Source organism: Erinaceus europaeus, chromosome 22 (genome assembly GCF_950295315.1).
Source record: "Erinaceus europaeus chromosome 22, mEriEur2.1, whole genome shotgun sequence".
Taxonomy (NCBI): Eukaryota; Metazoa; Chordata; class Mammalia; order Eulipotyphla; family Erinaceidae; genus Erinaceus; species Erinaceus europaeus.
The window spans coordinates 4,401,518-4,472,120 of NC_080183.1; the positions used below are offsets into that span (position 1 = coordinate 4,401,518).

General features: G+C 45.2%; 4 long non-coding RNA genes and 5 other non-coding genes across 12 annotated transcripts; 8 read left to right on the plus strand and 1 right to left on the minus strand.

The window, feature by feature from the left end:
- The first annotated feature begins 1,825 nt into the window (after positions 1–1,825).
- LOC107522272 (uncharacterized) lies at positions 1,826–22,576 on the plus strand. Of its 2 annotated transcripts, XR_009547218.1 has the most exons (8): positions 1,826–2,524; positions 4,973–5,059; positions 8,416–8,488; positions 9,707–13,217; positions 13,834–13,923; positions 15,534–15,585; positions 20,980–21,036; positions 22,390–22,576. It is a non-coding gene; the product is annotated as an uncharacterized LOC107522272 (long non-coding RNA). The 2 variants fall into 2 exon arrangements; XR_001601422.2 differs by having other exon boundaries at positions 8,416–13,217.
- LOC132535487 (small nucleolar RNA SNORD113/SNORD114 family) lies at positions 10,332–10,403 on the plus strand. Its single transcript, XR_009547285.1, has one exon. It is a non-coding gene; the product is annotated as a small nucleolar RNA SNORD113/SNORD114 family (small nucleolar RNA).
- A 2,389-nt stretch (positions 22,577–24,965) lies between the features above and the next one.
- LOC107522271 (uncharacterized) lies at positions 24,966–42,722 on the plus strand. Of its 3 annotated transcripts, none has more exons than XR_009547215.1 (10): positions 24,966–25,191; positions 25,672–25,752; positions 29,165–29,249; positions 30,422–30,499; positions 30,896–31,635; positions 31,990–32,081; positions 32,645–32,733; positions 40,906–41,610; positions 41,975–42,066; positions 42,631–42,722. It is a non-coding gene; the product is annotated as an uncharacterized LOC107522271 (long non-coding RNA). The 3 variants fall into 3 exon arrangements; XR_009547214.1 differs by lacking the exon at positions 42,631–42,722 and having other exon boundaries at positions 40,906–41,040; positions 41,521–41,610; positions 41,975–42,604; XR_009547216.1 differs by lacking the exon at positions 42,631–42,722 and having other exon boundaries at positions 30,896–30,987; positions 31,547–31,635; positions 41,975–42,604.
- LOC132535482 (small nucleolar RNA SNORD113/SNORD114 family) lies at positions 25,401–25,479 on the plus strand. Its single transcript, XR_009547280.1, has one exon. It is a non-coding gene; the product is annotated as a small nucleolar RNA SNORD113/SNORD114 family (small nucleolar RNA).
- LOC132535431 (uncharacterized) lies at positions 30,586–31,424 on the minus strand. Its single transcript, XR_009547222.1, has 2 exons — positions 31,336–31,424; positions 30,586–31,090 (listed from the first exon to the last, which is right to left on the minus strand). It is a non-coding gene; the product is annotated as an uncharacterized LOC132535431 (long non-coding RNA).
- On the plus strand, positions 31,839–31,915 carry LOC132535485 (small nucleolar RNA SNORD113/SNORD114 family). Its single transcript, XR_009547283.1, has one exon. It is a non-coding gene; the product is annotated as a small nucleolar RNA SNORD113/SNORD114 family (small nucleolar RNA).
- LOC132535483 (small nucleolar RNA SNORD113/SNORD114 family) lies at positions 41,374–41,445 on the plus strand. Its single transcript, XR_009547281.1, has one exon. It is a non-coding gene; the product is annotated as a small nucleolar RNA SNORD113/SNORD114 family (small nucleolar RNA).
- A 195-nt stretch (positions 42,723–42,917) lies between the features above and the next one.
- LOC132535486 (small nucleolar RNA SNORD113/SNORD114 family) lies at positions 42,918–42,994 on the plus strand. Its single transcript, XR_009547284.1, has one exon. It is a non-coding gene; the product is annotated as a small nucleolar RNA SNORD113/SNORD114 family (small nucleolar RNA).
- Positions 42,995–47,285: 4,291 nt separating this feature from the next.
- Positions 47,286–58,542, plus strand: LOC132535428 (uncharacterized). The gene is made up of 5 exons (XR_009547219.1): positions 47,286–48,196; positions 53,232–53,315; positions 54,039–54,125; positions 54,234–54,304; positions 58,325–58,542. It is a non-coding gene; the product is annotated as an uncharacterized LOC132535428 (long non-coding RNA).
- Positions 58,543–70,603: the final 12,061 nt, after the last annotated feature.

Here is a 70,603-nt window from a genome sequence, read left to right on the forward strand (position 1 = left end):
GATCATTTTTATCAGAGCTTTGCAATTTTTGTTTTTACATTTTTTAAACTTAAAAAATCTTATTTATTATTGCATAGAGGCAGAGAGAAATTGAGAGGGGAGGGAGGATAGAGAGGGAGAGATATAGAGAGACACCTGCAGACCTGCTTCACCACCTGTGAAGCTTTCCCCCTGCAAGTAGGGTCTAGGGGCTTGAAACTGCATCCTTGTGATATATTTGCTGATCCAGGTGAACCACTGCTTAGCCAAAGTTTTTCTTTTCTTTTAATATACTTAAAAATTATTTGGGGAGTCGGGCAATAGTGCAGCAAGTTAAGCGCACGTGGCGCAAAGCGCAAGTACCGACATAAGGATCCTGGTTCGAGCCCCCGGCTCCCCACCTGCAGGGGAGTCGCTTCACAGGCGGTGAAGCAGGTCTGCAGGTGTCTGTCTTTCTCTCCCCCTCTCTGTCTTCCCCTCCTCTCTCCATTTCTCTCTGTCTTATCCAACAACGACGACATCGATAATAACAATAATAACTACAACAATAAAACAACAAGGGCAATAAAAGGGAATAATAAATAAATATTTTAAAAATATATTAAAAATGTTTAATTAAGAAAAATCATTTACTTATTTATTATTGGATAGAGACAGAGAGAAATTGAGAAGGAAAGGGCAAGATATAGAGGGAAAGAGAGACACCTGCAACACTGCTTCACCACTCCTGAAGCTTCCCCCCTGCAGGTGGGGGCCACGGGCATGAACCCAGGTCTTTGAGCACTGCATTGTGTGTGCTGAACCAGGTGCACCACCGCCCGCACCTCTATATTTGTTTGAAGTTATACCTGAGGGTTTCTTTTTTGGGGATTCAAAGTAATAAGTCTTTTAAAAAAAAAAACATGAACAGTTCATTACTGACATAAAGGAATTCACTTCAATTTTTTTTATTTTTGTAGCTCTGTCTTTTATCCTCATCTCATCATTCCTGCTAAGCAGTATTCAGCATTTCCACAAGTTCATTTTTCAAGATTCCATATTCTCATTCATCGTTCTCCTTAATCCAACTTGTATTGGTTCTTCTTCTAACGTGTTGCACATGGCTGGGGGTGGTCTTAACATGCTGAATACCCTTCCACTGCAGTCTGAGGAGCTTGGCTTTGCTCTTCTAACACTTGCACTTGATGCTACTAATTTCACTCCAAACCCTACAATTGCTACACCCACCTTTTCTATGGACACAGAGAAATTCCTTTAGCTGGATAACTGATAAAACTTATCTCGTCGCATCAGCAGCAGTTTGGGCCACGTACAGAGTGTGATGTGGGGAAGGTGTTTGACTTCGTAAGACTGTGTTCATTTACTTATATTAATAGCTCCAAATGCCCATGTCATTTCTAGGGCCAGTAGTTCTCAGATTTAGACTCAAGATGGTTTTCTGTCTCCACGAATTCAGATATTGGTGCATAAGATATGAACAAATGGTTAAAATTTTAGCTTCATGAAATGGTGAGAAATCACAGGTCAGTGAGACTATGACTTACCAGACAATAGAATTTATTAATTATTTTATTTATTTTTTATTTATATTTATTTATTTATTCCCTTTTGTTGTCCTTATTGTCAATTATTGTTGTAGTTATTGTTGATGTCCAGGGTTATTGCTGGGGCTCGGTGCCTGCACTAGGAATCCACTGCCCCCGGAGGCCATTTTTCCCCTTTTGTTGCCCTTGTTGCTGTGCTTGTTGTAGTTGTTATTGTTGTCATAGCTGTTGTTGTTGTTGGATAGGCCAGAGAGAAATGGAGAGAGGAGGGGAAGACAGAGAGGGGGAGAGAAAGACAGACACCTGCAGACCTGCTTCACCGCCTGTGAAGCGACTCTAGTGCAGGTGGGGAGCCGGGGGCTCGAACCGGGATTTTTACCCCGGTCCCCGCGCTTTGCGCCACCTGCGCTTAACCCGCTGTGCTACCGGCCGACTCCCAGAATTTATTAATTTTATCTTCACTGCTGTTTCTGTGAAAAAAATGCAAACTTTACTTTCTTTCATGAGGCTCGTGTGATTCATTACCTGAAGCAGTTGACTGAAATTACTGGGTGTTTCACCCTGCGCCCTTCTGTATAATGAATGTGGGGCCAAGTACATTGAATAAATGCATTAATTAAATGGAGGAGATAAATAACAGAATCGTGTCGGGCATGCATCATCAAGAATGTAGAACGGGGACCAAACAGTGCTGAGTGATTCCAAAATCACACTTAACTACAATCGTTTACCGAGATAGTCAAGATATAGAGAGAAATCTGTAAATGTTGCTCTGACGGGGTGGTTTTCAATGTGGCTATCCATGCCATTAAAGTAAAAGTAAAGTAAAGAATTAATCCCAGAGGACCACAGTTTATTAGCTAGTCCTCGAGTTCTAGCAGTTAGTAACCTAGGCACAAGTATTCTAAACCAAGGTTAATTCTGGTCTTTCTTCCACAGAACGTGGAATACACAGTTTTGAAGAAACACAATATTAATTGGCAACACAGAGGCAGATGCAAGTAAGACTCAGTTTCCATTGTTTGTGGAGATGACTGACTACTCAAGAGTGTTCAGTGTTTATTTCCAAAGAGTCTGTACCCAGGCAAGGCTCAGAAGCCCCCAGGTGTGGACCAGTGATGAGAATATGAGACATCAGAAAACCATGTTTAATCTCATTTGGCAAACTCATTTTTAAAAAAAAAGTTTTCTTTTCCATTTTCAAGAACATTTCATATTCATTCTGTTTTCTCACCGCAAACAACTTAATCAATTCCATATTGGTGTGGTCATGGCGCGTGGCTTTTCCGTGGCAGCTGTTAAGAAAATAGATGAGATTATGTTTGAGAAGCGATTAAGGTGGTCACACCAGACCATCGTTAAAACACAAACAAATTCAAATGAGCCGCAGAATGACGGAAGGCAGAGATGGGAACTGATTTCTGATGTTCTCGGAGGCCTGTTTTTCTTTTTCTTATTTAAAGACGCCTGGTGTGGAAAGAGATCAACAATTATCCACCTCTTATTCCTGGAATTTCACGATGATATTGTTGCTTCCGGATCCATCTATAGACTAATGAGCGAAGACACCTAGGATGAAAAGCACCAGGGCCAATGATGAGTGTGCCATGGGGTATCTGAACTGGAGCTTTGATTAAACCCAAATGCAACTCTGAGGTCAGTTACAGACACGCAGGACTTTCCTCCTGTTGGAAATGAGGCTTTGGGTCTTGGGCCAGGGCTTTTTCCTTGTAAAACCAACACACAGATTCTCAGATTTCAGTACCACTGTATGTACAAGAGGACATACTTGCTACCGATTGTTAAGAAATAGAACAGAGCAGTGAGCATCATTAAAATCTGGCTATGGCAATGATTCCTAATAAACAGTTGCTCTAGGTGGTCGGAGAGGTGGAGCAGTGGATGGGGTGTTGGACTCTCGAGCATGAGGTCCTGAGTTCGGTCCCTGGCAACACATGTACCAGAGTGATGTCTGGTTCTTTCCCTCTCTCTTCCTATCCCCCTCATTGATAAATAAATATAATATTAAAAAATAAATAAATAATCGTTCTAGGAAGCGCTACCTGAAAAGCCTCGAATTTTTGTCACTGTTTATGGTTAATTACTCACAGTTCTATGATTTTTTTTAATTGTGGTTATTTTTTCTGGCTTTAAGAAATAAAAGCACACTTACTCATATAAGTAGTTGATTAAAATAAACAGACACTTGAAAACCAACCAGAGACCCATATGAGAAAATTTTTATATGACAGCACTCATTATTAATCTTTTTTTTTTTTTATTAAAACAGTAAAAACGAATTGAAAGCAATGACTCTGGACAGATAAATCTTGCTTGTTCTGATCCAGAGGAAAAGGTTACAGACACTGGTGTTTTTGTGTAAGAGGAATAAGTTGATGACCTCATCCCTCCCTGTACTTTTTTTCTTTTTATTTTTTATTTCTCCTGAGGAAGTATTTTTTGGAGTTGTATTGTTGAGGACAGTGTACTTTGTCAAAGTCAGAAAGACATGCCCCAATTAGAGCCCATATTTTGATAGAAAGCAAGCAATTTATCTTGTTTTCCAACAACAGATAATTCTAAGAAAAAATTCTAGGCTCTCTTCCCTTTTTCAAAGGGCACACATGAACCTCCCCCGGCTGCAGTAATTTGGCCCTGGATTAGTGCTTATCCATTTTGAGATTTTCTTTGAAAAAGAAGGACATAATATTACTATTCCTGGAATAATACAATCAATCAGTAATTGGAATCCATAAAGTGCATATAGCGTTGCATCGAGCAAATCGCACCGCGACACAAATTAAATATGTCCAATTCCGTGCAAATAAGTCCAATAAAAAATGATGGACTCTCTTTTTCCTCATTGGTTCCCCCCATGTGGGCAGTAAGTAAACTCAGACATCTCGCAACTGCTACAATTTTTACTTCCTTTCGAGCTATTAACTCAGTGACATTCCTATTAACTAACAGTAAGATTTTATTAAATAAACAGTAAGATTTTATTAAATAAACAAAAGTGTCATGGGGGGTGAAGAGAATGTGATAGGAAGGAGGGTTTATGATAAATCTAATCTTCCAACCAATTTCAGTTTAAGAAAAATCAATCTGGGGAATCGGGTGGTAGCGCATCGGGTTAAGTGCACGTGGCACAAAGCGCAAGGACCGGCGTAAGGATCCCGGTTTGAGCCCCCGGCTCCCCACCTGCAGGGGAGTCGCTTCACAGGCGGTGAAGCAGGTCTGCAGGTGTCTGTCTTTCTCTCCCCCTCTCTGTCTTCCCCTCCTCTCTCCATTTCTCTCTGTCCTATCCAACAGTGACATTATTAATCACTACAACAATAAAACAGCAAGGGCAACAAAAGGGAATCAATCAACAATCAGTCAATCAATATTTATTTAAAAAAATCAATCTTTGTATTTCTCTTACACTTAGACTGCTTTTCTTTTTCTAGGCTCAACAACCCTCCCATGATTGAATCACTGTTTATTTTGAAGACACTTGACGAGTTCTTTGGAGCCTGGGGAGCTTAAACGCTAATGTGAGTGGTGTAGAGTCTTCCTTGCATGTCACTGACGGGCACCCAAGATATTCTCTCAGTAAAATCAGTGCTTAAGTAGTACACAGAATTACGAATACCGGTTAACAGCTAGGATTGGGATGATTGGAACTACAGTGTCTGAGGAATTCCACCCAAGCCAGCTCAAGACCATCCCCAAATCAACTCCCCCCAGGGCAGTTTCACGTTCCTGACATTCGTCTTGTCCTTTTTTTCTCCCTTGTGCTCAGTTTGGAGACGTGAGTGCCTAGAAGGTGTTAGATGGCAGCTTTGTTGTTGTTGGCTACCTTGCTGGGGGAAATCCCAGGAGCAAGGGAGAACTGGAAGGATAGGTCGGTGTCACACAGAAACCCACTGGGTCGATGTGCTCTGTGGGCACGAGCAAAGGCACTAGAGAGGTCTTGAGTCCATTTAAGCCTTTTTGTGTTTTCAGCTTTGTGCCATTAACAGTTATTGATTATATAATTAGTAGTCATGGCTCTCCAAGTGCACGAATCTGTTCTTGAGGGCACCAAGAGTGAGGCCGTGGAAAGGCATGTATGGGTTGGCCATACTGGTGCAGGTGTATGAACCCACACCTTCAGTTAGCCCCTCCCTGGTACTCTGGGCTCCATGAGGGAAAGAAAATTAGTCAATAGTTTGTTGAAATTTGCTAGAAACTGAAGGAAGAAAAATTCAATAAACTTGCTTCTGGGTTTCTTTATATAGTTCATGTATATGGATTTCGTCTGAGTCAATCAATGCATGAATGAATACGGAAATGAAGTCCTGAAGCCCAAACCTTTGCTTGGGCCGATAGGTAGGATCTAATGAAACAAAGACTCAGGTTACCACCGCCCCGAGACAGAATGAGTCTGGAGTCGAGTTCGTTTAGAATGTTTCTATCAGCAGGTTGGAGACAGTGCGTTGAGTTTTATAGTTTACTGTTACGTTTGTTTTGGTTCAATAGAGGAAAATTGTATCGGTCATGAAACCACTCTCTTTAACAGAAGCAAATGCAGCTGTCACTGTTAGAGATCTTAGTTTTAGACAAGGTGGTAGACTGAATAGTGCTTATTCAAATAGTTATCATGAGCCAGGAGAGGCAACACTGGTGTAAGCGAGTCCCATAGTTCATGGTTTTCAGATCGTTTGTTCTCAGGGTTGCAGCTGAAGAATTTCAAAGTAGGAGTTGCCTACTTACACACATGCAATAAATCTTAACAAATTCTGAGTCTTAGACTAGTGTTGGAAATATGTTACAAACCCCAAATCACGTTCCATCCCAAGCTTCACAATGGAGGACATTTTAAGTGTAGCTGTTGTACACAGTTCATTTTAGAATTTGGCCATCCTGGGTGTAGTTCCTACTGCCCTTCCACAACTGGGTCTCTCAGCTCGCTGCTACAAGAGCCTGATACTCAAGGCTCTTGCTTTGGGGATGTTATGATTGCCCTGTCTCACTCTCAATCAGTAAATCACTCTCTAAATGGAAAAAAAAATTGAACGTGAATGTCATGGGGTTTCTGAAACAAGATTTTTGATTAAACCCCTCTACAACTCCAGAGGTCCATCACAAAGGGGCACTCATTACAGTCTTTGTGGGAAAGAGAGAGAGAGATTACAGACACTGATGTTCCTGTATAAGAGGAAGAAGGCATGATTTCACACCTCAATGTACTTTTTTCTTTTTCTTTTTATTATTTATTTATAAAAGGAAACACTGGCAAAACCATAAGATAAGAGGGGTCCAACTCCACACAATTCCCACCACCAGAACTCCATATCCCACCCTTCCTCTGATAGCTCTCCTATTCTTTATCCCTCTGGGAGTCTGGACCCAAGGTCACTGTGGGTTTCTGTAATTGCTTTGCCACTGAACATAGGTGTTGACAGGTAGATCCATATTCCCAGCCTGTCTCTCTCTTTTCCTAGTGGGGCAGGGTCCTGGGGAAGCAGAGCCCCAGGACACACTGGTGGGGTTGTCTGTCCAGGGAAGTCTGGTTGGCATCCTGCTAGCATCTGGAACCTGGTGGTTGAAAAGAGAGTTGACATATAAAGCCAAGCAAGTTGTTGACTAATCATGAACCTGAAGGCTGGAGTAGTGCAGATGAAGAGTTGGGGAGGGGTTCTCCGTTCTGTAGATAGCTAGTAGGCATTTTTTTAAGTTATATTCCAAAGGTACTTTTTTTTTTTCTTACTTATTTCCATTGAGGAAGAGCTTTGGAGATGCAGGTTGGGGGATCAAGAAACACCTTCCTCTCGGGCTTTTGTGGTTTGGGGTATGAATTGCATTGTTATAATAAAATTATCCCATGGATAAAGACGTCTACCAATGAATAATAAATGAGAGCTATCTATTAGTCTCATCTTTAAAGACGTGTAATGAAACACGGGTTTTGATTTAAACAATTTTGAGATGCGTGCTCCTAATAAATTAATTACGCCCCAATGCGCGAGTCAGGGCTCTCACTTGGATTGTCAGAGCATATGGTCACCTGTACATTAGCCTCAATGTTCTCTCTGTGTGTTTAGGCAGATTGCCAGCTGATCATTCCATTAAGGCAAGAGAAACATATTTCCATCAAGAATTGATAGAGAGAGAACAGGGAACAGTGGTGATCTGTTCTAGACAACCACATTTGTGATTAGTGCAATCATTTTATGCAATTTTGTTTAGGCAAATAAGCATTCAATGTACCAGTTTGCTATTCTTCTGGGTAATAAAAGAAGGACAAATGCAAATGTTATTCAGTGCACCAATCCGCTATGGGTGTGGGTGGGAGTATGAATATTGAAGTCTAATTATAACTGAATAAATATATACATTTACACCTCAATAGATTTATTTTAAGTTATCCAACAATTACCAGTGAATGTAAATATTATGTTGCACTGTGACTTGCAACATCTGTCTCTAGGATGACAGATTGAGATCCTTCTAGCACTGGGCACCGGTAACTATAGTGCCTTAGTTTCCTTCAGATTAGTGCTTGAAACTCTTCGGATGGTAGTTAAAACTTTTTTGGAATTTATTGAAATGTTTCGGACAAGTGAACGGGTGGTCTTCTTTTTTTTTTGTTTGTTTCCCTACATGTAGTTAAGCAAAATAGTAAGCAAATTAATAAATTTCTATAGAGCTCAAACTTATGTCCTCACAGGGTCTAGTTGCGCTCCTTTCATCCCCACTGAAGGACACACCTGTTGGTGGTGTTCATTGTAATATCTAAAACAGAAAGCTTTGCAGCATTTGAGTAAAATCCATAGTCTACCCCAAGGCTTGTGGTTTATTCAACTAGCTCACAGGTATGGTAATTTAAGGCTACCTAAATGGAGAAACTTTGTTTTTCACTCCTCAGAATGGTCACTATCAAACATGCTCATGTATTCACGGTAAAGATGCTGTTGCCTTTTACTTCTGCATAGACTGAAGTAATCAGTCATATTTTCTTAAGGAGTTGTCGGGGGTGGGGGTACTTGGTCTTGACTGTTTACTCAGATGTTTGCAAGGAGTGGGTCATCAACAGTTCAGAAGTGTCTGTGCATTGATCTGTGGGCTGTGACTTCAACATTATGAAGAGTTCAATTTTGTCAGACCAATTCCCTTAGACATTATAATCATTTTGGGGACAATTTAATATTCCACCTTACTGTTTCGCCTGAGTGGATGGTGGATGTAAGAGGGTGTTTTTTTTTTTATTGGTGTGTTAATAGATTACTAATCCATTGGGATGGAGAACATTTTTTTTAATTTTCCCTTTTGTTGCCCTTGTTTTTTACTGTTGTTGTAGTTATTATTGTTGTTATTGATGTCGTTGTTGGATAGGACAGAGAGAAATGGAGAAAAGAGGGGGAGACAGAGGGGGGCACCTGCAGACCTGCTTCACTGCCTGTGAAGCGACTCCCCTGCAGGTGGGGAGCCGGGGGCTCGAACCAGGATCCTTACTCCGGTCCTTGCGTTTTGCGCCACCTGCGCTTAACCAGCTGCGCTACCACCCGACTCCCAGAGAACATTAACAGATGGGAGAAATGGCATTTTCCTCAGTTATCACATGCAATGCTAATGTACATTACCCACTTTGAAATAGCAGTGTAAGGGGCCGGCCACTGGTGCACTTGGTTAAGTGCTCACATTACAGTGTGCAAAGAGCCAGGTTCTAGCCCCCAGTCCCCTCCTGGAGAGGGGAAGCTCCCCAAGCAGTGAAGCACGGCTACAGGTGTTCTCTGTCTCTCTCCTTCTCTATTCCCTGCATCTCTTTATTTCTTTCTCTACCCAATAAATAAGTAAATAAAAAAGTTGTAAAAAGAATTACAACATAAAAGGAGCAATAATATATTTTAACTGATTCTTATTTATTTAACTTGCCACCAATGTTATCATTGAGTTTGGTGCCTGCACAACAAACTCCCTGCTCCTGGAGACAATTTTTCTTTTTCTTTTTTTGCTTTCTATTTTATTGGGTAGGACAGAGAGAAATTAAGAGGCGAGGGGAAGATAGGGAAGGAGCGAGGAAGAGAGACAGCTGCAGACCTGCTTCAACATTCAGTTGAGAGTTCCAGGTCTGTGCTCGTGATCAGTGTCATGGTGAAGAACGTGTTTATAACGTCTAAACTACATCCTCAGTCATTTTCCTTCTTCTCCTGAATGAGCCACCACAGTGGAGTCCGTCGCCGTCCAGTCTTGGTGAAGAGCTTGGCAGTTCCTCTGCAGGTAAGGCGTGTGATAGGTGGCAGTCAGTGTTCCTCTCTTGCTTAGTGGATTCTCTCATTTGTTGTCACTGAGAGTGTTCAGTGAAGCAAAAGGCTATACACATGTAAAACAAAAAAAATCCCAGAACATTCTACTTACTGACTAAATGAAGAAGGGGTCAAAAATGGCCATTCCTTATTTCAGTTCCACTTTGATCCATTTTTCCATGAGTTGGAAGAAGTATAGAGAGCTGTGAGAACTTAGACGAATCTCGTAGAAGATAAACCCTATTGTACATGTTCAAGAATCTTAAGGATGATTTATTTTTATTGCTTTATTTTTTTGGTGGTCCATTCTGCCAAGTTTCAAGCCAGTGAGGTTGATTGGCAGTGACCTAATCAAGGATCATGGCTTGTGCCGGGAATTGAGGAGGTCATCTCCGCACTGAGACTGAGTTTGAGCTCCCTCGGTGCTGTGAGAACTAAGGCCAGAGACAGATTGCAGTGAAATCAAACACAGAAATCTAGGGCCTTGATGATTCACTAGAATATGGAAGTACAAATGAGTGAAATCACAGCGCCATCTTAGTCCAGTGATGAGACTGGAGGGTGTCTGAATCAGAAACTTTGATTATCTCATTGTCACTCTGAGGTCCTTTATTTAAGAGCGGCCTCCTCCTCCCCTATTCACACCAGCTTGGTAGCAGAAGTGTCAGAGCACTGAGTATTAGATTGGCATCTTGATCATGCGTGTGCTCACGCTGGGCATGTTGATTGAATTTATGTAAGTTAAACCATGTACTAATAAGATGCTTTTATTAATATGAACTAATGACGAGCATATATCCGGAGACACGGATCATGTTAAAACACTTTTGGAGCACTGAATTTCAATTGAACAATTTAAAAGTGGGCAAACCATGACCCAGTGAGAAGAAAAACAAAGCCGTAACATCAGAACAACTGCAGTCAAAATAAGAGAAAAGACATTTTATTCGTTTCCAAAGCTGATGACTAGTCTTACACTGCATTGGGTTGAAAGATTAATTCACTAATAACATTGACTGCACTGTCCAGTGTGACCTCCCCCTCCAGTCTCAGTCTAGATTTATCTGTTTAAATTTAAGTAATTAAGTAAACACTTGATAGTTCATGTGACTTGATGTGTTCTCAAAACTTCTATTAGACTTTGGTCATAACTGTTAATCCCCAGAGGCACAGCAGGGAGTTTATAGCAAGGTGCAGGGATAAATTTGCTTGAATCAACAGTGTTAACTGACCCATTTAGACCTTACCAAGGATATCTATACCAAAAATCGCAATTACTGACACAAACTGTGTTGTGTTATAGACACAGATCTTGGTCATAACCAAGGATCCTGTTCTTGAGTTTGTTTTTTTTTTTAATTCATAGATATTGATTTTTGTCACTGTCAGTGGGTCAATAAACAAAGGAGGAAAGAGAGAAAAAGATTTCTTTGTCTGAAACAATGATTTGTAATTTAAAGGATATCTTTAGTGACTGACTATAGCTTTAACAATTGGGGAAATATAAAGTGCCAGGAATATATTTTCATTAGGCCCTCGAACTCTGAGGTCCTGTGTAAGGTGGCACTACCTGCTATTCCCCCAGGCTGTGAACTTTCTTCTAGGAGTTGAAAGTCCTCAAAAGTTTGCTCTTATGAGCATTGTGGTATTTTCAGTAAGTCAGAGGATGAATAGCTCAAGAAGAATATAAATGAATAAAGACAAATAGGTTATTCCTCATCCAAATTTGAGAGCAGGTAATATAATAAATGCAATGTAAAAATCACTATTAATAAATTTCTGAAGCTTTGAGTTCCAGTAAAATAAATAGGTTACAGTTGACCCTTCTGAGTTAAGAGCATCTTGACAAATGGATATCAGAGGCCATGCTGTTTTTCTAGGTTGGATTGTTGACTTTTTGTTTTATTAAGAGAAGGGCAAGACATCTGCTGAAATTAATTATTGATTAATAACTCCATATATGAGCAGGGCCTTACAGTTAGACCGCTGATGAGAATGTGTCCCACAATCAGATAGGATTTGTACAATCATGTTAACTAGTTAAAAATTTTAAATTGAATGGTATTGCATTAGTGACTCATTTTTAAATAAAAAGTATGAAAAATTATCTGATCCCCCCCCCCCCGTGGCTACAGAGTCCATGTTATCAGTGGAGGCATGGATCTTCATGGTTTTGTGAGACTTTGTACAGTAATAAGTCAATCAGCTATTTGAAAGAATGAGAAATATGTACCAGGGAGGTTCCCTTGTTATGGAATGAGGAAAGCGATTAATCTGTTTTAGCAGAAGAGCTCCACTGATGAAGAAAACAGACTTATGTCCTTCATTTTTTTTTTTTAATGGGAACTATTTTTAGACAGGCTCAATCAATCTTTCTTTACTTGTTGGTGAAATGTCTTTAAGAATGGAAATTCAGTCACCAATAAAATGGTCACAGTCATAAGAAATGGAAATTCACAATTCCATGTAAAACTTTACACGTCTAGGAAATTAGGACAGTAAGTCCTAATTAGGACAGCCTCTTTCTGACCTGACAGGGCATGGAGTGCACGCGGACAAGGCTCAGAGGCAGTCTTTACTCTTTTGTTTGGTGTTGGTTTTGTTGGTACTTGCACAAGTTAAATTTGATGCTTTATCAATAAGCACATGAATCCACATGCCTTCGAAGTTTTAGAGTATAGCAGCACCAAGGCTTTTCTTCTAATCAATCACTATTTAATCGAACTGAAAATATCTGCATCTAAGTTGGCCCACCTAGAAACTTTCTAGCTTCCTTAAGTCTATTTTTGTATTTTCGTTGAACTCTCCCAAATCGGTTGCACTGTGATTCAGTGAAGGAGTGTAAATACTTCTGTAAGTAACAGTCAAACCAGTTGCTTGTGGGGTGGTTTGTCCTGGATGTTAACTATGATTCCAGGGAGGGAAAAATGTGATGCAGGCACCAATAAAACTTGGTCCTTTTTCTTTTCTTGCCGCCAGTTACCACTGGGGATTGGCCAGCACCACAAATTCAGTGCTCCTGGCAGCCATTTTCCCCCACCACCAAACTTTTTTTTTCTTCCAATTTTATTAATTTATTTTTATTCGACAGGACAGAGAGAAATTGAGAGGGAAAAGGAGATAGAGAGGTAGAGAGAAAGATGATAGAGAGGTAGAGAGAAAGATGAACACCTGCAGACCTACTTCACTGGTCACTTAGGAAATATCCTTCCTACAGGTGGGGAACAGGGTTTGAACCTGGATACTTATGCATGTGTGCTTAACCGATGTGCCACCACCCGGCCCCTAACCTTTACTTTTCTTCTCTTTTCTTTTTTACTTGCTTCCCTTTGCTGCTCCACCTGGCTGTCTTTGGGGAGAGTGAAGTGTATTCACAGTCAAGGGCACTGGTCTTCTCTCTGGGCCTTGAGGGTGTGGGGCTCAGGTAAGTAGTGCTCAGAGTTCTCATGTCGCCCTGGGCTACACTGTAGAGCCTGTACTAGTGACACAAATGTCTCTTGAGTGGCTAGAAAGGGTGGCAGTCCTGGGCCAATGATGATAGCTCATGAGATGTGAATCATCCATGATAATCAGTATGTGTCTTCCAACCATGTTGAAAAGAGCATTTTCTCTTTTGGAAAAAATTACCAAGGGAGTTTGGAGGGCACGGTGATGCTGGTGTCGATGTTTGGACTCATTTCTGAATTTTCATGATCACTGGAGCAGTGATAAACTGCCTGGATAAATACAGATTCATGGGGGGAAATTCTATCCACTTTCCAATGGATTTGGCAAAGCGAGAAATCCGAGTTTAATCAATATTAAAACCGGTGAAGTCCAAAGAGAAATAAATGGTACTGGATAAATAAATTGGCCAACCGTGTTATCAATTTCTTAGTAAAGGGGCACATTCTGAGTTGATCCTTTCCCAAAGAGAACATGAAATAAATATTCTCCAAAGCAATGATTGCTGAAATCTCTTAAAGCTAAAATGCGAAGAGTGACTTCTGAGGTCAGTTGGGTCTCAATTTTTGTCATCTGCTCTGCCCTTTCCTTCTTAGAATGTTCACCCTCACGCTGTACTAAGATGATCCCATGTCCCCGATCCCCCTGGTTCCTTCCATCCATGTGTTGGGCAGATCTAAGATCATGTGAGTAATAGGCAAAGATTTTTCTTTTATAATTAATTAATTATTTATTTTATTTGACAGGACAGAGAAAATTTTTAGAGGGAAGGGGAATAAAGACAGCGAGACACCTACAGACATGCTTGAATACTCAGACAGCTTTCCCCCTGCATGTGGGGACTAGGGGTTTAAAACTAGGCCTTTGCGCACTGTGATGACTGCCCTTGACCAGCCATTAAGTGTCTCTTTTTCTGTCTTTCTTTGATTATTTTTTTAAATCTTTATTTATTTACTAGGTAGAGACAGCCAAAAATTGAGAGGGAAGGGGGAGATTGAGAGACACCTGTGTTCAACCAGCTGCATCACCAGCTGGCCCCTCTTTTTTTTTTTTATTATTTTTTGCACAGCAATAATTTTATAAAATATAAGTAAAGAATATTCCATCCTAAAGGAAAACAGTGACATGCATGGTCCAAGGCTGGTCCCCACCACACTGAAGGGAACATTGGTGCTATGACATATATACATATATATTCCATTTAAAGGAAAGGAAATGAAAAGTTTTCTAAAGCATGTGAAACAAAAAACTGTGATAATAGTGATTGATCTATTTGTGACCCACTGAATTTAGTGAATTTAGTCTCTGGAGATTTAGTCTCTGGAGATTGCATCCTGGGTATCAGAGATAGTCAGAGATCATATTCTTAAATGTTGCTAGCTTATATTGATTTTTATGTTAGTGAATTTACCAGTCAGCATAGGGCAGTAGGGGTGGGAGAGAAGATGACAAGAAAAAATGGTAACCAGTCCTGGGTCATTGAATATCGAGCACAGGGGCCGTTAAGTGACCCAGATGTGCCCCCAATGAGTCGAGCTCTGGCATCGAAATCCTGACAATTAATACTTGTCTGGACTCTGCATTTCATCACCTGGTGCACATTGTCCTACAAACAATGATAAAATTCTTAAAGTTCACAGGTTTTCATTTTTTTAATGAAAAATTAAAGGACTATTGATAGAACCATTCTAGAAAATCAAATATATATATCAAGAGGAAGATGTTAAGAATTGTCCAAGTAAAAAAAAAAAAATTGTGTTGAAGGCAAAGATATGACCAATAAAAGTGAAACACATCAGTACTGGTTAATAAATATAGGTCAAGGGTGATCTCTTTGGGCTGAAGTGTTTAGTTTAGTGATAGATAATAGCATTAGCTATCCTCCTCGTTGGAAAATTGAATCAATAATCCATTTTCATAGTCAATTAAGCATGTAATAACTTATGGCATTTTAATTCACTCATCTCTTAATGAACACACATCAAAACTGTGATCACACCAGTACTATTTACTGTCTCATTTCTTCTGAGTGGTACAATCATTTTACCATCCACTTGAGCAATAAACAATGCTTAACCCTCCTGATGTTTATTCAGTTATAAATTTATACGTTGTTCATTGTATAAGAACAGTGGTGTCTCCAGGTACACTAGTAATTGTTTAGATACCATTAAGTAATATTTGGCTTGCAATAAGCAAGGATCAGTTTGTTGATCCGTTAACAAATGTCTCCTTACTCTGTTGTTGTTGTTACTTGTCTCTCTTCTCTTTGATTTTCACAGTGGCTACCCTTAAGCTGATGTCAACGTCTTGGTCGACAGCACCTGCTCTCAGAGAGTGGAGACCAGGTGAGTGACACTCAATGTGTGTGCTCTTTTTGGAGAAGTTTTCTATAGGAAGGTTACTCAGTGTATTATTTAAAAGTTTCATATAGAAAGGATAATCTAGCTATCCCTAAATCAGCTACATGATGGTCATTTATTTTATCTGAGACACTGAAGTTTGTTTGCGTAATAGGAATGGATCTAAAGGTAGATATCAGTCCTCTCTAGGGGCGTTGATCCTGTTTTTTTGTCATTTTGGTTATTTTTCTTATTATTGTCAAGTTAGTCAGGAATCTGACAGTAAAGAAGACTGTTTTTCACCCAGTGAGCCAGTGATGTTTGAGTCCTTTACAGAGAATATTCTATGTGTAGAATGACTTCTAATATCAAGAGCCATTCAACTTTTTTTATTAGTGATTTAATAATGATTCACAAGATTGTGGGATAAGAGAGGTACTATCCCATACAATTAAATTCCCACCACCAGAGTTCCATATCCCCCACCTTAGAATATTCCCTATTCTTTATCCCTCTGGGAGCATGGATCCAGTATCAGGGCGCTCAGAAGGTGGGAGTTCTGGCCTCTGTATTTGCTTATCCGCTGGACCTGCGTGTTCCAAATAATAATTTTTGTATCAGAGTATTGCCAGTCTGTGAGAATAAGGCCTTTCCTAAACACCAATGTTCATTATGTTCTCAACAATGGAGATAAGTGAGCAGAAATGGTGCAGGGATCTTTGGACAAGATATGATAGTGACTGAGTAAATGAAGATGGAATTAAGGACCCAGGGAGATAGCTCCTCAGCCTTTCTGTTGTCTTGGCTTTGCTCTGGACCTTCAAGGATGACTGCTTATGCTTTAATGCTGGTTTCAACAGCTTCTCTGTTCATGAGCTAGGTGCTAGGACCCCGCTGTGGCTTAAACAGACACCAGGGTGACTAGTTCTTCTTGGATCATGCTAAATATAATCCAACAAGTTGAAAGTCCCCAAGGTTAGACACCACATTAACATGAAGCATGGGGTTCAATTATCCATATATTTAATCGCCGAGCTTGGTTAATGAAGGGGGGAAGGAACTCGGAAATGATCATGTGGATGGATGTCAGACTTAATCAAGGGTCTCGGTGTTTCGTGACGTGTGTGTTTTCCTGTGATAATGAATCATGCAGTGAACAGAGATAGGAGGTCAATGACAGTGGTGGCGTTGGAGTCGTATGTGATGAATCCGTGTTGAGTGAATGCCAACACAGAGTGACCTCCACCTATGACTAGATGGTGATAGACAGCTGTCAGGAATATGCAGTGGCCTTGTTCTTTGAAATCATGAGGCTTCTAATTGCTGTTAGGGCAGCATCATAAAACTGCAAATGTATAAATGAATAGGGCTGTAGAAAATGAAGCTTTTGTACATTGTTAAATAGAAGGTCGTCAGGGAAACTAATTCCAATAGAAACTGATGTGGTTAGAAACAGAACCAAGTGATTATTTCTCTCCCTAGCAGAAGCTAGATACTGAGGGGTCTTCGGCATTGTTCAGGCAGGTATAAGATTTACGAATAGCACAGTAAATAAATCCATGTCCAAATGACTGTGCAAAATCGGGAGCCATGGGGAAATGTCTTGATCTTTGGTCTTCTTGTCTTGTGCTCTTCAAAATGCGGGTCCTCAGCTTCTGCTTCTGCAAAGTTAGGCTTCCTTCCTCCAAGAGAGAACAGCAGTCCAGGTCAGTCCCCACCAGTGACTGTCCTTCCAGAAATTAGCTTGAGAGTATTTATGGGGCTGTTATAAGCAGTAAGTATCTAACATCTAACCATGTCCCAGTGACTGATCGTGATACTCCATTCATTTCCTTGATACCATGCCACACTGTGGTTGAGAGATGAAAGAGAGGCCTATCACCTTTGTGTAATACGACCTTAGACAGAACTTCTGTGGGGTTTACGAATCATGCATTTACTGTATTTAGAAGTGAGCCGTGCACATGTTGAGAGAAATGAAAGCAGTAGGTGCCCAAATCCGGAACAGGCCTGACAACTTATGGTGATTTCACTACTAGGTGTCTTTGTCCAACAGAGAACAAAATGGCAGCAGGGGGCAATGTGTGGGTGCACGGAGTGGTCATTGAAGATACGTGGTGTGGTGTGGTGTACTCCATGAGACAGGAGTGTTACTGATAACACTGGAAACACTGAAACACAAGTCATAAATCACACTAGCTTTTAGCCTGACAATCACGTGATGGTAAGGCGGACCTAAGCTGGGGAAGTGTGTTTTGCAGTCGTCACAGGGAAATGACAGGTTGGACATGTGTCAACAACTGGACTGTGATTCATTAACTCTTCCCCATAGAGATAGCGGCCGGGTGGTGGCGCAGCTGGTTGAACGACATGTTACAGTGCTCAAGGACCCGGGTTCGAGCCCCTGACCCCCACCTGCAGGGGAAAGCTTTGCGAGTGGTGAAGCAGGGCTGCAGGTGTCTCTCTGTCTCTCTCCTTCCCTCTCAATTTCTGGCTGTTTCTATCTAATAAATAAAGATAATTTTTAAAAAAAGAGAAAGAAGAAAATGACATATGAAAAATAAAAAGTCTAGTAAAATAGTTGAATGAAAGTTTAAAAAAAAAAACTTTACCATACCGATTTCTTGCATTTTTTTCATTTTTAAAATTTGTTAAAATATTTTATTTATTGAGTAGAGATAGAGAAACCAAGAGAGAAGGGGAACATGGGGGAGAGACAAAGAGAGACACTTATAGCTCTACTTCAAACCTTGTGAAGCCTTTCCCCCCTTCAGATGGAGACTGAAGGCTTGAACCCCCCCAGTCCCATTGCCACACGGGCACTTAACCAGATGCACCAGTGCCCTGTCCCTGTAATTTGCTATTTTTTTTTTTACATCTAATGTACAATCTTGTTTTTATGTATATATGAGCTAGATGAAAGTAATTTTTTGTTTTATAATTTTGAAACTCGGTGAATTTAAAATTTAAGAGTACCCTGCCCCCTTGTGACAGACTTAATTCAAATACTGTTTCTTTCCAATGAAGCAGATGGGGGGAAAAAACAGAATCAGATAGGCCTTCCGTAGCAGTGTCAGTGTCTTGATGTCAAAGTCAAGGCTTGAGTTTTTACTTTAATTTTATTTTTAATAAATATATTTTTAATATTCAGTTATTTATTTTACTTGACAGAACAGAAAGAAATCGAGCGGAAACAGGAGACAGAGAGGGAGAAAGACACCTGTTTCACCATTTGTGAAGTTTTCACTTCTGCAGGTGGGAACTGGAGGCTTGAACCCGGGTCCTCCTGCACAGTAATGTGTCTATTCAACTGGGTACACCACTGCCAGGCCCCTGAGTTTATTTTCTTCTTCATTTTAAATTGATTATAGGATTTTTTTTTTAATTGAGCTTCACTTTACTGACGGGATGTTAATTGACAGGGCTGTTGTTGTCACAGGGTCCATGCCCACACTTCAGTTTCTTTTGTCATGAAAAATGCATCTAAATTAGGAAAGGTTAATGAGTAGCTAACTGAGTAAATGAAATGTGGAATTCAAGTATCAGAGGAATGAAAGTCTGACAGTCCTTCTCATCCACTCTGCCTAAGGAAGCTCCCACAGGCCTGAACTCTGCTTGCATATTTATGTGACCCTGTGAGTTTCCATTAATATTTGTATCATAGTTTCTCCACTTGGTTTATGAGTATTCATTGCACTGTTGAAAACCTGGCAATATAATCAACCGCATCTGATTCATCTGTCATTACACAGTAGGCCTGTGCGGTCTTCTGCTGATTGTATTGATTGATGGAAATAATAAAATTGAAAAATGATTAAGGAAAGTATCATTAGCAAGAGAATGACAACATAGGTTAGGAAACTGGAAAGCAAGGGCTTCTGTAAGTAGATATTGTTAAGTTGTTCTTTTTTTCAAATTTTTAAAAAATATTTTATTTATTTATTCCCTTTTGTTGCCCTTGTTGTTTTATTGTTGTAGTTATTATTGTTGTTGTTGTTGTTGGATAGAACAGAGAGAAATGGAGAGAGGAGGGGAAGACAGAGAGGGGGAGAGAAAGACAGACACCTGCAGACCTGCTTCACCACCTGTGAAGCGACTCCCCTGCAGGTGGGGAGCCGGGGTTCGAACCGCGATCCTTACGCCAGTCCTTGTGCTTTGCGCCACCTGCGCTTAACCCACTGCGCTACAGCCCGACTCCCTGTTAAGTTGTTCTTGCTGGGGTTTGATTTAACGTATGACTTGTGAATTAAGGAGGAGTTAATAAAGTGTTGTGGAGTTGAGGGCTTGCGACCTCGGAGTCCACTGTAATGGGTGCATTTCAACTCTGAGGTCCCCAGCCCGAGGCATCCATTCCTACCATTTTGGACTGATGAAAGGACTAAGGAAAGATCTTGGTTTTGGTCTCAATGAGCATGGGTCCTTATAATTGGATAAATAATTAAGTCTGGCCATGAATACATGAGTAAAAATGCACTGAGTGCAGCCTTGTCCAATCATAACAATATGTGTGGAGGTGATCAACACTTCTCATGTGTTACAAGATCCCGACGTACAGTTAGAAGCTAAGGATTTATGCATTCTGTCCCGTAAGCTATGGATTACAAGGTGATAAAAGTCCACCTTCGTATCCCTGTCCATGTCCTTTCCCTAAGAGACTAAGTACTGCCTATCTATCTAACAACAACAACATCAATAACAACAATAATAACTATAGCAACAAAAAACAACAAGGGCAAGAAAAGGGAAAATAAATAAATAAAATTAAATTTTAAAATGTTTTTTCTGTCTTGCTTTGGGAGGCTTGTCTAAGGGTTTTCACTGCTCTGTCAAGCAACATCTTGATCTTTGAGAAATATGCCAAGACACTCTACAGTACGCAAGGACCTGGGCTCAAGCCCCCGGCCCCCCACCTGCAGGGGGAAAGCTTCACGAGTGGTGAAACAGGCTTCCGGTCTCTCTGTCTCTTTCCCTCTTTCACTATCCCCCTCTCTCCTCTTAATTTCTCTCTGTCTCTATCCCATCATAAAACTATTAAGAGAGTGGGGAGAGAAATGTGACAAGAGAGATTTCTCTACAACAAGATTCGGGCCACGAGGCCGTATTAGTCTGGGGGAGTTATAACAAGTTGAGTTTACGCTTAGGAAGTTGATCAACAGGCAGGAGAAGGATAGATGAAGAGGAAGCATGTTCGTCCTGGATGTGTAACGTCTTGTGCGTGACCTTATGAATCACTAACACTACGGTGTGTTATGATGTCTTTCCCACTGAGCTCCGGCTCTCGGATCTCAAGGACTGTTGGCCACCGAACGCCCGCGGAATGGATGAGAGAGCCCAGAGATATACGCATCTCTAGAGAGAACGCCTCAACCTTTTCTTCCTTTCCGTTGTTTCCCTTTTTAGGACTGCAACTGAGCGGTGATTTGGGCCTGTCTTCCTTTTGTTCCAGAGGAAACCTAGGTGAGCCATGGCCAAAGGTCTTGTAGTTTGTTTGACACCTTTTCTTGAAAAATATATTTAACTTATCTTTACTTATTTATTTATTGCAAAGAGACAGCCAGAAACTGAGAGAGGAGGGAGAGGTAGAGAAGGAGAGAGAGAGAGAGAGAGAGAGACACCCGCGGCCCTGGCTTCCGCTTGCAAAGCTTTTCCCCTGAAGGTGCAAACTGGGGGCTCAAACTCAGGCCCTTGCACATGATGACATGTGTGCTCAACAAAAGGGTGATCATCACTTAAAAGTGACTCTTCCCCAAAAACAGTTTAGGAATTGTCTCCACTCACTGGGAAAGGGATGTCATCTGTTTTGGCGGTGATTATGTAGAGAGAACTTAATATCTGCTTATTTTACCTCTGCTTTGGAAAAGAATGTATTTGTTTTGTTATGTTCAAGTAATTATTTGATTGGGCAAAGAAGTTGTATCCCAAAGACATGTGTGTCCCACAAGATATAAATTAGATTAAGAAAAAAAAGATTAAGGATTAAATGGAAGCATAATCTGGTGAGGTCAAATACCATTATTAACAGTCATTGACATGGTGGTGGCAGTCGAGAAGTTAGTGGGTCACGTGATAATTGTCACTGAGCACGGATACACACACAGTGACTGAGACTGTGATATCTGGACCCAGGTCTTTGCTTCTTTGTGTCCTTGTTGGGACTCTGAGTGGACAAGAGGCAGAGCTGACTCTGTGCTGAGCGCTGGGATTTATTCTGTATGTTAGGAGCCCAGAGACCACTGTCATGCCTCACTTTAGTTTTATTCTCAGTTTTTAGAGTATTCCGTCTATTTTTTAATAAGTGTCTTATAGAATCCATGGTGCTTAATTATTCCTCAGTAATGAATATGTGCAAATATATCAGCCTATATAAATACGCATAATGTATACAGTACATATACATAGGCAAATCACACATATGAGAGATCAAATTATCTACTAATACTCGAAGCTAGAAAAGATGCCGGGTTACCATAGTAACCATTGTATTTACATAGCAGGCTAAGGATTGTATGACTTTGGGGGCAATTGGAAAGTTTGATTGCTGAATTAATGAATTAGTTCATGAATAATTTAGATCTGACTGAGGGGAGAGGGGCAAGAATGGATCTGTGGTGGCCGCTGGTGGCATGTGCTTCCTATGTGGCGATTCCCTGTGGAATCTGAGATCTGTCAGGGAGGACGTCTGCCTGGTTTCCATCATAGGAAGGAACGCTGTAGACAGACGCCAAGGCACATTTTTATCAACTCTTCACAGTCGACTGGCTCAGTGAGGAGTGGTCTCCTTTGATCACCTGATCTGCTTACATTCCTTAGGCTTTGTCACCACAAGCTGATTTAAGACTCCCACCATGATCTTGGTGATGGGCATGGAGACTGAGGTGAGTCCCTGTCAAAAATCTTTACCAGAGGACTTACTCTGTGTGGTTAAAATGGACGACACGTTACCACTGAGCTTTAAAAGCAGTAAAAGTAGGTTTCACATTGATCTGTGTAAGAACATTGAGATCAGTGAAGCCGTATGTTTTTACATGTAGTGGGCGCTAATTCTCCACGCAGATGTAGGTGATATTCATTGATCCTGACGGTTTCATCCCTCGGAATTACTATTTTTTAACTTATTTTTATTGGGGGATTAATGCTTTACAGTTGACAGTAAATACAGTAGTTTGTACATGCGTACCATTTCCCAGTTTTCCACAGAACAATACAGCCCCCTGCTAGGTTCTCTGCCATCCTGTTCCAGCACTGTAGAAATCTAATCCTTCCAGTGAATTGAACCTTTAGATACCCCAGGCATCGATGAAAATTTGTTTGCATGAACATTTAAAAAGATTACGCAGTGAATCAAATATTATAGGTAGAATCAAGAATGAATTCCAAGTCACCGATTAATAAACTTATTATTGAATAAACGTCAGCATTGTTTATTGCTAAAATCTATGGTAAATACCATAATTAGACATGAGAATAGTTGGGGCCAGGTGGTGGTGCACCTGGTTGAGCGCACATGTTACAGTGCTCAAGGACCAGGTTCGAGCCTCCAGTCCTCACCTGCAGGGGGAAAGCTTCACAAGTGGTGAGGCAGGGCTGCAGGTGTCTCTCTGTCTCTCACCCTCTCTCTCTACCCCCCCCTTCCCTCTCGATTTCTGACTGTCTCTATCCAGTAAATAAAGATAATAAAAAAAATCTAAAAAAAAAAAGAAATGAGAATAGTTAATAAAATGATCCACACTGTCTATCACTGAGTTGCTAAAGAGAGTAGCAGTACTGATATCTGTCTCATTAAGAGATGAATGAATAAAAGTAGCATAAATTATTACATGCTCAAATGACTCTGTTGGTTGATTCTGTTTCTCAATGAAGAGAAGACCAACCCTCAAGCTGTGTGAGGAAGGAGACCGAGGTGAGTGATTATTCTAATGGTTGTCCTGAAATAGATCATTTATCACTTATTTTTATTTGATTAAAATTTTTATTATCTTTATTTGTTTATTAGATAGAGACAGGGAGCGATTGAGCGATTGAGGGGAGGGCCAGGGAGAGAGACAGAGAGACATTTGCAGCCCTGCTTCACCACTTGCAAAGTTTCCCCCTGCAGATGGGGACCGGGGGCTCAAACAGAGGTCCCTGTGCTCTGTAACATATGTGCTCAACCAGGTGCACCAGCACCCAGCCCCTGAAACGTATCATTTATTTAAGGGTGAAAAGTGAAGTATGATACAGGTAGTCATGAACACTTGTAAATGTGGCCATTGCAATCCTAACTGATTGAGTTTGGACTATGGCTCGTATAATGCAAGATAGTCTAGTATATTTTGGGGAATGATTTTTTTAAAACTCAGGCTAGGAGGAATTAAGAATCTTATCTCTTTTTTTAAAATAATGTTTTAATTTTAATGAGATGTATTTGATGATTTTATTAGTTTTTGGATACACAATTGAATTAATTGTATTATATCTTGGCCTCATATACATATATTCACAGTCTTTTCCTATATATATTTAATTTTTTCCATTTTGTTACCCTTGCTGTTTCGTTGTTGTAGTTATTGATCTCGTCATTGTTGGATAGGACAGAGAGAAATGGAGAGAGGAGGGGAAGACAGCGAGGGGGAGAGAAAGACAGACACCTGCAGACCTGACCGAGTGTTGGAACAGTGAGTGTTGAAACGCTGAGGATTCTGGCTGATTGATCTCATATGGTGAGATATTGGGGTTTAGACACTGATGTCTAATAACATGTTTAGTGTGTTCTGTTTCAGACCCTGTGGACAGATGTTAGGATATGTCCATTGGGAATATTGGGTTAATACTTTTGACTTATCATTTTGGGTTGATTCTAAGAACATCAAAGAAATTTATGTGATATGCAAAGATAATGGGTAAAACATTGTTCAGTGACTCTAAGTGATGAGACTAGATAGACGATTTATAACATTGGGAACACTGATATGTTTTATGGATTAAATGTGTGGTTGGCGTCACCTCTGTGACTAATGATTATATGAATACAGAAAATTGAGAGTCATTTTTATTGTTGTAGGTCAGATTCAAGCTTTCTCTTGCTTGTCTTGGTCTCATAAAATATCTTCACTATAAATAACTTGTAAATACAGAAATGAATATGGAGACTCAGCATGGACAGGTCTTAATTCTTTTTAATTGTTAACTGCGCTCAGTACCCACTCAGAATGGACACACTGGAGCCTTATTCCAAGATGGCGGGTGTGGTGCTTGCCTTGAGAGAGAGCAGAGAGGCATGCACTCAGTACAGATGGAAATACCCAAGATGGGCTAGGGAGCTAGCGTAGAGTTTATGGACAATGTCTTATGCCTGAGGCACCAAAGGTTAGATGCCAGCACCACCATGAGCCTGAGATTAGAATTAAATAAGCTTAAAAGGAAATAAAAGAAAATACTGCTTGTTTTGAAGGTTATTTTTATGGTACGAGTCACTTCCAAAAGTTAGCAGATATGTACATGGTTCAGTAAATGGAAGTTTAGTCAGAAAGACTAGCTCTTGATGCTATTCCCTGCTTGGTACCTTTCAGAATCATGCCTCAGATGAACTCATCTTCTGTTGTGAAGAAGATGGCCACCTTGACGTTGTCTTAGGTAAATGGTGGTGAGGAATGTTATTGTAGCTTGGGTTGTTCAATCCTTGTATCGGAAGCAATAGATATCAGTGAATAGCTGACTGTGACTCAACCGATTGATTGATAATGAGAGATATAGCATGTTGGCAGCAACTGAACTTAGACATACCCTGCCATCTTGAGTTTTTTGGAGTTAGGTAATGTGTGTGTATATATATCAGGTCTTAGTGGGCCAATGATGATGACAGGTGGGACATAAGTCATGGACGGACGATGAATAGTAATTGTCTGGATATCTGAGGTCCATCATGGATCATTTCTTCTCTTCCTGATCCCACAGACACACAATAGGAATCAGCGAAGATCATGCTCCTGTGTTCAGTTCATTCTGTTAACAGAAAGACCTGATTTTCCTAAAATGAATAAATGAATCCTGGCAAGGAATTTTCAGTAGCACAAGTCCTGATCATTCCTATTTTTTCTGCTTTATACTTCTTAGAGTGGAAGTGCTGGCGCTAGCCAAGAGCAAACTTGAACAGGTCTGTGGTTGCACCTGCTGCTTGCTCGAGCAGAGGCCACTGTGAGTAATAGTTTGCGTGCCAAACTGACTCTCTTGGCTTCAGGGACGTTGTTTAAGGGACTCAGTATATTTCTTAAAGCCTATTTTAGCGTCAGCGGTGGTCAACTGCAGCCTAGTGATTAATGCTGAATTAATTGAATTGTTAACTTACACACAAAAGATAAGTAGTCAAATACATTAGTGTAAGAATATTTTTATTGACATTAAAGTAGACTGTGGATTTTAATAATATGGTTTTAAAACTACTGGTAAATTAAAGAATTAGTCAGCATGTAGACATGTAAGAACTCTAGAAAACGTAAGACATAAAATTTCATTGCTTAATAAGGGTGGTTTGAGTACTGATCAGGGACAGCTCATGCTGGGGGATTTTGTGTGTGTGTGTGTCTGTGCTACCAGGCCGATATTTTTAAATACATTTTTATTACCTTTATTTACTTGATAGGGAAAACCAGAGGCTGGAGAGATAGACACCTGCAGGGACCTGGTGGTGGTGCACCTGGTTGAGTGCACATGGTACAAGGTGCCAGGACCCAGGTTCAAGGCCCCGGCCCCCACCGGCAGAGGAGGGAGCTTCACGAGTGGCGAAACAATGCTGTGAATGTCTCTCTTTTTTTAATGCCTTTAATTTTTTTATTTTTAAAATTGTGTTAGATTAAAAACAGAGAGATTGAGTAGGGCGGGGGAGGTAAAGAGGGAAAGCAACAGAGACACCTGCATGTATTTTCTTAGTGAATACAAGATGCGAGTTTTTCTAGTTTATTCGGTAAGAGTCCACTAAATACAGAAGAAATGCCAGGACCAGTTCACACAGCATCTCAGTGAACTTTATTATCTGTTTCTTGTTGTGTGCTCGAGGATGATCACCTTGGAGCTACTGAACAAATCTTCTGGCGATGTATGGTGGTAGCGGGCTGGGTGGTGGTGGCGCACCTGGTTGAGCGCACATATTACAGTGCTCAAAGACCCAGGTTTGAGCCCTCCTGGTTCCCACCTTCAGGGGGAAAGCTTTGCAAGTAGTGAAACAGGGCTGCAGGTGTCTCTCTTTCTCTCTCCCTCTCTATCTCCCCTATCCTCTCAATTTCTGGCTGTCTCTATCCAATAAAGATAATTAAAAAAAAATTTTTTTTTAAAGGAGCTTCAATACCACATGAGACCCTTCCTTAATCTTTGGCTTTTATTTTATCAGATGTTCACTGCATCTGAAGTGATTACTTGCACAAATAGTAAACAACAGAGTCAATGTGGGGCATGATACTAACTTTTCCCCCCCGGGAACCTTGAGTAATTAATGACTGTTCTAGATTTCCTGGGGAAAGTAGTTAAGGAGACAGTTGAGATTTTGCTTTTGTTTTCTGTCCTATGAAAATCATTTACTTATTGTTATTAGCAAATTGATGTCTTCATCAATAACTCCATGTAGGCGTTTATGAAGACGACGGGGACCAAGCTTGAGTCATATCTGTGGCATGTGATGTAGGGCACGGAGGTTAGGTTCCAGATTAGAGGCTGTAACTGTGATGTCCGCACCACAAAAATCCAAACTACAGCCCACAGAGAAGTCAGAGACAAGTAGGAATCATGTTCTTGAAAGTTTTCAAAGCATGATATGGTTTTAAAAATTAATCAGTAATTGAACCAATGCCTCACTGAATAAAGCTAAAGAAAGCCTTGCTAGTTGCGAAAGTGCTATTATATGAACAGTGATAGTATAAATTAGATGGAAAATAATGATTTCGATATGCTTGATGTACAGGGAGAGACAGTGCCATTGGTAACACTTCAAACTTGCATGCCTGAGGCATCAGAGTTCCCATGTTCAATCCCCAGCCCCACCATAAGCAGAACAGAGTAATTCTCTGACTGAAATGAAATACATACACATATATAGTGTTAGTAATAGTTCTCCACAATCTCCACATAATTGACATAACTGATTTATCAAGAAGAGAAGAACTCACTAGCTCTGCCCATTAGTAGACATGGAAGTCTGTGTAAAGGAATACTGCAGTGGGTCACTGGTGCTGTAAATCAGTGTTTACTATGCCTGTTCTCATTGTTGTTTTTCTTGTGGTTGCTTGAGCTGGTTATGGCCCCTTCTTAATTGAGGTCAGTCAGCACTTGTCTCTCTCAGGGAAGAGATTCCCTTTGAATCAGGGCCAAAGTGGTAACCTAAATGAGTTCATTGTTTAAGACTCCTCCTACTCTTATTTAAAAGTCTGAAAATTAATCTGATGATCAATTTTTCATCAGAAACATTACATTGATTATTTTATCCATGCTTAGGACCAAAGGAGATTCAGGATATTGCTCAGTAAGATTTTAATTTCCTTTATTTTGATTTATTTATGATTCATAGTGGTCTACAAGATTGTTGTATTATCGGGTACAACTTCACACCACACCCACCACCAAATTCCTGCGTCCTGTCTTCCCAAAGATAACCACAGCAGACAGTTCTCACAAAGTCTGACAGACTGTTTACTTCTTCTTCTTCTTTTTTTTAAGTTTGTTTGCAAATTCAGAGTCCATATAGGAGTGAAACCATCCGGTAGCTGTCTTTCAACTCTTTATTTCTTTAGCTCAGCATAACCACTTCGTTTCATCTGTTTTCTTCCAAAGGAAGCAATACCGTCTTTTATGACTACAGAGTAGTATTCCGTAGAGCAGGTGTTCAGACTCTTTAGTCAGTCATCTGTCAGTGGCTATTTTGTTCCTTATATCTATTTTTTACTACTGTGTTTGAACCATTCATTTAAATGCTACCATGACGTGAGACCAGCCTCCGATCTCTTGTGGGCAGGACTGGTGGTATTAAGCCACGTAAATACTAGTAGGAACCCCTCGTACCCACCAAAAAGCATATTTGTTGAGTGTTCTCCATCTTTCAAAATTACCTGCAGGGTTTTTTTTGAGATAAGCTTCTATTTCATTCTTATATTGACTATGTAGATTCCAACTTGCTATCATGATGTCTCGAACTGAAGGGAGGAAGCTTCACCAGCGGTGGAGTTGGGCTGCAGGTGTCTCTCTGCCTCTCTCCCTCTCTATCTCCCCCCACACCCTCTCAATTTCTCACTGTCTCTGTCCAAGACATAAATGAAATGTGATTGAAAACAAAGAAATAGGAATGTAAATGAATAAGCGCTAAAAAGCATCGCCCCAGTACAAGCCCATGCAAGGAAGCATTTATATTATGACTGTCAGACCCAACCAGGAAGCTGAGTTGGAGGGACTGGTGCCTGGCGACTGACTGTGTGCCTAGTGATGGTACAGTCGAGGCAGTGTTCTAACTCCCCATCAGCTCCAACTCAAGGCTTTTGCTGGTGGGTGATTGAATGCTGCAGAGCACAGAAGATGGGTGAGGGAACCTCTCCTCTCTCCATCACCAGCTCTCTTTTCTGTCCCTCAGATGTGTCCCATGGCTCCTGATGGAGGGGATTCTGCCTTGGTCGAGGCCCTGGAGTTACCCATCTGCTTTATGAACCAGAAGCCATGTGAGTCACAATCAATATTTATCGTTGTAACTAGTGACTTGATTAAGGAAACAGATGTGTAAAGAGAAGTGGTTCTTTCCGGTGATGACATGTGCAAGGGACTGATTCATGGGACCGGGTGGTTAAGTGCTGAGGGCGGTGATGGGAGCACGGATTGGCTCATCTTCCATGTGCTGAGGGCGGTGATGGGAGCACAGATTGGCTCATTTTCCATGTGCTGAGGGCGGTGATGGGAGCACGGATTGGCTCATCTTCCATGTGCTGAGGGCGGTGATGGGAGCACGGATTGGCTCATTTTCCATGAGAGAGGCAGGAAGTCAATGAAGGGGTCTTTATCCTCATGAAGGGGCCTTCTTCTTCTTCTCTTTTCTTTTAATATAATTTTTTAATATTTATTTATTTTCCCTTTTTGTTGCCCTTATTGTTTTTCACTGTTGTTGTAGTTATTGTTGTTGTCGTCGTTGTTGGATAGGACAGAGAGAAATGGAGAGAGGAGGGGAAGACAGAGAGGGGGAGAAAAAGAGAGACACCTGCAGACCTGCTTCACTGCCTGTGAAGCGACTCCCCTGCAGGTGGGGAGCTGGGGGCTCGAACCGGCATCCTTGAGCCGGTCCTTGCACTTTGCGCCACGTGCGCTTAACCCACTGAGCTACCACCCGACTACCTTCTCTCTCTCTTTTTTAAAAGTCTTTGTTTATTCATGAGAAAGATAGGAGGTGAGAGAAAGAACCATATATCACCCTGGTACATACATGTGTTGCTGGGACTTGAACTCAGGATCTCATGCTTGAGAGTTCAGTGTTTTATCCACTGAGCCGTCTCCCAGACCATATGAAGGCATCTTCTGTTATGACAGACAAACCAATAAGAGACTGGGAAACAAACAGAAGTATAGGATGCCATCCTTGATCATCTTGGAAATATGGGCATGGACCAAGAAATACTGTTAATAGAATTTAAAAGCAAAGACTTCTCTTTGGCATAGGATATCCTAGACAGAAAATATGGTTCACACTGGTTTTCTTCTTGATCAGGGGAAAGTTCATAGTTCATTGCTTCATGCAAGAACAGAAAATAAATGCAATTTAACTATGAATGCCACGATGTTTGAGTAGATAAAGAAATAAAACAAAAATAGAATGGTGTCTATCTTCATACTGTATTTTCCCTAGAATGGACCCATGTGGACAGATGGCACCATATTCTGTGGGCCTTGGCTCTGTTTGTTCCGCAATTGAGAAAGAATTGACGTGAGTGAAAACCGGAATTTCGAACTCTAGAATTCTGTAATGAGTTTCACTGAATAGAGTGAAATAAATGCCATTCCTCTCAGTGGTGGAGATGGGATCATTTACTGATAAAACCATCAAAAAAAAAAAAAAACCTTTGAGGGGCATGGCACTATGATGTGAGTGTTGACTGGAGCACTGTGAGCATGTCATAGTATCATGGGGAGAGGACCTCATGTGTGGATCGATGATGTCTAGCATTGGAACGGGAGGCTTTCAGTCTGTGATGCCTATTGGAGCTGTATGAATCGCCCATGATCATATCTAAAAGTCTGAGATTCACTTGACACCCATGGAGCCTTTGTTCTTGGAGATGCCCCTCTGAGCTGACCTTCTGGTCTCCTCTTTACTCCTCAGACTGGCCACAGGCAGGTCGAGTCCTGGAGTCTCCTGTCAGTGTCTTGAATTGTGAAGGGCGGCCTCCCCCAGCTAGGGCCATGGAGCACCATGTGAGTAACAGTCGAGTCCTGTTCTGAGAGAGTTCAGTCGCCATCGGTCCAGTCATGCTCAGAGCAGTGTCTGAGGCAGGTCATCTTGTGGGGTGGACTTGAACTAAAAATTAAAATGGTGGATGGAGAATGATAAACAAACAAACAAACAATCCAACTAACATCAATAAAGAAATAGTGGTAGGGAGGGAAAAGGTTTTCTTGCAAGGTCAAAGTTTTGAGGGGGTGTGAGTTGCTCCTTCTCTGCTGAAGAGAAAATGAGCCTACTGAGTAGAGAAACCTCAGGTCCATCTCGCTCAAAGAAGGGGCACACCCCTTTGGGATCGTGAGAGAGTCACATGACATCACCCTGTCTGTATGTAGTGAGGGGCTCTGCTGACACCCCAAGGAGCATGACTGGAGAGCGACCCCATGATCAGATCAATGATGGCGACAAAGGCATCTTCTGACTCCCCGTCATGATCAGAGGTGGAAATCTGAGGTCTGCCTCGACACTCATGGAGCGTCTCTGTGCCGCGACCCTTTGAGCTCACCTCGTGCTCTCCCCTTTCCTCCTCAGCCCGGGGGCAGAACCCGAATGAGTCGAGGGCCCTCCTGTGCTCATAGTTGTTGCCATGGTGTCCTCCTGTGATGGACATGGCTTACCATGTGAGTAACACCCCTGTTCCATGCTCAGAGGGGTTGGTGCTTGGCCATCATGCCTCCCTGTCACCTGACATGCTTTGTGAGAAGGACGCTATTGAGCATCCACTCAGGTTGGTTGAGGTGGCAGGCCGAGCTTTGTATGGCTTGAGGTCGGTGCTGATTGGCTCAGGTAGTGACAGGCAAGCGTGACTGGGGAAGGGATCCGATGGATCTGTGATGAGCTGTGGATGCCAGATGAGTGAGTCCTCCATGACGGGTCAGTGTCTGAAAGTCTGAGATTCACTTGACACCCATGGAGCCTTTGTTCTTGGAGGTGCCCCTCTGAGCTGACCTTCTGGTCTCCTCTTTACTCCTCAGACTGGCCACAGGCAGGTCGAGTCCTGGAGTCTCCTGTCAGTGTCTTGAGTTGTGAAGGGCGGCCTCCCCCAGCTAGGGCCATGGAGCACCATGTGAGTAACAGTCGAGTCCTGTTCTGAGAGTGTTGAGTCGCCATCGGTCCAGTCATGCTCAGGGCAATGTCTGATGCTGGGCATCTCGTGGTGATGGACTTGTTCTAACAATTAAAGAGGTGGATGGAGAAAGATAAACAAACAAAAAACAATCGAACTAACATCAATTAATAAAGAAACAGTGGAAGGGAGGGGAAAGGTTTTCTTGCAAGGTCAAAGTTTTGAGGGGGTGTGAGTTGCTCCTTCTCTGCTGAAGAGAAAATGAACCTACTGAGTAGAGAGACCTCAGGTCCATCTCGCTCGAAGAAGGGGCACACCACTTTGGGATCGTGAGAGAGTCACATGATAACACCCTGTCTGTATGTAGTGAGGGGCTCTGCTGACACCCCAAGGAGCATGACTGGAGAGCGACCCCATGATCAGATCAATGATGGCGACAAAGGCATCTTCTGACTCCCCGTCATGATCAGAGGTGGAAATCTGAGGTCTGCCTCGACACTCATGGAGCGTCTCTGTGCCGCGACCCTTTGAGCTCACCTCGTGCTCTCCCCTTTCCTCCTCAGCCCGGGGGCAGAACCCGAATGAGTCGAGGGTCCTCCTGTACTCATAGTTGTTGCCATGGGGTCTTCCTGTGATGGACATGCCCTACCATGTGAGTAACACCCCTGTTCCATGCTCAGAGGGGTTGGTGCTTGGCCGTCGTGTCCGTTATTTGATTAATTTCCTTCACTGGAGACTTTTTCTTTTCATGTTTATTTTATTTTTAAATTTCTTTTTTTAAAATTTTTAATATTACTTTTAAAAATTTTTAAAAATTTTTTAATATTTATTTTCCCTGTTGTTGCCCTTTTTTTTTTAATTATTATTGTTGTTGTTATTGATGTTGTCGTTGTTGGATAGGACAGAGAAGTGGAGAGAGGAAGGGAAATAGAGAGGGGGAGGGAAAGACCTTCACTGCCTGTGAAGAGACTCCCCTGCAGATGGGGAGCCGGGGGCTGGAACTGGGATCCTTATGCTGGTCCTTGCGCTTTGCACCACCTTCGCTTAACCCGCTGCGCTACCGCCCAACTCCCAATTTTTAAATTTCTTTATTGGCGGATTAATGATTTACAGTCAACAACAAGCTACAATAGTTTGTTCATGTGTGGCATTTCTCAATTTTCCATATAACAGTTCAATCCCTACTAGGTCTCACTGATGATGTGTAACTGAGAAGAGGTTTCCATTAAGGCCATGTCCTTTCATATGTCTTCAGGGTACTGTCAATTTTTTTAGATTTACTAATTTGAACACTAACATTTTAGATATGCTCATAGAACCCGTAAATATAAGCAGGGTTTGAGCCTTTCTCGATTTGTTTGAAATCACAGCCAAATTGTCAGTTCTTGTTTGATTTGGTCTGCTGATAACTGCAACACTTCTCTGCACTACTGACCTGTGATATCTCCAGGGGCAGGTCCTCTGCCCACCTTGCTGGGGGCCCAGAGTTCTTTCTGCCTCACTAACATCAGCCGTGTGTGCATGCAGTGTTTCAAGTCACATGATGTGTCTACATTGTATGAAAACAGATTTTAATGAAACCATGACTGTGTGACATGTTGCTCTTATGTTTATTTTTTTCTCTTGACAGAATTTGTCTATTGTATGTGATAAGTTCCTTGTGTCATTTTCAGCAACTAGAGGGATATAGTGTTTTTGCAGTTATTTTATTATCATTTATTATTGTGATACTGATTCACTGAATACACTTATAATTGTTTATATAAGCTGATACACAGTTTGAATTCTGCTAACTGCTGATGTATTTCTAAAATGTCCCATAAAGTAGAGAACAGAGAGACCATGTATGTTGAGTTTTTCATGACTGTTGGATAATCTGTTCCCAGTAAAGCCCCTGCTCCACCCTGTGTGAGGGGACGTTTCTTATTTATTCTGTCTCTATTCCACATCACCTGAGACGCTGTCCCTTTTTTGCCTGTAAAGGAAAGAGTCATTTACAGATCAGTTTGCTAGTTTCCTGTTGTTTTCTTTTCCCAGCTTCTGCTCTGATGACAATAATGATGCTTCTTTGTTGGGAAAATAATCAGATGTGGAATAATCAGCGTTTGCATTTATTTGGGTACCAGACTTTTGTTTAAGACTGTTTGAGACATGAAGGAAAATTATTAAACATAATCACAATGTTGACTGTGTTCCAGCCCTCGCTTTGCTGGTTACCGTCTGTAGAATGGTTGCCCGTGTTCAGCTGTGGTCTTTGTTGAGAAAGCTTGAGTGTTGGGGTTGTGACCTCTTGTGGGGGCGGAGGTTGGGTGTCAGGAAACAACACAGGAGACGTGCACACACTTGGAAAGTAATCTCTAACTACACGTCAAGAGATGGCTCTGGGAATCTGTGGACCAGAGAGACCTGGTGCAAATAACCTGAAAGTCAGAATAGGAGTCTTGCTACCCCTGTTCTTTGTAAGAAATCGGGGTTTAGGGAAATATGGCTTCAGCTAGACATCTGCGTAGAAATGGTAGTGAAATGATACTTCTGAGAGCTTGACATTTTTTAAAAAAATAACTTTTATTTGTAGTTTTAAAATTCTTTTAAAAACATTTCTTTCTTTTCAAATATTTTATTAATGAGAAAGATAGGAGAAGAAAGAGAAAGGACCAGGCATCATCAGTAGACAGTAAATACAATAGTTTGCATATTTTTGCAAATATTACATGCATATTTCCCAGTTTTCCACAACTCAACAGTCACCGCTAAATCCTCTATCATCCTGTTCCAGGACATGAACTCTTTTTTTTTTAAATGAACCATGAATTTCTTTATCATTATTGAATTCATGATTCATTGGCAACACATCAGTGATAATGTAAGAGTCATTGAAAGAGTTTTAAAAAAAGAAGTCAGGAACCGGGTGTTAGCATAGGTCTGCAGGTGTCTGTCTTTCTCTCCCCCCTCTGTCTTCCCCTCTTCTCTCCATTTCTCTCTGTCCTATCTAGTAACTACGACAAGGGCAACAAAAGGGAAAAATAAATAAATAAAAATTTTTAAAAAGAGTCATAGATGATGAATATGGTATCTCAAAAGTCCTAGATCCACTGGGGACTCAGTACTGGTGGTTTGAAGAGACTTTCCTGAGTCCCAAGTTCAATCCTCAGCACCACTGTAAGCCAGAGTCAAGCAGTGCTTTGAAAAAACAGACAGACAGACAGACAGATTCTTGGGTCCAGCCTGGAATATAAGTAATTTCCTGTCTTTTTAGTCGACTGATACCTACCATAAGGAAATAGGAAGTTATATGTCCGTGAGAACAGCAGTCTTGCGGATTCCTATTTCCCATAGAAAGTGATGCATAACAAAAGAGTAATTTCCTAAGAGACATCAAAATATATACTATTCTTGTCTATTTCATAGTCATGGAAGTATGAAACAGACAAAAATATAGAGAGAAGTGACATATTTTACAAGTATAAATGTTTGTGGAAAGGAAAGATAATAACAAAATAGAAATTTTCGTGACTATTAAAAAGTGAATGATCAAAAGGTTACCTCTTACCTAAAATTCAAAGGCTGATTAGAAGAATTCTTTAGTTTTTTTTTTGTTCATTTTCAGGATTAAGCTAACGTTTTGCTATAAGTAATACATGCTAAATAGTACTAAAGAATAATAAGTAATAATAAATACCTAACTGCCAACTTTCTGAAATGAGAAATGCCAAGTTTACTGAATGACTGGCTCTTATGTATTTTATGACAAGCTCTGCTTATTTCATTAAAGCTTTTTTCAATTTTATTTGCTTATTATTGGATAGAGTCAGAGAAACTGAGAGGGGAAAGGAAGATAGGGAGAGACAAAGAGACACCTCCAGCCCTGCTTCACCTCTTGTGAAGCTTTCCCCCTGCAGGTTTGGACCCAAGTCCTTGAGCCCTGTGGTGTATGTACTTAACCAGGTGCGCCAACAACTGCCCCCATGCTCTGCTTTATACTCCTCCCAGGGTCTTTTTTTTTTTTTTTTTTGCCTCCATAGTTATTGCTGGGGCTCAGTGCCTGCTCCATGATCCACTTATTTTTTTTCCCCTTTTGTTGCCCTTGTTGTTTTATTGTTGCTGTGGCTATTATTATTATTATAGTTGTTATTGATGTTATTCATGTCATTGTTGCTGGATAGAATAGAGAGAATTGGAGAGAGGAGGGGAAGACAGAGAGGGGGAGAGAAAGATAGGCACCTGCAGACCTGCTTCACCACCTTTGAGGTGACCCCCTTGCAGGTGGGGAGCAGGGGGCTCGAACCAGGATCCTTACACTGGTCCTTGAGCTTTGCACCATGCGCGCTTAACCCGCTGCGCTACCACCCGGCTCTTATCAGGATCATGTTAATGGGGGACTTTTCCCATACATAACAAGGGGACATAAACAAAATTGGGAGATAATAATATTCGAGATTTCTTTTTTTGTTCCTCCGAACTAAAAATGGGAAATTTTATTTGCTTATTAATTCTTACATTTTGAAGTAACAGTAGGTTTGCAAGAGAGAACCATTTCACTTCCCTTCAAAATGGTGCCCCGCCTCAGGTGTTTGTCAGTCTTCCCCTGTATGTCAGTGAGTTCGCTTCTACCTCTCATCTTGATAATCTCTGTTCTGCTTTAATTTTGAGCTGTTTTCATTTGACTTTTTCATTTACTAAAAAGTTCAAAGTGTATTTTTAGATTTTCTCAGTGATATGTTGCCTAGTGTCCCGTGTGGAGGGAAGGAACAGGTAGATACAACTAGAAAGGATTCATTAAGTGATTGCTGTCTGTGGAGTGTCATGGAGTGTACCACCATAATATAATGGTACACAGCTTGGGTATTCCATGACCTCGGTCAGTAGGTGACCATTTTTGGTTTATATCTATGGCTATAGTTGACATACAATAGCTATTTATTTATTTATTTATTTATTTATCCCCTTTTGTTGCCCTTGTTTTTTATTGTTGTTGTAGTCATTGTTGCTGTTGTTATTGATGTCATTTTTGTTGGATAAGACAGAAAGAAATGGAGACAGGATGGGAAGACAGAGAGGAGGAGACACCTACAGACCTGCTTCACCACCTTTGAAGTGACTCCCCTGCAGATGGGGAGCCGGGGGCTCGAACCAGGATCCTTACGCTGTTCCTTGTGCTTTGCGCCATTTGCGCTTAATCACTGGGCTACCGCCCAACCCCCGACATACAATAGTTTTTATATAAAACTATTGATCAAGATGAGAGACCCATTTTGAGGGTTTTTTTTTTTTTTTTTTTTTTTTGCCTCCAGAGTTATCACTGGGGCTTGGTCTGAATCCACTGCACCTGGAGGCCATTTTTTTCAATTTTGTTTTCTTTTTTCTATTTTTATTTGACAGGACAGAGAGAAATTGAGAGGGGAGCAGAGACAGAAAGGGAAAGAGAAAGAGAGACACTTACAGACTTGCTTCACCACTCATGAAGAGCAAGTGGGGAGTTAGGGGTATGAACCGAGGTCCTTCCACTTGGTGATAATTAACCTGGTGTAATTAACCAAGTGCATCACAGCCTGTCTCTTCATCCTCCTCTTTCTCCTCATCTTCCTCCTCTTCTTCTATTTTTTACTTAGTTATAATTCGATAGAGACAGAGAGAGCTTGAGAAAGATGGGGTGATAGAGAGGGAAAGAGACAGAGAGACACCTGCAGCCCTGCTTCACCACTTGTGAAGCTTTCCCCCTGCAGGTGGGGACCGGGTGCTTCTGCCTGCACCCTTATGCGCCATAATGTGAGCTTTTTTTTTTTCATGTGTCAGTGTACGTCTTTCCTAGTGAACCAATCAGTCAGCAACTTACAAGAGAGCAAAAACATAGCCATTCCAGGAGTGGGGATGCTGGTTGGTGGTTTAATGGTTCTGGGCGATCATAATAGGAACCTAGAAGGCTGGGGACAACACTCACGTCTCTCAGTGACTCTAGACAGACCGGTACTGTGTAAGAATCATTTTGTGATTTTTGTTTTGAATTTAGAAATATGATCTTGCATGAGGGCAGATAGCATAATGCTTAGGCAAAAAGACACTTTGGCCAGAGGCTCCAAAGACACACGTTCAATTCCCTGCACCACCATAAGCCAGAACTGATAAGTGTTCTGGTACAAGATAGAAGAGGGTCACCTGGTTGAGCGCAAATATTACAATGCACAAAGACCCAGGTTCGAGCCCCCATCCTCACCTACAGGGGGGAAATCTTCTCAAGTGGTGACGCAGGGCTGCAGGTGGCTCTCTGTCTCTCTCCCTATCTCCTCCATCCCTCTCGATTTCTGGCTGTCTCTATCCAGTAAATCAATAAACATTATTTAAAAAATAATAAAAGTATGATCCTACAAGTACCAGTAGGTGCATTCATTAGCTATGTACAGTTGACACGTGAGTGTTGTTCAGGGTGTAGCTGTGCAGACAGGGAAAGGATGCTCACGGACATCAGTTGGCTACCTTGTGGACAAGCTAGAGTCCAGCTTTGCTAGGGGTTCTGTAGGCTGGGCTGTTTGCCCCATCATGTTTATTACACTGAGTCTGTTATTTTTTTTATTTTTAATTTTTATTTATTTATTCCCTTTTGTTGTCCTTATTGTTTTATTGTTGTAGTTATTATTGATGTCGTTGTTGTTGGATAGGACAGAGAAAAATGGAGAGATATGGGGAAGACAGAGAGGGGGGAAGACAGACACCTGCTTCACTGCCTGTGAAGCGACTCCCGTATAGGCAGGGAGCTGGGGGCTCCAACCGGGATCCTTACGCCGGTGTTTGTGCTTTGCGCCATGTGCACTTAATCCGCTGCACTACCGCCCAAATCCCTACACTGAGTCTGTTATAACTTGCTAACCACTGCAGGAGCTCTCCCTGCAATTCAGCTCCATGTTGGAAGCCCACACTCCCCTGGTCTGCTTTGTGCTTCTTAGATGGCTCCTCCTGAGTTGTGATGATGGCTATGTTTCCATGTCAGTAAAAGTAATCGGGAGAGTAGTAGTCAGAGTTCATACTTTGGTGTCAGTCTTTTTCAAAACGGATTCACTATATTATGAAAAAGTATTAGACATAATCAGAAGTGGCCTGTGGCCTCATGATTGCTGTTTCAGGAAACCTTTTAGTGAATTGTCAGTGGTGTGCAAAAACAATGGAGACATTTGAAAACGGCACAGTGTCTGAGTCAGGATTCTCTGGTCAGTCCTGATAGTCGAAGGCCTTGTTGTGCTTTAGTTGAGCATTTTCATGATGAGCAGACACATGTGCAGGACCATGGAATGGCACATGTGTGCATTCTGGTCTGAGCTTCTGTCTGGTCCCTCCACCCTAAGTAAGGTAATTAAAGGGCTCCTGGTTGTGGAAATTGACAGCCGTTTCAATAGTATTTTAATCCCTGAGTTGGAGCTCAGTGGCTTAGTTCTCTGTCCCCTCGAGTCAGCACAGGGCCTCCCCACTGCTTCTCCAGCCTCTGAGGGCAGTAGCAATGGAGACTCACAGTTGCATTTTGTGAGTCTTAGGGGAGTCCTCTCCTGCCTTCAGCTGTCTTTTTGTTAGTGAAACAGACTAGAGGGGGTGTCTCAACTGGTAAACTGCCGGACTGTTACCAGCCACTTAATCTCTCCCTAGGGTCCTCCCTTGTCCACAAGCCAAATGTATTTGCACTCACTGGTGATTTGGTGGGTTCCTGAAGTTGTTCTCTGTAGGGAGATTATGAGGATGTGGTTGAACTTGGCAGGGCTCAACCTGAAGGGCAAGTCCATCCTGTCAGTCTCTCTCTCCACTAAGAGGTTGAGCGTGGAGGGACACGAGACCCCCCCCCCCCCAAGTTTTGCCTCGTCTTATCAGACTCCCTGCCTCAGAAAGCACACTGCATTCCTGATACTATGGTCTGCTCCCTTATTATCTACATACTCAATGTTTGGCCTGAAAGAACCCCCTCATTTCCCCACCCATTCCATTCCTTTGATCTATCTTCTTTCTACCCGCAAGACCCTCCATGCCTGCAGGGTATTATTAATCCTACCAGTTAAAACCCTCGCAATAGTTGCTAAGCTAGTTCCTACCTTTCCCAGCCCATTTTGCCTTTCTCCACCCCTTTCCAAACCATGTCAAGCCATTTCTGTTTCTGACTTGCCACTTCTGGGTCCACCTTTTAAAAGCCTTGGCTCTCTAATCAATAAAGAATAGAATCACCACGCCACCACCAGACTGTTCCTGGGACATCTCTCTTGTGTCTCTGAGTGAGTAGCATCCCAGGCTAGCTCCAGTGGCGTTCTCTCCAACCCAGAGAGTACACACCCTAGAAGAGGCACACCCACGCTAACCCGGCAGTTCTCGTCCTGCCTTGTTGCAGACCCAGATGAACTCCTTTGGTATTCCTAGTTGACCCGGGAGCTGAATCATTAATTTTTTAACAATATTATTATGAGGAATAAGATAGACTGACAATGACATGTGAGAGACAGGCTGCACATATATCAGCGCTCGGAGAAGTAGACCTAGTACAAGTCCATTACTGAAAGGCTCAAAGCTCAGGCATATTTACTTACTGTAGATGGATAGGAATGACATTGTAAACTGAGGTTCTTATGAATAGTATATAATGAGACTATATCTACATAAATGTTACTGGGAAAAATTATTTTCAGTAGCACTTAAAACTGAGTATAAGTGAAATCGTGATTTCATCGAGACATAAATAGAAATGATGAAACTCAAGATATGAATACCTAGGTCAGTGATGACCAGGGAATGTATAATATGGTCTCAATATGATAAATCCCGGAGGGGCCTGACACCCATGGAGCCTTTGTTCTTCCAGGTGCCCCTCTGAGCTGACCTTCTGGTCACCTCTTTACTCCTCAGACTGGCCACAGGCAAGTCAAGTCTGGAGCTTCCTGTCAGTGTCTTGAGTTGGCAAGGGCAGCCTCCCCCAGCTAGGGCCAGGGAGCACCATGTGAGTAAAACAGAGTCTCCATACTTCCAGGGTTTGGGGTGGTCCAGTCATGCTTCCCTGTCATGGCAACTTCCGTGTCACCATTTGGTGATGAAAGTCACTGGGATCAGTGAGCTCAGTGAAGAGAGGACTTCGTGAGGGGCACGGAATGATGGCCTGAGCTGTTGATGAGGGACAATCAGCATTCTCAGAATGGACCATTCAGGGTCCAGTCTCATAAATGGGAATGGAAAACACTGGATTAGATGTGCTGGGTAAACATCCAATAAATTATCAATGAATGCTGATTCCCTTAACTGATAACAGACAAGCATGACTTGGAAACTGATATTGTGGATCTGTGATGACATTGCATGCCGGATAAGTCACCCATGATCAATAACTGTCTGAAATTCTGAGATTCAACAAAAGAAAAATGTAGGATTTGTTCATAGAGGTGCTGCTGTGAGCTGAACTTCCAGTCTCGTCTTTACTCCTCAGACTGGCAACAGAGAAGTGGAGCCAAGGAGAAACCTGTCAGTCCCTTGTGTTGGAAAGGGGACCCAACCATAAAGGGACATGGCCTACCATGTGAGTAACACCCCTGTTCCATGCTCAGAGGGGTTGGTGCTTGGCCATCATGCCTCCCTGTCACCTGACATGCTTTGTGAGAAGGACGCTATTGAGCATCCACTCAGGTTGGTTGAGGTGGCAGGCCGAGCTTTGTATGGCTTGGTATCACTCCAGTAACGTCGAGGTCGGTGCTGGTTGGCTCAGGTAGTGACAGGCAAGCGTGACTGGGGAAGGGATCCGATGGATCTGTGGATGCCAGATGAGTGAGTCCTCCATGACGGGTCAGTGTCTGAAAGTCTGAGATTCACTTGACACCCATGGAGCCTTTGTTCTTGGAGGTGCCCCTCTGAGCTGACCTTCTGGTCTCCTCTTTACTCCTCAGACTGGCCACAGGCAGGTCGAGTCCTGGAGTCTCCTGTCAGTGTCTTGAGTTGTGAAGGGCGGCCTCCCCCAGCTAGGGCCATGGAGCACCATGTGAGTAACAGTCGAGTCCTGTTCTGAGAGAGTTCAGTCGCCATCGGTCCAGTCATGCTCAGGGCAATGTCTGATGCTGGGCATTTCCTGGGGTAGACTTGAACTAAAAATTAAAAAGGTGGATGGAGAAAGAAAAATAAACAAAAAACAATCAGACTAATATAAATAAAGAAAGAAACAGTGGCAGGGAGGGGAAAAGTTTTCTAGCCAGGTCCATGTTTAGAGGGCATGTGACTTAATCCTGCTCTGCTGAAGAGAAAATGAGCCTAGTGAGTAGAGAGAGACCTCAGGTCCATCTCGCTCAAAGAAGGGGCACACCCCTTTGGGATCGTGAGAGAGTCACATGACATCACCCTGTCTGTATGTAGTGAGGGGCTCTGCTGACACCCCAAGGAGCATGACTGGAGAGCGACCCCATGATCAGATCAATGATGGCGACAAAGGCATCTTCTGACTCCCCGTCATGATCAGAGGTGGAAATCTGAGGTCTGCCTCGACACTCATGGAGCGTCTCTGTGCCGCGACCCTTTGAGCTCACCTCGTGCTCTCCCCTTTCCTCCTCAGCCCGGGGGCAGAACCCGAATGAGTCGAGGGCCCTCCTGTGCTCATAGTTGTTGCCATGGCGTTCTCCTGTGATGGACATGCCCTACCATGTGAGTAACACCCCTGTTCCATGCTCAGAGGGGTTGGTGCTTGGCCGTCGTGCCTCCCTGTCACTTGACATGCTTTGTGAGAAGGACGCTATTGAGCATCAGGTTGGTTGAGGTGGCAGGCCGAGCTTTGTATGGCTTGAGGTCGGTGCTGATTGGCTCACGTAGTGACAGGCAAGCGTGACTGGGGAAGGGATCCGATGGATCTGTGATGAGCTGTGGATGCCAGATGAGTGAGTCCTCCATGACGGGTCAGTGTCTGAAAGTCTGAGATTCAGCCTGACACCCATGGAGCCTTTCTTTGATGGCATTCTTTGAGCTGTTTTTCTGATTCTTATTTAGTCTTCAGTCTTTGCTTTCTTTACCTGATTTAAAGAATCGTGCATATATTTACCTTTCTCCCATGTTCGTATCTAGAGGTGTGTGGACACTGCTTTGAGTTTCATGAAAGTTGTTTTTGTTTATTCATGTGCTGGAATTTACTCGTGTTTATTAAAAGGTGAGATCTGTAGTGAACGTTGTTGTCAGTAGTGTTTGATGTCACTCCAGGTCTGTTTAGTGAAAATATTTCCTTTCATTCTCACTGTCACTGTGGATATTTGTTAGAATTTGAGAAACTTGGTAAAATTCTTTCCTAATTATACTAATATATCTCCTTCCTCCTTAATTAGTCAAAAAGGCAACAGACCTATGCGTTTAAAATCATGGTCTATTTGGCCATTCCCAGACTAGTTCTGAGAAGGATGGGTAGAGTCATGGATGATTAGTAATGATTAGTATATAAATGATTATTGCTCCACTGCCTTTTTTGTTTTCATTATAAGTTTTGGGTGGACTTTTTGATGAATTTAATATCTATGAATAGAAAACCATCATGGCTTAATTAATTAGCCAGTGTGTAAATTAATAAAGACAGTGAAGTGAAAGTTTATGCATCACTAGGCTCTCCATTCAGAAAATGTGGGAACCATCCACTGAACCAGGTACCGATTGGCCCCAAGATATTGGTTTTTTTTACTCATGATAGTACAGGCAGAGCTGTAGACCTGGTCTTTTTTCTTTATCTCTGCTCAACGTTACTTCTTTATTGTGTTGAGTCTGTAATAATCCTTCACATAACGAGATAATCAGCCCAGCAGTTACACATGTGATTTCAGATCAACGTGGAGGTGAGTGTCTTCTTGTCACTATATCTGCTTTACAGCTGCGCCCAGTTGGTTTCTGCTTCTGCTGTGATGAAAATACTGTTTTCTCTGCATCAGAAACAGTAACCAGATGAGAACTAGTCAAAGTTCACCTGTGGTGGCTGGGCTTTGTAAAGTTGTACCTGCTGTTATGAAACACAGTAACTATCCTCAGGAGGTTCTGTGGCCTTGCTGTAGTTGTGATGTCTATCACTCTGTCGAATCATCGTTGAGAAGAACCGCAGTCACCCTCATGAAAGAGATGTTGCAGGAGTCTAGGTTTCTGCATACATACGGACAGAATTCACGGATTCTGGTACCGTGTTTTCTCAGAATTGATTTCTGTCAATATCCAGACTCACTTAGTTCATCACAACAAATGCAGTGAGTCTGTTCAAGTGTCTAGCAGAGAGCCTCTGGAGCTGTGGTGGTGTGTGAGTCCTGGATAAATTTGTCACGTATATGGATTCTGATGTTCAACCCACCCTGACCTCTCGCACTACTTGGAATGGTTCGTAAGATGGATGTCAGAAGTGTACACATCATATGCTCTTATCTGGGTGCCTCGATTTACACTTCCTGCCTTTAACAGATCAATAACAATGTCCATAAATAGACAATGAGCATAGAATTAGGCATCCATTAAATCTTGAACTTAGTAGTTTGACTGTTAAAATTTGATTAGTTTTTTATTATGAAATCGTTAGAGTAAAAGGACCACCTCTCGTGTTCAGGGCCAGTTAGACACTAGTTAGGATGAAGGATCAGTTTTATTATTTCTAGGTCAGTTCCATGTTCTCATTTGTTTTGTTACTCGAACACATTTATATCTGTCTTCAAAGAGTGGCTTAAATACAGAGGCCGAGTCTCATGCAGGTCCAGTGGGATTACACCTGTGTCTTTAAGTGGATCCGTATTATTGACACGTTTAGACACAGGAAAATAGAAGTTATCTCCATTGCAGTTGTGTTTTGAGAGCTTGTATGATTGGTTGTCTTGGACTCACGAGGAGGAAGCTACTTTCAAGCTGAGATTAGCCTCTCCCTGGTTTTGATCTCAAGCTCTATGCATCACACACTTGGAAGGCATTGTCAGTAATTGCTTTCTATTGTTGGATTAGTAGTTTTGATTTCTTGGCTGTTTTTAGGGAGTGCTAAAAAGAGAGAGGTGTCCTGCTGGTCTCCCATTTTGTGTGGGGCTGTGGATTGAACCCAGGCTCCCCTCTGAGCCACCTCTCCAATCCCACACAGTTTTGTAGTTAATCAGAAGGCCTCCACTGCACTGTTAAAGTCTGGGAACAATGGTGAATACTTGACACATGTTACTGACAAGTCATTTGATGTTAACATTTAATAGTTGTTTAAATTTTGTCCAAAGTGTCGAGGTCATACTTACGACATCCTCGTGCTCTTAGAAGAGCAATGATCTAGACAGGTTTTAGAGATTTTCAACAATCCTTTAAATGGTTGAATAAAAACGAGAGCAGCTAGTGATTGTTCGTGAAGTAATTGATTTTTCAGCATCTAGTGTTGGAAAAAGGGAATAAGTGAAAATGATAAATGAATGAGCATGCAAGTGAACAGGAGAAATCCTGACTCAGTGGATCGATGGTTCCACTATTTCATCTCCCCTCTTCCGGGTGTCCGTCCTCAGACATGGTGGGTCCGTGTCAACTTCCGGGTGTCCGTCCTCAGACATGGTGGGTCCGTGTCAACTTCTGCTTTGGCTGGTCTTGTTCTCCTTCTCCTTCCCTTTCCCCTTGTTCATCTTCCTTTTCTCTTTCTTTCTCCTTCTTCTTCCTTTTATTTATGTGGTTTGATAGGGAAGGGGGATAGAGTGGGAGAGAGACTGAGAGACACTGCTTGTGATGTGACCCCACCCCCACCCCCCCGCAGGTGGGGACCAGGGATTTGAACCTGGGTCCTTGCACACTGTGTGCCACCTCCTGGCCCCTTTTACTCCTCTGTATGGAAACAGGTTTTGTGAGTAAGGTTGATGTTTCTGTCTTTGACTGGATCCTCTGTTTCTTAGTATTTACAATATTCTTAAGAAATATCAAACGAATTAAAAGTTTGCCTGACCACATGGCAGATATTAGGTGAAACATTGTATTGGCTAATCAAAAAACTGTTGACTTAAGGCCAGTGAAATCATGTTTAGACTCAGCGGAATTTGATTTTATAGAAAGAGCGGGGTCAATAGTCATATTTTTTAACCTGATTTCTTATGAATCATGAATTATATGATTATCATCAAACTCATGATTTGATTTGCACAGAAGTGACAGGGCGGGAGGAGAAACTGGACACAGTAGTGGGCCAGAGGTGAGGGCTCACAATGCAAGTGTCACAGACAGGGAGGCTTCTTGTCTGAAGCTCTGAGGTCCAATTTGAAACAGGACTGATGTAATGCCTTTGTTGAAGTGGAAGCTACAGAGTTTTCAGGAATGTGCAAAGATTGGTCAAGGGAATGCATGTCTATCGAGAGATCAAAGAAGTGAAATATTGTCCGCTTATAAAAGTACATGGTCATGCTAATAACATGTATGACAAATGAGAGGCATACGCCTGTCGCTACTTAGGTGACTGCTCATGTCGGCCATGTTCGTGCTCTGCTTCAGTGGCAAGCTCAAAATGTTTTTTTAGAGAGAGACTGAAAGGCACTTGAAATTAATGAGAGCCTAAATTAAGTGTGAAAGGATGGATCAGCGGACAGAAGGTGTAATATTCTAATCATCTGTCTGCTCTCCACGCAGAAAGAACACACTTGAGATGATTGTTCCATGGCCATGAGCTTTTGGCTGCATCCTTCAGGAGTATGGACTTGAATGTAAGTTACGGTCAAAAAAAATTTTTTTTTGTCTTGGTGAGGGTCTTTATTTATTTACTTTTTTTTTTTTTCTTCAACGCGTCTGAAGTGGAAGCAGACTAGGGCGGGGATGCTTGTGGGTGAGGGTCTAAAAATTAAAGGCTGGGACTTGCCAGTTTTTCTTTCTGCCAAGGGCCATTTGGGTATACATTGTTGACCGTAGGGCTTAACCACTTCAAAGTCAGCACTCTGTACTGCCACTGAACTCACTCCCAGTTGCCTTACTTTTCTAGTCCTGCCTATAGTTGTCTGACACAGTGAGGCCCCAGTGGAGTCACTCCCCAGACCTGCTCCAGACAGGCCTCAGTGTTTATGGTTGGCTTTTAAAAAATATATATATTTATTTATTCCCTTTTGTTGCCCTTGTTGTTTTATTGTTGTAATTGTTATTGATGTCGTCATTGTTGGATAGGACAGAGAGAAACAGAGAGAGGAGGGGAAGACAGAGGGGGAGGGAAAGACAGACACCTGCAGACCTGCTTCACCGCCTGGGAAGCGACTCCCCTGCAGGTGGGATTCTTACACAGGTCCTTGCGCTTTGCACCATGTGTGCTTAACCCGCTGCGCTACCGCCTGACTCACAGTGTTTATGGTTTTTAAAACTGTTTAGTGTGTAGATAAATATAGACCAGTTAGGTGCAGTGTTCACAATCACAGATATATAAAGTTTTCACTAGGAAATAAAGAGGGCAGGATGTTCTTTCTTCAGTTGAGGATTATGTGCTCATCAGTGGTCAGGGCTAGGGGAATGTTGTTGCTTATGAGATATAAAATCATTGTTACAATGGAATACTACTCAGCTATAAAAAATGGTGACTTCACCATTTTCAGCCTATCTTGGATGGACCTTGAAAAATTCATGTTAAGTGAAATAAGCCAGAAGCAGAAGGATGAATATGGGATGATCTCACTCTCAGTCAGAAGTTGAAAAAAAAGATCAAAAGAGAAAACACATGTAGAACCTGAACTGGAGTTGGTGTATTGCACCAAAGTAAAAGACTCTGGGGTGGGGTGGGTGGGGAGAATACAGGTCCAAGAAGGCTGACAGAGGACCTAGTGGGGGTTGTGTTGTTATATGGAAAACTGGGAAATGTGATGCATGTACAAACTATTGTATATACTGTGGAATGTAAAATATTAATTGCCCAATAAAGAGATTTTTAATTTTTTTTTAAATCAGTGTTATCTCCAATGACTTAACTAGTTCAAGGATTCAAATGCAAGGAGAGCATTGCAGATCATAGCAAGCTTTTATTTTTTAAGATTTTCTATTAGCGATTTAATAACGATTGACGGGATTGTAAAATAACAGTGGTACAACTTTTTTTTATCCTCTCATGGGCTCTGTACTACTGAGAATGGACACACCCCAGCTGGGCTCGGCCGTGACTTCACCACAGAGAACCGTGGAGATCAGCGTGAGTGATAGTCAATGTTTTTTGCCTTGACATCAGTGTTTTCTTATAATTGAATGTGTTTCCTAAGTGTGACTGCTAACTGTTTGAGGTCAAACGTGATCCAATCACAGATAGGGAGTTAAATGAGAGATTTTTTTTTTATTGATTTAATAATGATCGAACATAGGATAAGAGGGGTGTAATTCCACACTTAATTCCTGTATGGACCCAGGATCATTATGGGGTGCACAAGGTGGAAGGTCTGGCTTCTATAGTTGCTTTTTCAGTGGACATGAGCATTGGCAGGTCGATCCATCCTCCCAGCCCCACTCTCTCTTCCCTTAATGGGGCGGGGCTCTGGAGAGGTGGGGCTCCAGGACACACTGGTGAGGTTGTCTGCCTAGGGAAGTCAGGTTGGCATCATGGCAGCATCTGCAACTCTGTGGCTGAGAAAGCAGTAAGATATAAAACAGAACAAGTTGTCTAGTAATAATAATAGTCAGGAAAGTAAAGAGAAGATACAGCAGATGAGACGTGAGGTCTTCATTTTGGGAAAAGCTAGTAAGTCATTTTAGATATATTCCAAAGGGCCTTACTAATTTTTACCTGACCTCGACAGGTAACATGCAGGTGGACCTAAGGTATTGTCTGGGGAGATGCTGTCAGAGGTGGAAATAGGACTAGAAAGCTGGATCAGGGCAGAGATTCGCCCCCAAATACAGAGAAAGTTGTCAGGGTGAACCAGCCCAGGGGCAGCGTACTTGCCTGCCAAATAGGGGGAAAGTCTATAAATATTGTTGACTGTAAACCCCACTGGTTTGATCTGGGGCCCATATTCAGCACAGGAGCCTGTGTAACCTCTGCACCCCTGTAGGTCTGAGCTCGCAGTCTGTGGTCATCGCTAGGAACATTCTAGGCTGCGTTCATTGCAGGACCCATCTAAAGGATTATTTTCATGGGCCAATGTATGCTACAATTGGAGTCTAAATAATGAATGCCATGCCATGCCCTGAATAATTCTAAATGTTAGCAGTATTTAAGGGTCTCACTCAGGAATAATGAGTGCTGGTGTTAGTCTTACTGTTACCAGTGACGTGATTAAATAGTAAAATCCAGGTAGATACGGCAGAAGGAAATGGTGGCCACTTGTGGTACCCATGCTGTTGGCAGTTACTAGGAAGAGTCTGGACCTCTGAGTCCCAGTGCTGTGGAAATTTAGTTCATCCTATTGGAAAGAATTCTATTAGGCAGATGTTATATATATGTGTGTGTCTTGTGCTTATAAGTTAATGGCTAATGGATTGTGACCACATTCACATAGAAGAATCAATAAAATGTAAGCGACTCATTCCAAATGTTAACACGTGTGCTAAGAAAAAAATTACTTATATAATTTGGAATGAGTAATCAATGCAATAAGGGTATTATCCCTGTGACTAAAGATCACCACCGCCCACTGGGAAGTGATAATCAACTTAGCGTTCGAAGTCAGTTGTGAGAGTGGCATACGGTTCATTTATAGAAAAGTAGCAGAGTGTTATTATGAATTGATAACCACTAAATGAAGGTGATAGCACAGCGTATCAGGGCTGGTTTCCACTTTGTCTTTTATTGGATTTCTCAGAACCTGTCCTCTGTGCTGATGCTGGCTCTTTTTTTTTGCTTTCTCCCTTTCTTTTACTCTCCTATCTTTTCCTTCCTTTCCCCCCTCCCCCCCCCCCCGCCATCCCCAGAGCCCTGCTCAGCTCTACTTTGTGGTGGTGCTGGGGATTGAACCTGGGCCCTCAGAGCCTCAGGCATGAATGTCTTTTGTAGAATCATGGTCTCTTTACCCCCTTAGCTTTTACTTTGTGTCCTAGTTTTGAGCTCAGTGTTTGTCTTCTGAGTAACGGTCCACATTCTCCTCTTAAGTAGGGCGAGTGAGAGTTGTCAAGCAATGCAAGTTACAAAACACAGTCCAGTCATGAGCATGATGCTGACTTCAGACATGGCCATGGTCAGTTTCACAGAGATGCTTGTGTGTGTGTGTGGGGGGGGGGGTGTTTAGCGAGACACCTCAGAAATCTGGGCTTGTATTCTGCTCTCCCTATCTCTCTCTCTCTTACTCTCTATCGTGAGTATGTGTATCTCTTCACCAGCAAGTGGAAATTAATATCTCAATAGATAAGGAGTAATTGAAGAAGATTTACGAGCTTGGCCCATCAATAACAACAGGTGATTTAGATGTCAAGGATGATGGATAAAGGGAATCAGGGCACCTCCCATCTACTTCTGCCTTGGAAATGGCCCTACAGGCAGCTGCTAGGAATATTCAATTATCCTATTCATGGGCCAGGGCTGTATTATTATACATGAAGTAATGCACTAATGGCTGAACAGAAAGCAGTAAACGAGAAATCATGCCCGTGCCAAGGCCAGCCGGGGCATGGTCATGAGACACAGCTCAGACCAGATTCTCTCCACAGCCCTGGGACTGGGTTTGATCTCACCACTCACTTGGCAGTGCATGGAGACCGAGAACTTGAGCGTTTCATTGCAAAGTGGTCTTCGTTGCATTTCCGAAGACCAAGGGCAAGGAGGCGTTCTGCATCCAGCACTGGGACTGGTCTGGAAGTCTGGCTACTGGGTGATAGGAGTGACTAATACAGTGGCATTCACTTCTCAGGGAGCAAATGGGGGCATTCAGTTCATAAAGACATGGGTTACCCCTCTTGGGGAAAGTCATGTGGTTGGAAACGAGTAGTAATTGATGTTTGTTTTGTTTGTTTTTATTAAATAGAAGAAGGAGACTCTCTTCTTTTTTTAAATTGATTTTCCTTTTTCTTACCCTTGTTTTTTTTAATTGTTGTTGTAGTTATTGTTATTGATGATGTTGTCATTGTTGATAGGCCAGAGAAAAATGGAGAGAGGAGGGGAAGACAGGGGGAGAGAAAGACAGACACAGACCTGCAGACCTGCTTCACCTCCTGTAGGGCGTCAGGGACTCAAACCGGGATCCTTACACTGGTCCTTGCACTTTGTGCCACGTGCACTTAATCTGCTGTGCTACCGCCCGACTCCCATTTTTTTTAATAACTCCTTTTTTTATAGAAATTTTATTACTTCTATTTATTTATTGAATAGAGACAGCCAGAAATCAAGTGGGAAGGGGGGGTGATAGAGAGGAAGAGAAACAGAGAGACACCTGCAGCCCTGCTTCACCACTCATGAAGCTTTCCCCCTTCAGGTGGGGACTGGGGGATTGAACCCAGGTCCTTTTGCATTATGACATGTGCACTCAACCAGGTGCGCCACCACCTGGCAATTGATGTTCTCGCACCTCTTGGCTCAGTGGTGAGTTCTCCTTTGCTTTTTTTGTGAAGAGAAACACATAATTTTTTAATATATACATTTATATTTATTCATTTTTAATATTTTCACTTAGTATTGGATAGAGACAGAGAAATTGAGAGGGGATAGAGAGAGAGACAGAGAGACCCCTGCAGCACTGCCTCACCACTCGTGAAGCTTTCGCCCTGCAGTTGAACCTGGGTCCTTGTCCACTGTTTATACCTGCACGCACCCAGGTGCACCACTGCCCGGCCCAAAAATATGTTTTGTTTATTTTTTTTGGATAGAGACAGAGAGAAATTCTTAGGCTAAGAGGGACATAGAGAGGAGCTTGTACTGGGGTTCCTGTGCCCCGTGATGTGTGCTCTTAATTCAGTGTGCCACAGTACAAGAAGTGCATCGAGGGGAGAAACATCAGTGGATTGAATTTTACACGTTGACTCTTTCTTATAAGAAATCCTCTCAACCTTAAACAAATGAGAAGAAGAGTTGTGAAGATGCATATTCCTCCCACCGCCAGAACTTACCGTGCCACCTGCAGGTTGCTCCCTCAGGTTGACCCTCAGTCCCTAGTGACCGAGACCCTTATGATAAGTTTGGTGTGATGGGTTCTTGCCTGCCTTGGGGTTCTCTACTTGGGGTCTTGAGTGCAGACGTCAGAAAAGGGCCAGTGAGGCTGGATGGGGAGACAGTGACCTGCACAGTCGAAATCGCTTATCCACGTACACAGGTGTTAAAGGAGACCCCTAGAATGACACAATGTATAGAGCCTACATGAGATCAATCAAGGCGCCAGGCGGTGGTGCACCTGGTTGAATGCACATGTTACAGTGCGCAAGGACCCGGGTTCAAGGCCCCCCGTCCCCATCTTGCTGGGGGAAAGCTCTGTGAGTGGAGAAATAGTGCTATAGGTGTTGTCTCTCTGTCTCCCCCTTCCTCTCAATTTTGGGGCTATCTCTATTCAATGAATAAATAAAGAGAATTAAAATTTAAACAGTTAGGAATCAATAAAAGTATGAAAGCAAACCAGAATAGTTGCAGCAAAGTAGATACAAATATAAAAAGACAGCCCGACCTCTTTTTCTCTGTGGGTTTCAGTTATAACTTGATGCACTAATTAATAAAAAGAAAAGTCAGAGATAAGAAGGTCCTATAAACTGTATGCATGAAGAAGCTATTCCAGCTAGTTTTAAGTTTACTACATCTATTTTATTTATACTACAAATTTTATTTTATTTTATTTTATTTTGCCTCCAGGGTTACCACTGGTGCTCAGTGCCAGTACTAAGAATCCACTGCTCCTGGCGGCCATTTTTTTTCCATTTTATTGGACAGGACAGAGAGAAATGGAGAGAGGAGGGGAAGACAGAGAGGGGGAGAGAAAGATAGACACCTGCAGACCTGCTTCACCGCCTGTGAAGCGACTCCCCTGCAGGTGGGGAGCCGGGGGCTCAAACCGGGATCCTTCTGCCGTTCCTAGCGCTTAGTACTATGTGCACTTAACCAGGTTCGCCACTGCCTAGCCCCCTGTTGATTTACTTTTACCAGAACACTGCTTAGTTGTAGCTCATGGTGCTGCTGAGGATCGAACCTGGGCTTTTCAGTGCCTCGGGCATTGGAGACATTTTGCAGAATCATTATGTCATATCCACAGCTCTGTTCACCACATTGACCCCCTCCACCCCGCAGGGAGGCCTTACCCTCTGTAATATGCAATTCGTCCCTCCCCCCAATAGGTTGGAGGCACCTCGGATGGTTAAACCCTCTCTCAATCATGAAGATACTTCGCCTTCTTATAGGACTGGAACCCATTAGGCTACGTAAGTGAGGCAGTTCCTGGTTTGGGAAGTTAGTTCATCACAAATGAAAAAAGTAACAAAAAAAAAATCTCAGATGTGAAAAAGCCACACAGGCCATTTATGATGAGCTCAATGTAGCACAACTGAAATTCAAGCTACAACTTTTTATTTCCCTCTATTTTAATTACAAAGACTTCAACGTCCCCTCTAGTCATTTGATCTTTCCCTTGTCTGGAAAACAGAGCCAAACTCTCAGAATGCTCACTCATTCACCTCAAAACCGTCCCCTGTAGGTCTGGGCCAATGATGAACGAGGAATGCATCTGAACGGAGGACATGATCACTTGTGAAGCGCTGAGGTCCACCGAGAGACGGGCGGACGTTTAGTTTGCGGGTCAGCCTCAGGGTGAGCCCAGCAGAGTCTAGTTCCGTGGTGACCTTTCTATCAATAAGCCACACGTGAAGGAAACCACAAGTATATGCACTCATCCTTAGAGGAAGAGTGAAATGCCTTCGTTCTGAAATACTTTGATCAGTTAAGGAAGTAAATAAAGAAATGGAAGCCATTACCACAAAGTGCCAGGAGTCACGCATGTGCTTTCATTCTGTCTGGGCTCCTCCTGGAGGTTTGATCCATGAAGGGAAAGGGCTACATGGAAGCTCTGAGTTCACTGCCTGAGTAGGCGCCAAGAGGGAACTAACCGGAATGTGTTGTGTTCTCTCACCACCTGCGTTGGACCTCAGAGTCGGCCTCAGCTACCCTGCTTCAGTCTCTGGTTCCTGATGAAGATGGTGGCATGTGAAGTCCCCGGTACGTAAGGGAGGAAGCCCGTTGTTCACAGTGACGACTCTGTTCTTTAAAATTAACAAATCACAGGTGGGCTCAGGTTGGGTGACTTTGCCTTCCTGTGTCCTCAGGTGTTCGGCCTGGAGGCCCAGTGGTGCGGCTGCATGAGGCAAGGCCCCTTCTGTCCCCCTGACCACCGACGGGGGAGACCCCAGCTCACTGGGTAAGCCCTGCCTTTCCTCTTTGAGCTCTGAAGTGCTGTTCCCTGCAGTGCCCCTGTCCCCCTTGGTGCTGAGGCCTGGCTACCCCTGCTTTTCTGAGGGCAGGATGTGGCCATGGAACTTTCTGGAAGGCAGCAGGAGAGAGAACAGGACAACGAGTCAGGGAGTCAGGTCCAGGGGTCTCCCACTTTCTCTGTGCCCCCACATTGCTCATTTCATTCTTGTGTGAGCCCCAGTGTCGCCTTGGACGGCTGGAGCTTGAGGGTGGAGCAGAGAGGTGCCTTCTGCTAGTCTGTGTCTGGCATGGAGAAAGCCTCGTGCATTTTTCATCAGAGGCACTGAGGTCAGCCCTGAAAATGTCCTGGGAGCCATTCCGGAGAGTGACTTTCTCTCACTATGAAAGGGATGCATGTCTATCAAAAATAATAATGATGCTGATAATAATAATAATAATAATAATAATAATAATAATAATAATAATACTCACAATATGTTAAAAATGAGCAAAAGGGAGCAGAGCAGGAGAGAGTCCTACCGTCCTACCTCTCAGTGCAGCACTGCTAGCTTCTGGTGCCCACATCTCTACCCTCTGTGTTTACCTAGGAGTCATTAAATGTGTGTGTGTGTCTGTGTGTGTGTCTGTGTGTGTGTCTGTCTGTTTGTGTTTTCAGTTTTCCTCATTTCTGTGTTCCTGATCTTCTCACATGAGTATGCATTCTGCGCTGTTGCTATGTCAAGAAGTAATTCCCTAGCCGATCAAAAACAAAACAAACACCCACAGGGGGCCGAGTTCTCCGATAGCATGCCCTCCCCACACCACTGGTCTTTTCTCAGGGCTAAGTTAAGACGTGTCCGTACCTCTAGAAATGCCCAAGGTTTTCTGCTGCCAGTCTGTCAATACAACCTTTTTGCAGTTTTTGTTCATGTTCAATTTCCCTAAGACCATTATCTTCCCAGGGTTCTCTCTCTCTTAATCCTCAGCTCCACACGTTGCATTTTTTCATTTCATTCTTACTTTGTCGAAACCATACATAACACCTTATTTGGAAGTCCGAGAGCTCTCTGAGAAGTGTCCCCACCCCTGGGCTCAGCCTCCCCTCCTCTGCTTCACTTCCTCTGCTTTCTTTTCCAAAGGATGCTTCTGACCTCCCAACCCGTGTCGGGAATGGCGCCGTGCCTTCTGCCTCTTGTCTGCTTGGTGCAGGCGTCCTCTTGACGTTTTGCGGGTTCACCTGGAGGTGGTGGGTTTTCAGAGCTTAGCCTCAGCTCACCAAGATCTTCTGTACCTCGGTCCAGAAGATTTACACAGTTGTGAAAACAGGGCCAGGGCTTGACTGTACAGCCAGAGGGCTTGGACCGTTGTGTCCCTTCTTTTCTCTGATGCCTACCTAGTTCCTTGTCTTTTGTTTGTCCTTCACCTTTACGAAACCTTGTTTGATTGGTTGGGCGAGTTTTTGATCAGTGGGTTGTAGATTTGTCCACTGATTCCGGCAGACATTTTTTTCCTTCTTTTCGCCACCATTTTATTTGGAAGGACAGAGAGAAATTGAGAGGGGAGGGGGGAGGGAGATAGAAAGACAGACACCTGCAAACCTGCTTCGACGCTTTTGAAGTGTCCTCCCACCCCTGCAGGTGGGGAGCCGTGAAGTGAACCCGGGTCCTTGTGCATAGTACTGTCTGCTTCATGAGGCGTACCCCCTCCCAGCCCCCTGCCCCATCTTTCTATAGTTTGAACACAGGAACGTTTTCTTTAAATGACTGTCTTTCTGCAGACATCTCTTTTTGGAAGCATTTTACTGTCATTGTTGGTTTTTGTTTTGTTTTGTCTTTTTCTCAGGACCATCACCTCTGCCTCCCCCCCCCCCCCAAGCCTCTTAATCAGTGTCCTTGTGTGGGTCTCCCAGTCCATAAGTCCCATGTCATTTTTTTATTTGATATGTCCCCTTAGTTTCCTCTAGTGGATTCCCGGAGACAGGAATTATACTTCCTAGAGAACTTGTGCACCTGAGCAGGGAAAGGGTTGGTTTCATGCTATTAATCTGCCTCTTGCTGGATGAGTGCCCCCCCGGTGTTGAGGTGTGGTTTGGCAGTGGTATGTGTGCTTGTGCGATAGCAAGAATCTTCCTGCCCCCCCCCCCCCCGCTTGTTTATCCTCTCAGATGAATTTAGTGTTGATGTGAGTTTAAGCACATTTTTACCAATGTTTCCCCCCTGTGGGATTGTGTGAAAATGTACATTAACTCTGAGAGTTCTGATGTTTCTAATACTGAGGTTTCCACGTTATTTTGCAGTTGAACCCATATTCAGTGGGTCAAACCCAGCAAGTTCCGTGTGCCATTAAGTGTATTGTAAGGATAGCTTTCTATTGTGAGGAAGAACTGTAATTGATTACGATTGACTTTCTTATTGAGTTCTTGTCATCTATAAGTTTTCAGTCGAATGTTTTGGAATTGCTATGTAAAGTGAGGTCCACAACTATATAAAACACGTTTTGACCCTTTTCAAAAGTTTGATCTACCATTTTTTTTTTTCCCAGAGCACTGCTCAGCTGTGACTTATGATGGTGCGGGGAATTGAACCTGGGACTTTGTAGCCTCAGACATGAAAGTCTTTTTGCATAACCGTTATGCTATCCATCCCTGCCTTATTTTTCTTGTCTTATACTGTTGGCTAGAGCTTCCAAAACATTCAGTTGCCAATAACAGAAATCTGGTCTCCTTTCTTGTCTGTTGTTAAGTATGATGACGGGGAGGGCTATGACTTGTTGTTTATATTGCTATCAAAGAATTCATTTCTCTTTCCTGTATGACTCTGAAACCAGGAGTGGACTTAGAATTTTATGAAATGCTTTTTTGACACTTGTAGAGTGAGCCATATTGTTTTTCCTCTGTTAACTACTGATGCAATAGATTCTGATAATATTTCATGACTTTAACACATTTCTATCCATTTGTGCCTGATAACAGTATATTGTTCTTTTAACCTGCTCTGTGCTTTATTTTGCAAGATTTTTTTGTTTGGGAGACTCCAACTGTATTTCTTGGTTGTGGTTTCTAAGCTCTACTGACTTTCTAAAATGAGTTAGAAACCACTTTTTTCTATATTCTATGTCATGTATATATACTATATACTATAATATATATGTGTGTGTGTATATATATATACAGATAGATAGATAGATAGTGTGTGTGTATGTAATACCTATTGAATTCATATGTTCCATGAAGGCTCAAGAGAATTAGGATAATTCCATGACAACTTTTAAAAAAAATATTTATTTATTCTCTTTTGTTGCCCTTGTTGTTTTATTGTTGTAGTTATTATTGTTGTCGTCTTTGTTGGCTAGGACATAGAGAAATGGAGAGAGATGGGGGGAAGACAGAGAGAGGCAGAGAAAGACAGACACCTGCAGACCTGCTTCACCGCTTGTGAAGTGACTCCCCTGCAGGTGGGGAGCCGGGGCAGGGGGTGGGGGCTCGAACCGGGATTTTTCCACCGGTCCTTGGGCTTTGCGCCACCTGCGCTTAACCCGCTGCACTACAGCCCGACTCCCCCTTGACAACTTTTAAAATCTCTTTTGTGTTTATTGAATTCCTTCCGACTTCCATAGCTTTAGCACTTTTGCCTCTTACTCTGCTGTCGCCCCAGGTTTCACTGTGCAGGCCCTGAGATCATGCTACCTGGGATCTAAAGCCTTGCTCGGTCATTTCTCCTGTGATATGGAGAAGACGCTTAGTTTTTGGTTGTATCAGCCAGTTACAGTGAGAACTGATGTCAAAAAGGGTTGAAAAGACAAAGTGCCTCGCATCTCCCCGGCTCACTTAAGTGCTCGAGATGTTTTCCAAGTTATGGCCGATTTGTAGAAAATACCAGTTTCTGAGAATGGAAAAATCCCTTACCAGAGAGCTACACGTCCTATTTTTATTGACAAATGGTGTAGCCCATTTCTATGCACCTGTCACTTTTTGTCATTCTAAACTGTGTGTGCTTATCTTTTTTTTTTAATCCTCTGTCCATTTCAGAGTTTGTCAAAGAATCAATCAACTCTGCAAGTAATCTGTGAATTCAGCAGTTTTGTGTAGGTAGATGTGCTTCAACTGAACAATATATACCCTTGTTTCTATTGATTCCACCCTGTTTTCCTCAGGTGTTACCTCGGGGTCTGTCCATGTCCCCTTATGCTATTCTTCTTAAATCATAAAAATATTTCATGAATTTGCCTCTGGTTTGTAATTTTGACTGTACCTCCTAAGCGTTCACATGTCATCTTTTCAGTATTGTAAAACATTGGCAGTTCTGCTTTGCACTAGTTCCTCTTGGATTAATTAAATGTGCAGAAGGGGTGCTGACTTTGAAATGTGTAACCTAACCTGCTTCTGATGTCTGCGTCTGAGTCTGCTTTTCATTTCACTATGGCTATATTTCGGTGTTGCTGAAGCACATGGACACCTGAGTTGTACCTGGGGGGACTGGAGGGGGCTCTCTGTGTCTCGTATAAGCCATGTTATGAATATTTCATGGGTCTGTAAAAGTGAGGGGCACGTGTTGTGTGTCACAGTGCACATTTTAACAAGAAGACATTTGTTCGCCTGGACTTTTCTGCTGCTTATCTTACATTACTTAAGCAATAAATGGATCTACTAACAGCATGACTCCAACCTCCTTCTAACAGTTTGTACCATTAAACTTTTTTTCCTCTCACATTGGTGAGATGCGTGGAGGGCTTACAACTGAATACTGATCAATTTAGTACGCCTTTTTTTTTTTTCATGTTCTGTCGAGTATGATGTTCCAGGGTTGATTACAATCCCCCCCCCCTCTCTCTGCTTATTAGATGTCTACAGGGCGGAGAGGGGCTTTGGAAATAGCTTCTAGCTGTGTCTTCTACTTTTTTGATATTGTTTCATTCCTACTGCAAATTTGCATGACCATTCGATCAGGGTGAATTGTTTCTTCTGCCTGAGAGGAGGGTTTCCGGCACCTGTGTAATGATCTGCAGTCATTCGACAGCTGGAGCCCTGCCTCCCTGAGCTCCCTTGTCCTCAGAATGTTGCCTGGGAGTTCAGCCAGAGTCATGTACACATTCCAGAGAGCTCTTCCTCTTGGGAGTTGAATATTCCTCACCTTGAAAGCAATTTCTGCGCTCCAGACATGTTCTTTAATGTTGTTCTGTTCAGACTCACGACTGAACACCTTAGTTTCAATTACTGAGGCCCAGAACTGCCCACACTGGGCCCAGCTAGTGATTTCCATCTCTGTCTGAATTTTTTCAATAGATGTGAGACCTCTTACTGCAGGTACCTAGCAATTTTATTTTTTCTGTTTTTTGCTTATTTTTCTAAGACAAGAAGAACAAAATGTAATTAAATTCTGAATTCAAATGTGGCCAGATCTGTTATTCAGAACAGATCTTACCCAGAAGCCCAACCTAGAGGGTAGATCAAATCTCAGTGACCCCACTGGGAGCACTGGGTGAGCCCTGGAGCTGAAGACACCCCTCCTGACAGTGCAGGAACACCCCAAGAAGGTCCTCTAAGCTGTGCTGTGACAGCCTTTAGCAGCTGCACACACAAGCCAAACAAACATCTGTATTTGCAAAACTGAGGTGAGAGGTGTCGTGGGTGGGGGTGCTTCCCAGACACTGTTGCTGGGGTGTACGTGTGGTGAGACAGGAAATCAGAGAACTAAAACTGAGGCCTGACTGTATCCACCCTTTGGATTGGAATCAACCCGTTCATTTAGCTGATGTAACCAAAGGCAGCACAGGCTTTAGATTCAAGGTCTGAATTAAAGACCCCTTTTAAAATAGTTTAATGGCAGGGGGAGGAAGGGAGGGAGGGAGGAGGATACAAAAAGAAAAAGAAAAAGAAAAAGAAAAACACTAGAGCCCTGCTCAACTCTGGCTGGCAGTGGTGCTGAGGATTGAACCTGGGACTTCAGAGGCTCAGGCAGGAGAGTCTTTTGTAGAACCACTGTGCTGCGTCCCCTGCTCCCCTCCACACACAAACACCACTTTTAAAAATTAGCTTATTTGGGGAGTTGGGCAGTAGCGCAGCAGGTTAAGCACAGGTAGTGCAAAGTCCAATGACTGGCGTGAGGATCCTGGTTCGAGCCCCCGGCTCCCCACCTGCAGGGGAGTCGCTTCACAGGCGGTGAAGCAGGTCTGCAGGTGTCTATCTTTCTCTCCCCCTCTCTGTCTTCCCCTCCTCTCTCCATTTCTCTCTGTCTTATCCAATAATGACGACATCAATAACTACAACAATAAAACAAGGGCAACAAAAGGGAATAAAGAAAGAAAGAAACAAATATTTGAAAGAAATTAGCTTATTTTATCAATTCATCCATCCATCCATCCATTCATTCATTCATTCTGTGACACAGACATGGAGTTCCATGATGGGGTCCAGGGCTTCAGACTTGCTCTTCTCTACCCACTGAGCCACCTTAAAAACTTCTTTACAGGGTGGTCTGGGAAGTGGTACAGTGGATAAAGCACTGAACTCTCAAGTATGAGGTCCTGAGTTCAATCCCTGGCAGCACATGTACCGGAGTGATGTCTGTTTCTTTCTTCCTCCTCCTCCTGTCTTTCTCACGAATGAAGAAATAAAATCTTTTTTACTTTTTTAAATTAATTGATTTTATTATTGGATAGAGATAGAGAGAGATTAAGGGGAGGGGAGATAGAGAGGAAGAGAGACTGAGAGACACCTGCATCCCTGCTTCACCACTTGTGAAGCTTTCCCCCTGCAGGTGGGGGCCAGGGGCTTGAACCCTAGTCCTTGCGCTCTATAGTGTGTGTGCTTAACCAGGTGCGCCACTGCCTGGCCGCAAGAAATAAAATCTTAAAAAAGAAATTTATTTTCAGGGGTGTCTAGCCTGCCCCCCCACACACACATACAGGATTTTTGTTTTAAGTGTCGTCTTTGGATTCTTGAAACAAGTTGCACCTGAAGCTTTTTCTCTCTCATCCTTCCTCCCTGCTGTTGTTGACTTTGCTTCACAGAGACACACGTGTCTGTCTGGCCTGGGACTCACTGGACCCGTTTCAGAGGCTGTTGGCTCTCTCCTGTTAGTCTGGGCCCGGGGGCATCAGTAGGAGGATGACAGTGGCCTGCTGGGTGGTGACAGCTACCTGGGGGAGGCAGCAGGGTGTAGTTCAGCAGATACACAGGTGATGAAGTGGGGCCTGGGAACCAGTATCTCATTCGAGTGGGGGGGGGGGATTGGCGTCCTTGTGTTGGGAGGGACAGATGGAGCAGGTGGATTTGTCACTCCTCTAGAGATCCAGGAGGCCATGGGGTGGGCACACATGACCTTTGTCACCTTACCCAGGTAGACAGAAGCCCTTTCAGCCTCCTGGCCTCTCTGGCCTTCTTGCAGTGCTCAGGGTGTGGGGTGGGGGGAGGCTGAGCCCAGTGAGCCCTCCCTGCCATGGGAGTGGAGACTGTCAGATGGGGAGGTGGGCACAGGTAACTTCCTCTCCAATCAGAACAGCGCGCCCCCACCTTCCTCCTCCTGCTCTCTGGGCCTGGATCCTCTCCTGGCTCCTCTCCAGGGGCTCCTAGATTCTGGGGTCTGTGTAATGACGGTCCCAGAACGTAGCCCCGCCTGTTGGCATCAGCCACCCTTGGCCCACTGGACACAGCCCCGTGGTCTCCAGCTTCTCTGCTGGGGGGCCTGGCCCAGCCTCTGTTCTCTGCCTCCCCTGACATGTTCACACCCCCTGCTCTGTGCTGTGCGTGTTCCAGGGTCCGGCCGGCCCAGCTGCCTGGCCCCTCCTTGCTGTCCAGGTGACGCTTTACCTGAGCTCAGCACCCGGACGTTTCCCATCTGGTCCGGGCTAGACCATATCCTCCTGGTCCCATCCACTCTCCCTTCATGGGCTGACACCTTGTCGCTCTGGTCTGGGTTGGGCCTGTCTGTCTGTCCTTATTTCTCTGGCCCATCTGTCCAGCCCTGTCCTCCTGGTCCCTGTGTGTCCTGAGGGCCTTCTCAGGCCTCTGCCCCACCCTCTGCCCCGTTCAGACACTCCCCTCATCTTCTCATCAGGTCCCTCGACGACTGGCTGACCTTTTGGTCATTTTGACGCCATGGACCCTGGTGTCTCCTGTCTCTGCCCTAATGACCCCAGGGACCGACAGTGAGTGGGGGCGCCGTCTGGAGGACCCTGGCTCTTGGTCTGCAGGCTGCTCAGTAAGCAGGGAGCTGCAGACTGTGGGGGCGATGGAGAAGCCCCGGAGGGCTCTTGGAAGAGGCAAGGCCCACTGCCTGCTGCCCACTGCCCACTGCCCGATGCCCGCTGCCTGCTGGACTCTCTGCCTTGAGGGGGCCCTGCAGGTAGCTGGCCAGGACTTAGGTGAGCGGGGTGCCCTGTGAGCCCCATTTCTACGCAGAGGGTGTCACCTGCTGCCCTTGCTTTTGTGCGAGTGATCAGCCTTGCCTGCCCCGCCCCCTGCCTCAGCATCCCTCCCTTGAGGGGGAGGCCCTCCACCCCCTAACACTTGAAGACAGGGGCCAGGACAACCTGGGAGCTCAGAGAGCCTTCTGGAAGCCTCCGCTCAGAAACGAAGCCTGCGGGGTGCCCCGCTCACCCCGGTTCCCAGAGAGCTGGTAGACTATGGAACACAGGCTTGAGAGTCTGGCCTATGTCACATAGTCCACTAGCTCTCGGTAGCCATCCACTCCGTCCATCCTCCCAGGCCCGTGTCCCCACCCTACCCCCAGCAGCCTGGCAGGCAGGGCCAGCCCCCACTCCTGGTGCTGGGGGACTGTGCAGAGCTGATGTCCAGTGTCTGCTGGGCCGCTGCTCTGTGGTCCCTGTGGTGTCCGGCGTAAGGGGGTTGGGCCTGGGGCTTCTGACCGTGGGGAGCCGGTGGGGGCCCAGCACTGGGAGGCACCTTCTGGAAGACCCCTCCCCCAGCTCACTCCCAAGCCCGTGCTCTCAGCCTGGGGTCTGGGCCAGGACAGCAGCACCTCAAGGGTCCCCTGTGTCAGGCCACGTCATTTCTCCTGTCCTCTCTGGTGGTCTCCAAGCCTGGAGCCATGACCCCCAAGCCCCACGCCCCTGTCCCCGGCCTGGCGGGTGCCGTAGCCGTCCTTTCTGGAACCCTGGAACCCCCCCTCTCCCCCCCCTCGTTTGTCCGTGTGCGCTTGGGGGGCTTCCTGGAGGAGTCACCCGGCTTCAGCGTGGCCCCGGCGGCCCCCACTCGCCCCCAGCTCTGGAGGCCTCCCGTGGACGGCGCTGTGTGGTACTCGGAGAGATAGTAGACCGTATAGCGTACGCTTTATCTGTGACGTATGTAACACGGTCCACTAACCCTCAGTATCAAATCCATCCTCTCGCCGGCCTCGCCGCCTCCAGGCCCCCCTCCCGGGGCCGAAGAGCCCCCCCTGCACCCGCCGCTGAGCCCCCCCCACCCCCCACCCCCCCGCCTCCTCCTGCCTCCTCCCGCCTCTGTCCGCCCAGAGTGGCCGACCTGCGGTACTTGAAGGAATGGTTTACCTTCCCACATGCATTCCGAGTATGGATGTGGGACAGTAAGCCGCTTCTTGGTATCCAGCCCAGCCGCCAGCATGGCGGGGCCTGCAGGCCTGGGGCTCCCTGAGCTCCCTCGAACCCGGGCCACCCCGGCACAGAGGAGCCACAGCCCAGTGGCTGTCCCCCAGAGGAAGAGGAGGAGCAGGAGGAGTGTGTCACAGGCTGTCTGTTGGAAGGTGCCATCTGTCTGTCCGCCTGGCCCCACGGCTGGAGGAGATCTGGAAGAGCTTCACCGCCCTGCACGGCTCTGCCCAGCCCGGAGGGACGAGGGCACGTTTCTGTCACACGATGCCGCCCCACACCCCTTCCTGGGCAACCCCCCAAACCCTACAGGACTCGTTGCCTCTCCCGGCTCGGTGTCACCGGTGCTACCCGGGAGGGTTGCCTGGAGAAGACAGATGGACACGGCCTGCAGGATGGTGATGTGTCACACGTATGAGGCATCAGCTGCGTGCAGAGGGCTCCCCAGGGGCCAGGCCAGCTTTGCAGGAGCTGGGGGTCCCAAATACACGCGCGCGCGCGCACACGCACGCACGCACACACACACATAGACATGGAGAGACATGCTTATGTGAATGCGAACACACATGCACACGCTCTGTTACAGACAGGCACACAGACACACGGCGAGCGAGATCCACACGTGCTCACACAGGCACACGGCCGTACAGGAACATGCACATGGTCACACGCGGATAGACATGCCAATTACAGACATGCCCCTGCTCATACACACATAGTCACACACGCTCACACACACCGCCAGGAGAGGTGGTGGCCTAGCCCTCCGCTTCTGCCCTTTCAGCCCTGGAGGACAGCCTGGAGGCCCCGGCCTTTGGGCAGCACGGCCTCGAAGGAGGACACTTCTGCTCTCCAGCCTCACCTGGGTCGCCGCCGCCTCCAACCCGCGGCCAGCCCTCGACACCCGCCGCCTCCCCGCCTGGACACACGTGGTCACACGTGGTCACTGCTGCCACCGGGCCTGTTGTTTGGAGAGGCCCTGACCCTGCTGTGCGCCATGGGCAGTGGGACGTGCGGCCCACTGCTTCTCCGTGTCACTACGCACCCGGGGTCCTCAGAGAGAGGTGCCCTGGAACCCACTGCTTGTTAGGAAGCACCCAGCTGTCGACTGACTGCCAGCTGCCCCGCTAACACCGCCGGCCGGGGGCGGGGGGGGACTGGGTGCCCGTGCTAGCTCTTTGTCGCTCCCTTGCTCCCTCGCTCGCTGGGGCTGTGCTCAGTCCCCGTCTCCCTGTGCCGCCCGCCCACCCGCCCGCTGTGTCCAGGGGCCCTCAGACAGCAGCGCCGGCCGCCCAGCAAGCTTGGGTCCATGAGGTGGTTGACCAGTGACCACACGCTGTACTTGTGACGTTTGTGACCTGGTCCACTAGCCCTCGTACCCACACATCCCTGAGAGGCCGGGAGGAAGCAGAGTGGACGTCCGGTTGGGTCTAAGTGGGCGGAGCAGGTGTGGACCGTGGGCCACCATCCAGGGACTTGTCTCTGGAGGGGAGGCCGGGGATGGGGGGATCACGACACAGGGTCTCGGGGAGACAGGGGAGCCCCAGGCCTGTTCCTGAGTCACCGGAGACGGAGTGACGGTGCTGTGACCGACCAGCGGAGGACGCAGACGAGCCTTGGACACTGGCCCACGGACAGATGCCACCTGGCCGTGTGCATGCCCTGCCCCCTCCCCCGCCCCTGCACCCCTGGTGCCTGAAGAGAGGTTTTCTGGGCTTCTGTTTCTTTTAAGTGCACATGAAACACACCTGGCTAACCTCTTTTCCAGCACTAAATGCCCTCGTGTGGACTGGGCCCCTCCCCCCGGCCTCCCACCCCACCCCCCCACCTCACCAGAGCTGCCGGATGGAACCCCCCAGGAGCGGCCGAGCTGTGGTGCGGGGAGCGAGGCTTTCTGGGTCTCTGTATCTGTATGGCAAGGACACAGCCCTGGTCAACCTCATTCCCAGCACCAGTCACCGTCGAAGCTTCTCTGCGTCGGGGGCGGGGGGTGGGGGCTGGGGCGGCCGCCTGCTGGGGAGACATGGCTGTCCACCCCCGACGCGGGCACTGACTGCTCCCCCGTCTCTCTCTCTCTCTCTCTTTCTCCTCCATCCCCAGGGACCCTAGGATGGTGGCCACACTCCCTTTTCTCAGAAGGTTCTCTCTGGACAGTGCCAGGCCACCCAGACCCACGGCTGACCTTGGGGACGCCGCCATCCAGGGTGAGTGACACACACCCCCTCCCAACCCCCCATGTCCTCTCCCACACACACCCACGTGTCTTGATGCTGCCCGCCTGCCTTTCTCAGGAGGACTTCCTGGAGGTGGCGAGATGGCAAAGGAGACGGCCCCGGCTGGCACGCCGGGGCCAGAGGTGGGTGGGGTGACGCGGTCTGTGAGCAGCCAGGTGGCTTTGTGTCTGTCCCTAGGCAGGGCTCAAAGGAGGACCGATGGGGTGGACAGACCAGCTGAGGGCAAGCTGGTGGTCAGGGCTGGCCTGGCCCCTCCTCCCCCAGCACCATGATAACCTGAGGTGCCCTGCACCCCCCCCCCCCCCCCGCCATTGGGAAAAGTGTTCAGCGCGGTTCAGGGTGTCACAAATCTGCCCCCGGGGGACCCAGACATTGGGCCAGGTGACTCAGAAATCAAGGCCCAGTTCTCAGGTGTGTGGGAGGTCGGTGGGTCAGCCTGGAGCCTGATGGCTCTCAGAGTGACCACGGCATCTGCCTCTGGACCCCAAGGCCTGGGGGATGCCTCCCGAGAGCCGGGGGGCTTTCTGAAGGTGCCCCCCACCCCAGGAAGGCCTCACGGCGTGTGGGTTCTCTGTATGGTGGGGGGAGCGTGCCTGAGTCTCTGGGGTCGGGTCTCTCTTCCGGGCAGCAGGCATTCTCGGCCGCGCTCAGCCCTCCCTCCACCTCCTCTGAGGCTGCTTGGCTCGGCGTGACACACTGTATGTATGACAGTGACAGCTGGTCTACCCGGGCCAGTGTAGACCCAGGAGGGCTTCCTGGAGGTGGCTGCAGCCTCGGCGAAGATATGGCGGTGGCAGTATGTGCTGTGCTCGCCAGGCCCGGTCTGAGCTGACCACGACGCCCGAAGGAGAGGCTGTCTGTGTTGTCTTCTCTGTGTGTCTGATGAAACATACATGGGAAGCCCCTCCTTTGGCGTCGGAAGCCAGCCGCGGGGAGGGCCGCCGGGGCCGGGGCCGTGCTGGAGCCCCCGGTGGTGGAGGCCGCGCGGCGTGGCTTTGTCTGCCGGTGACTCACGGCGGGCGGCGTCTCCCACCGTGGGCCCCGCTCTCCCCTCTGGACGGCCGGCAGCCGGTGGTCAGCGGAGGCCCGACCCGGCAGCTGAGGGGACGGTAGACAGGTGATGTGCGCTCTGTTCACGCTGCAAATCACCCGTTTGACTGTCCTCCAGCTGTCGGTCATCTCGGCACCTGAGGACTCTGGAGATGGGGTCAGGCGTCCGGATTCAAGGGTCAGGGGTCAGGGTGACCAGGTTGCCTGGTGGGAGGGGGAGGTTCCTCCTGCTGGTCCCCCGGGTGTGTCAGGCAGAGCAGGGGTGCGGGGGTGGGGGTTGGGCCACCCAGGGCAGGTGCAGGCTGTCCTGGGGTCGGCTGTGTTGGGGGGCGTCTGTGTTGGGGGCGGCTATGTTGGGGTGGCTGTCCTGGGGTCAGCTGTGTTGGGGGCGGCTATGTTGGGGTGGCTGTCCTCGGGGTGTCTGTGTTGGGGGCCAGCTATGTTGGGGGCAGCTGTCCAGGGGGGCTTCTGTCCTGGAGGGCAGCTGTCCTGGGGTTCGGCTGTGTTTGGGGGTGGCTATCCTGGGGGTGGCTGTGTTGAGAGTGGCTGTGTTGGGAGCAGCTGTGTTGGAGGCCAGCTGTGTTGGGGGTGGCTGTCCCAGGGACAGCTGTGTTGGGGGCAGCTAATTTGGGGTGGCTGTCCCAGGGGTCGGCTGTCACTGGACCCCTGTCTTTTCAGGAGGAAATCACACAGATGCTGTTGAGTCCTGAATGTGAAGTCCTCGGGGCCTCGGGGAAGCACCTCCCATAGTGAGTGACTGGGGGGCAGGAGACTGACTGGGTGTCTCTGGGGGCCATCACTGCTTACTCACCACACAGAGACAGAAGGGGAGGGAGACAGAAGGGGAGGGAGAGACCACAGCACCACCTCACCATCCAGGGAGCCCCCCACGGGCACTCCTGTCACCTGCCCGTGTCCATCCTGGAGGAGGGGGGCAGGGGCCACCTCTGGGTGTCTGTGTCACCAAGAAATGCTTGTGACTAGGCTTCCACATTCTGGTGACACTGAGTTCTGGGTGACACTGAGAAGTGGAGACACTGAGTTCTGGGGCACACTGAGTTTTGGAGACATTGAGTTTTGGGGACACTGAGAGGTAGAGACACTGAGTTCTGGGGACACTGAGTTCTGGGGACACTGAGTTTGGGGAACACTGTGTTCTGAGGGACACTGAGTGGTGGGGACATTGAGTTCTGAGGACACTGAGGTCTGGAGACACTGAGAGATGGGGACACTGAGTGGTGGGACACTGCTCATGGAGACGGTGGGGCCATGGCCCGCCATCCCTGTGCCCTGGCCTGCTGACCCAGACCGCCTGTCCCCAGGCCTCCCCTGCCTGCACTCAGAGGCTTCAGAGGTGGACACTCAGGGCCCTGCCCACCTCCCCACTGCCCTGACGCTGTTCTCAGGCCCAGCCTGGGCAGGTAAGAGCTCATGGGCCTTCAGGTGGACACGGGAGGTGGGGAAGGTCCCCGGGGTGTGCCACCTGTGAGCCACCTCAGCCAGGCCCAGAGACAGGGGTGGGGGTCGCACGAGGGGCCCAGCGGCCAGGGGTGGGGGGGGACAGGAAGAGAGGGTGAGCGTGGACCCTATTCCCACTCCTTCCTCCCACCCTGTGGCCTCCCTCTGTGACAGACCAGCCTCCCCACCGGTCCCCTCGTGTGCGCCCGCCGGCCTCCTGTCCCAGTGGGGGTACAGGGAGGCGCCGGTCATCGGGGAGAATCTGGGGCACGGACACGCTGGGTGCAGAGTGGGAAGTCGCCCGTGTCTTTTTCGCTGTGCTGGTGATGAAACATTCGTGGTGCACCTCTCTTGGCACCCACTTGGCCTCGGGGGACCTCAGGGACGTTGGCGGGGAGGCGGGCAGACACCAGGCCGCAGAGAAACTCGACGTCTCTCCTCTGCTGCTTCAGCTGGTTCAGAGATGGGCCCCCAACTCCGCTGAGCCAAGGAGCTGCCAGGGGACGTCCAGTGACACTTCGGGAGACGGAGGACTCTCCCTGGGGACAAGACCAGCCTGGGTGCTGGTGTTGGGGGGGTGTAGCCTAAGGGGTAACAGCAACGTGGTTTGAGCCCCTGGATCAAGCTCTTCCTGATGCTTCCTCCGCGGTGGATGGGTCAGTCGGCAGCCAGAGGGCACGAACTCGGTGGTCTGGGGCCGGTGGGGTGTCACGGTTCACACGTGCCAGTGGGTGATGCCTGTGTGCGTTTTGTGTCCAGGAGACCGGCAGGACGGCGCAGCCAAAGCCTTTCCCCACCCCCAAGGACTTGCCGGCTGGCGGGAGTCAGGGTGGACACAGAGGATGATCGGACAGCCTCACCCCCACCTCTGCATGGCCCTCCCCCCAAGGCTCAGCCCCACCCCCAGCAGCCCCCCGGGCCCTGAGCTGTGTGCCCCTTACCCCCACTCCCAGGTGCAGTGGTGCAGACACCTGCAGGACGTTTGGTGCCTGAGGAGAAGTTGCCCATGTTCTTTTCGCTTGATACGTGACGAAACAAACATGGTGCACTTCTTTTTCGGTGTCAAATCTCACCTTACAGGAGCCCCTCCTGGGGGTCCCAGGGGCGCCCAGTGTCCAGTCACAGGCCAGGCCCAGCCCTCCACAGGGAGCCTTGGGGAGTTCCCACTTCCCCCCTCAGATCCAAGAGAAGTGTAGCTGAGTGAGGGAGGGCTCTCAGAATAGACAAAGGAGGAGTGTCAGCAAAAGAAATGGTGAAAATACTCCATCTCCCCACAGACAGAAGTGGGGGGCGAAGGAGGGCACGGCCCCTCCGTCTGTTTTTCTTTTTTTTTAGAGTTTTTTTTTTAATATTTATTTTATTTATTTATTCCCTTTTTGTTGCCCTTGTTGTTTTATTGTTGTAGTTATTATTGTTGTTGTCGTTGTTGGATAGGACAGAGAGAAATGGAGAGAGGAGGGGAAGACAGAGAGGGGGAGAGAAAGACAGACACCTGCAGACCTGCTTCACCGCCTGTGAAGCGACTCCCCTGCAGGTGGGGAGCCGGGGCTCGAACCGGGATCCTTATGCCGGTCCTTGTGCTTTGCGCCACCTGCGCTTAACCCGCTGCGCTACAGCCCGACTCCCTCCGTCTCTGTTTTTCTAAGAGCTCTGGCTGATGGCAGTGCTGGGGATTGAACCCAGGACCTTGGAGTCTCAGGCAGGACAGTCTTTTTGCAGAACCACTCACTGTGCTGTCTCCCCAGCTTATGAATTATTTTGTTAATATTTTTATTTCATTATTTATTTACTTTTAATGAAAGAGAGACCAGGCACCTGCTCGGCTCTGGCTGACAGCAGTGCTGGGGATAGAACCTGGAACCTCAGAGCCTCAGGCAGGAGAGTCTTTTTCGCAGCCTCATTGTGCTGTCTTACTGGCCCTCCTTTCTTTATTTAATTTTTAAAATGTATTTATTTATTTTCCCTTTTGTTGCCCTTGTTGTTTTTTAACGTTGTTGCAG